Source organism: Vigna unguiculata, chromosome 10 (genome assembly GCF_004118075.2).
Source record: "Vigna unguiculata cultivar IT97K-499-35 chromosome 10, ASM411807v1, whole genome shotgun sequence".
Lineage (NCBI taxonomy): Eukaryota > Viridiplantae > Streptophyta > Magnoliopsida > Fabales > Fabaceae > Vigna > Vigna unguiculata.
The window spans coordinates 4977404-5049492 of record NC_040288.1 but is presented as its reverse complement, the minus strand read 5'-3'; the positions used below and the strand labels follow the sequence as shown (position 1 = coordinate 5049492).

Below are 72089 nucleotides of genomic sequence, written 5' to 3'. Positions count from 1 at the left end.
TAGCATCACTAGATAAGGGGAACCTCACCCTAAATCCAATTATAAGAATCTCCTTCAACTCTCACCACCTAAAACTCATCCTCCATATGAGTTTGTGAACTTAATAGAGTTAGGATAACTTCACAATGTGGATCCCCTTTACTCAATGCATAACACTACCTTAATTAATATATCATTCCTCCTTAGGAATACCATATTCATATCATATACACAACCCCTATAAGCAATCTCATTTTATTTACTTTATTTGGCTAACATCCTCTTAGAACCATCACCATTCCATAATATAATAATTCCTCAAAGATTATTTGTATTTCATCCCACACATCAATTTCCATAATTAACAGACTCGCTTAACGAGTCCATTTATTTGTTTGACAAGTTACCTCTTGGAAGGCACTCACTCAAGGACTAAACGACTCACTCAAGGAGTCAAACACTAGAACAAATTACAGAATAATATGCCTAATAAGAGCATACTTGCCCTACAATCAATTCTCCTTTGACTCTTTGCCAAACTTGAATTTTAGCTCTCACTTAGCAAGTGTTGGCTTGCCCAACAACCAAACTTGATTAAAATGACATAGTAGAAACCAAGGATAACCAAGGATACCACTCCATATATTTAACCTCCCTCCTCCCAATTTCACAACTCATAAATTAATTTGACCATTCAATCACAAATTACTTATTCAACCAATTTTTCACACATCAACCGAATCAACAAGTGCAACATACCAATTCAACAATCAAATCACAAAGTACCAAACAATCAAGTCAAACATTAGTTTTCATCACCTTGGTTAAACAACTCCTTAACTCACAGTTGGTCCTTAGAACTCTATTCTCATTGGACGATAAAACTAGAAAAATAAACCCTGATTAGAAATCTAAGATATCACCATGATCAAAGAGTAACATAGACTCACTTTAAACAAATTTGAGTCACATGCATTGCACTATAGTTCACATGCAACTGAGAGCAAAACAACCTAAAAATGAATAAAATTTAAACTTACTTTATTTTTCACTCAGATGGATGTGTTGAGCTTTTTACGAATCTTATGATCCTTAATCTTCAAAATAATAAAGATTGAGGTTAGAAATCTAAGAAGAATATAAAGAAGAAGTTTAGAAAAAGAACCTAGAAAAATGATTTTTATAAAATAAACTTTAATTAATAAAAGACCTAGTTATAACTTCATTCTTTTATTATTAAAATATTTTAATATTATTTTTTAAAAATTATTACTACTCTTAGATATTTTTCAAGTTCTCACACTCAACCTTGATTATATATCAACATTTGGATACAAGACTCACTTTTTCTTTATTTTCTTTAGTTTCTTTGGTTTACATTTTCTTGAAAAGATTATACCAAAATATGTTATGAATAATAGAAAATAATTCTATATTAATTATATTAGTCATTATAAATCTAAAATAGAATTTATATATATATATATATATATATATATATATGTGTGTGTATGTATATTATTTTAAAGTAAAGTTAACTTACATATTAAAAATATATTAATAACAAGGTACGCATACTAAAAATGTTCCTTAAACTAATAGTTATATTATAGATAATATTTCTTATCTTCAAATTAATTACAATAAATTTTTGTAATAAATTAATCTATTTAACTTGTTTTAGTAGCATTAATGATTAATAATACTAAACATGTCCACAACTGTATATATGACCTTCCGGTTCACTAAACGGCAACCCCTATCCCCTTAAACGACCCCACCCTTCCTTCCCGTTACCACCTTATCCAATTACTGTCTCAATCAATCCACCACGTGCCACGGTCATGCAAGCTCGCCTATACCTCACGCCCACATGGTGGAATCACGCTCTCACACGTCACGGATCCAAGACTTGACCCGAATATAACTGGATATGCCAGGCATCTCACAACAATCGCATTCCCTTCATTCGGATCCTACCCGCATATCCCATTTTAACTTCCCCAAACTTTAAATTGAGTCAAATCACAGACAAGATTGAATCAAAATCACAGCAATCATTTTAAATCTGAAACTGTTCCCACGAATATTCTCGAGAAAATTCCAGCTATTTTTTCGTCTTTATAAGTAACTTCTACAAACACAAACCACGCTCAAACCCAATCCATCACCAAATCTGGCAATTGATTATTAACTGATCCAGAATTTTCTAGAAAACACAAATCGATGGTGGTTTCAGCAAGAAAGAAACGAGTTACTGACCCGTTCGACGAAGAAGCCAAAGCGCGTCTCGTTGGCGGCGACCACCGGCAACTAAGCTACACCAGCAGCGGGAGCGAACATTCCGGTGACGAGGACTCCCCGTGCCTCTCCGAACTCGTGCATGATTTCCTCGAGAACAATGACGACTTGGATAATAACTCAGAGAAGAACGACTTTGACTCGGAGCGAGTCGACTCGGTCTCTGATTGTGTAGACTCGGTGGATGAACTTCTTATGCTTATGGAATCCAACGTTTCCGACTCTTACAAAAACTTGCTTCTCGCGCACACTTCGGAGGCGGCGGAGAAGTTCGCGTTTTTGAAGGAACGAAACATTTCGACGTATCTGCGAAACGCGATGTCATTTTTGCGCGAGAACGGACACAATGCCGCGATTTGCAAAACGCGGTGGGATTCTTCCGGTGGTGCCACGGCGGGTAACTATGAATTTATCGACGTGGTTCCATCAGGACCGTCCACGTGGCATAAGAGGTACTTCGTGGACCTTGATTTCGTGGGCCAGTTCGAGATCGCACGGCCCACCAAGGAGTACCTAGAGTTTCTGAGCTACGTGCCTCGAATATTCGTTGGAACTGCAGAGGAGTTGAAAAGCACCGTTCGGATCTTGTGCGGTGTTGCGAAGCGTTGTTTTAGGAAACGAGGGTTAACTGTGCCTCCCTGGAGAAAATACCGGTACATGCAGAACAAGTGGTTTGGTTCTTATCGGAGAACCACGAACCCGGTTCAGGGAAATCCGGTTCTCACTTCCGTCTCTGCGTTGGGTGGTGCCAAATGTAGGTTCGTGGGGTTCGACGACTCTGTTTCTGGCAGACGCGGCGGTGTGGTTGTCCGTACGAGATGATTGATTGTTGATTTTTTCTTTTAATTTATTTTAAGTGTGGCATGGAAGATTTTGTAAAAAAGAACTAATAGTTTAAATTGAATGGAAATTTTGAAATTATGGGTTGTTGAGAGATATTATTGTGCATAAATAATTGAACTTATATGCGGCAAATGAACAATGTTGTTTATTCTATGCGGCGAATAGGATGGTGTTGTTTTACAGAGTGTGACGAAACTTTTGTATAATTGAAAAAAAAATGTTTTGGATAATGCATTATAGGTTTGGATATGAATTCAAAAGGGACCATCACATGAGAAATATAAATTCAAAATTTAATAAATTAAATTAGAGATAACTACATCGTTCATGAAAATAAAAAATTAAACAATAGATTGAATTAAATTAGGAATGAGTATATTTGGTCCATGAAATTAATACATTGTTGACTCAAATCTTTCCTTATTAAAGCGCAGATAATGTGGTCCCGTGTTTAGACACCGAAAAGAGTGTGCATGTGATAGGTGTTAGCAAATGGTGTTTCTTGCTATAGCAAAGGGACAGTTGGCTTGAAGAAACAGGGTGTCCTGGAATCAAATATTTTTAATTGTTAGTTTCTTTATGGTGTAAAGAAAGTGGGAAATCAAGAAAAGTATCACATAAAAAAAATGATCAGAATAAATTGGATAGGACAGAAAAAATATTAAAAAAGCTTGAATGGAACAGGTTTGATTAAGAGAAAAGGAAAATAAGAATGATTATGAAATGATTATTATATTGTAATTTTAAAACCAAAGTAAATTTAATAATAATGACTTTTCAAAAATTGTGTTTATATGATAATTATGTTATGTTTATATTTCATTATGATTTATGTATAATCAACTATGTTTTAAACAAAATTAATTATGTAGATCTTAGATTAACGTGGTTGGATAACCATTCAGAATGGATTAAGTGGGTATCTTACGTGCTAAGATAAAGATTTTGTAATTATCTAATCATTTAGGCATACCATTCAAAATAAAAGGACTATATAATTATAGCATTTAAAAATAGAAGCGAAGCGACGGAATAAAGGTATGTAGTTTGTTTTGGATGACCATTTTTATGTGATGGAGTAGAAGAATACTTGAATAATCAAATAATAAATATTGTTAAAACAACCTCCATAACAATAGTGTTTAACGGATGGAAAATGATATTTTAATCACTTTTTTTGACCAATTTTTAACTCACCATTCTCGTCAGTCTTGGATAATCTATTTTAATTTTTGTAGTGATGTGATGTGATGTGATGATCTAAGAATGATGAGAGTAGTGGGTTAAAAGTGGATCGAAAAAAGTGAGTTAAAGTATCATTATCCTTAACGGATGCTAAAAATTTCATAAAAGGTTTAAGATAACATATACAACAATAAATAAAACATTTTATTTAAAAAAGTATAATATTTTCATATTTCTTTGATTTACTTCAATATATTTTGAACATATATATTTTTTATTTAGTATAATACATTTTAAAATCTTCAAATCAAATAATTGTGTTATCAAGAATTTCAGTTTAATACGTGTTCAATATATTCTGAGTGAATCAAATCAATTCGATGTAAATTCTTTGTCAAGTAGACTACCAAACAATTGTTTTCAATAGAACGTAAAGTGTGTTGTTTTAAGATTTCACAATTAAGATAAAATTGATGTGTAATTGTACTGTCCAGAGAATGGTCGACCTCAACATGCTCATTTGGATTCTGACTCGATAAATATTTATTATAAAACAACGAGTTTCAGTCACAAGCCGAGGTGATGAGCATTTGGGCCGAGATGGTCGAGATGACGAGCATTTGGGCCGAGGTGGCCGAGGTGATGAACATTTAGGCCGAGGTGGTTGAGGTGACGAGCATTTGGGCCGAGGTGGTTGAGGTGGTCGAGGTGACGAGCATTTGGACCGAGATGGCCGAGGTGACGAGCAAATATCCCTGGATTTTAGTAATAACCACCTCATGCGAGATTTCAGGAGAGAATAGTGGAGAAGTGGGTAGATTGGTTACCTAAAGATATGACAGTAAGATAGTAGTTTTAAGACTCAAAGACTCTATATATACATGAGGGATTAAGGAAAGAAAAGGAGATTTTTCTTGACGGCAATTAATTATCATAGTTTTGGTTTGGTCCTTAATTCTAGAACGTAAAGTGTGTTGTTTTAAGATTTCATAATTAAGATAAAATTGATGTGTAACTATTTATGATGTGTATTAATTTCACAAGTATATCCAACTCAATGAATTTTCTTTTATGGGAATATCAATCAATCAAGAGAGAGAGAGAGAGATGGAATGGTGTATGGAGATTAAATTGTAGCAAAGAAAATGAAAATGGATTGAAGTGATCAAAATGTTATCATCCTAACATTGAAGTCATGATAACTCGAATTCATGTCTCCAGCCTGAGTAATTGAAGTCTTTGCGAAGATTTGATTGGACTGACTTTGGCTACCTTACTAAAAAAACCCTTTTATCTTACACTTGTTTCCATAAAAACTTGTCTTTCTAGCCAATGTGCCTTCTAATGGTACTACTTTTGGAATGAAGGATAGTTTTCCCCTATGTTCGAACTGAATGATAGTCTATCAAATACATTTTTACTCCTATGCATTTGATTCCTAAGGTAAAATAGGTGCCTTTCAACCTACTCATTCAATGACACCTTCACATGTAGAAGAAAATTCTTTGTTGGCCTCACTACAAGAAAGATCAGTTTTAGTGATATAAAAATTTGTCACCAAAATCTATAAATTTGTCACTGAAGGACGACTATTTGTGTCATTTACCCTAACGTTTTCTTGTATATAACAATAAATTCATCACATTTTTTATCATCACATCATGAAAAAAAAAGGAGAAAAGGCCTCATAAGGCATAAACATACATTTCATTAACATATAACGTGAATGTCTTTTGATGCACAACCATGCATTACATTCCCATTATGTGTTCATTCATGATATTGTGTCCATAGTTTTAAACACATAGCATGCATTGGCATAATTTTTTGAAAAAAAGCCAAAAAATTTGAACTACAATAAATTCAAATTATTTCTTATTTTGCTTATCACCAAATTCTTGGAATCTTTCTTATGAAAAATGATAATTCGTTAGTCAAATCAGTGGATTGAATAAAGAAATAAAATACTATTTCATACCATTTCTTTTGAAACATCCATCTAATCTTACATACTAGAAATTGCTTAAATACATTTCCCTTTCCATCACCCTTCCACTGTAAACCTTACTTTCATTTTCCATGAAGGTTATCATAGAAAGGCTGTCTTAGGATGATTAATCAATTTTCTTAACACAAAAAGAAAAAAATGAAGAGAAATTTGTAGACTGAAAACCCGAAAAGGAAGTATAGGCAAAAATAAGACATAAAAATGAGAGAGAAAATAAAATAAAAATAAAAAAGAAAAGGGGCAACCTGGAACATCAATCAAACTCTTTTTCTGTGGATTAAAGCTTTTGAAAATAAAATAATCATGATTTGGAACGATGAACGTCCATTTTTCTTTTCCAACATAATAATAATAATAATAATAATAATAATAATAATAATAATAATAATAAATTATCATCTTTTACTAGTCATTTTGAGCCTAAAAAATAGAAGAAATTTTTTCTTTCAAATTATCCTGAACAAGAGTCACCCTCGTACTTAGAGTCAATATAATGTTTGCATTTGCTTCATTTGACTAGTAGTTTACTAGTGCAAAAAGATTGAAAAAAACTAAGAAGGCAAAAGTGACTTGGTTATATAGAGAAAATAACAAAAAGAGAAGTGGAAGTTTGGGGAAAAGGAATGAAAGGTCAAAATAGATAAAGAGAACTAAAAAGGGTGAACAAAGAGAAGTCAAATAATTTTGAGTGCAACATTATCCAAAGATCCATGTTCCAAATAACTTGACATAGTTTTTGGGTCTTTACTATCTTTCATACCCCTTAGTCTTGGCCACAATAGAAGCCTAATAAAGTCCACACAAATCAAAGATTGGTTTTATATTTAAAAGGTTTTAATTTAAAGGATAATTTTGACGTGCTAGCAAGTTTAACAAAAAAAGAAAAGAAAAGATTGAAAAAGTGTGTTAAAACATTTACTTTTAAACACTAGGGAAATTTATTTTTGGTTGACATGTTTCCAAAGTTCCAAAATTAGCATGGGGAATCAAGCAATCAAGTTAAATTAGGACTATCCAATTTCAATTCATTTGTCATGGAGCTTCATCTTTAATTCCTACCATATCCCTCGCTCTGAGCCTAAACCTTGACCAACCTTACCATAGTTCATCTTTATCAATCCCAAACCCAAACTAGGACAGTCATTTTGTTTGTAATTCATATATTCTTGTCATTCATCCTGAATTGAAGTAATTATTAACCTTGACAACTAGAACCACATTAGAGGCAACTTGTGAAGACCTTGTCATTTTTCAACCTCCTCACTTGGAAAAAGCCAAACACACTTTTGCACTCTAAGATCATCATAGACTCTCACACTAGGGACAACTTTCTGAAGTCCCCATCATTTTCTTCATACCATCAATAATTGAAGCAAGCACAAACACATTTTATGCCTTGAGACCAATTCAAATTGGGACAACTCCCTAGTTAATCTTCATCACCTCATCCAAGCATTTCCAACCCCTTGACACTTTCATGTATGTCATTGAAATAATGTTTCAAAAGAAATGATATAAAAAAGGGTCGTCAATAAATTGATTAGACCAAAGAAATGATTTCGAAAAGTAAAAAAAAATAAAAATCAAAGTAGAATGGTTCTATGAATTTGAAATAACAATGAAACGAGGACCAATTGAAATTTGTTTTCAAAAAAAATCAAAAGGAAAAAACCCACATAAGACATTTCATACATCATACCAAATCATGCATATTTGCGTCATCCATCTTTATTAAAAAAAAGAAAATCATTTTCACCTTTCCAATCATCATTGGATTTATCATTTTCTTGTTTGCAATTTTTTCAGAGTGTTTTAACTTTTACTACAATTTGTCATCCCTTTTTTACATTTGAATAACCTATTTATATTCTCCCCTGTTTTTTCTGATAGTTGAGTTAAAATAAAATAAAAGAAAATTAACCAAATTGTGATAATTGCTTCAAAATCACCCACTTTATGTCAATTATGCCTACTAAGCCCATGTTTTGCACTAGTTATCATATGCTAACTTCCCATTCGATCTTGCGTTGCTCACTTTGATTATGTCTAGCGAACTCCTTTCTTGATGCACATTTTGAATTCTAGATCACTTTTTATTTCTTCCACTCATATGTTGGCTTCCATTTTCGATTTCCCTTCTTTGACACCATGTGTCACCTCCTTCTCTTAATCTTGTTCTTAACATCCTTATCTTATTTATATCATTCTTTTTTATGCCTTCACCTCTATATCACTCTTTTTTTATGCCTTCACCTCTATATCACTCTTTGATGTCTTGATTTCAATACCCTTAATACATTGGTTAAAATTAGCAAACTTTTCTATAACTTTTGAATTTGTCGTATATAATAGTTGCTTGATTATTCAATCACTTATAATTTGTGAATCTCAACCTATATTTAACTAAGCATAAATTCTTTTGAATTTGGAATTGATGGGTATGAAATTATCATCTTTTTTCACAACTTTCACAATGTTCATATTTAACTGTTAAACATGTCATGTTGTTCAACTCCAATAACATTAGAAACCAATTTAAACACTAATTCTTTAGTAGTCAAAATCTTGGTAGCTAATATTAATTTAATAACTAATTCACAAATTAATTATAATTTTTTAGTCATAATAGAGACTATTTTAAATACCAATAATACTTGGTTTATAAATTTATATCTAAATTGGTGACTAATAATTCTTTGTCCCTAAAATTAGTTGTTATATAGAAATTTTTTGTAGTAAATGGATAAGAATTCTACTCCAAAAATGATATATTACATTAGTTAATGTAAGTTAAATTATTTTGATTTAACGTAAATGCAAGTGATATAAAAAAATGAATTTTTGACCCGATTTAATAGATGAAAAAAAGAAACATTTTTATGTTAGTTTAGGAAGAGATAGATGTAAACACTACTTTTTTCACATAGACAATTTCAAAAATGATAGATTAGAGGTGACAATAAAAGTCTGACTCGTCGGTCCAGTAGATCCAGCATGGGACGGCCTAAAACTTAAACCTGAAGATCTACCAAAACTCGGCCCACATAGCTTGCGGTCCATGCAGACTGGTCATGGCCCGGGCAGGTTGGCCCTCAGCCCACATAAGCTTACCCTAGCTTAGTAAGTCACGTTGCCTTGCCTGCATAAGCTTGAATTTAAGTGGACACTGCAGAGAAAGAGAGATCATCCTCCTCATTTTCACGGTCACGACGCTGCTCACACACACACACCACACTTACGTTGTTGTTTAAATTGGGTGCTGAATTTGTGTTACTGTTTAAATTTGCTGCTTAAACGGAAAAGTTTGAAAAGTCGTATATGCTTTAATTGTTAAAAGAAACAGGAATTGAAGGAGCAACTTCTGAACTTATTCTATTTGAGTAATCCACTAATTTATTCGTCATTCACTCATTTAATGCATCTGAAAATTGCATTGCTACATATCTCCATACTTCCAAGATGAAAGCTTCACAAGCTCATACACCAAATAATTTGGTTTTACAAGACGCATGGTTAAGTTAATTTATCAATTTCTACTTTAAAATCACTACATTGAACACCATATGTTTGCTGTGTGTATTGTTGCAACAGTCATGTGTTAAGAATTGCTTTTTAAATTAAGAATCTCCCAATTATCCGACTCAGTCCGCAGGCCCGGGTTAAGTGAAGTGCGGGATTGGCCAATGATTCCAGTCCGCATAATTTGTGTGAGGTGAGTTAACTCAGTTTACAGTATGCGAGCTTAATGTAGATCTATCTTAAATGGGTTAGATCAACTCCCATTGCCATCCTAATGTAAATGTTGTCTTTATTATTTGAAATTATTATTCTCTGAGTGTTTCCGGATAAAGAAAAATAACGGTTTAACCATTAGAAAGATTTTACACTGAGCTAAGAATCGATGACAACGCAATTGAGATGACAATGTTCTTCCTCCTGGCTCTCTCACAACAGTGAGGTCCTCATCAATCATTGTAAAAAATCTTTGTCTCCTTTCAACTTTCACCATTTCTTCAACCTTTTTTCTTAGAATAAAAATAAAACATAAGAAAAGTAAATAATTATTATTGATGTAATTTTACTAAAAGAAAAATTAAAATATCAGTATCTCTAAATTTAATATGAAAACACGTCTCTAAAATTAAGAGAAATAGCTATTAGAAGAACAAAGGAGGAATTGATTTTTTTTTCTTGTAATTTTTCTCTTCAAGTATTAGAACAGTAAAATAGAAAAAAAAATGATTTTCATATGTCTTACTAAAGAAAATACTAAAATAAATTAAAAAGAGTGTTTGTATTATAACAGGGAAAATAAATACTACAATAAAAATTTCAAGACTTCTCTTCACACATATTACTCGTGAGAGCTATGTGGGAGATTTGTCGTGTAAACAATTTGAGAGAAAGGATGAACTTAATTAGAGGTGTATAGAAAAAATCGTGTGTCGTGGAATGAATATTAGACAATTAACAATGATGTAATACCACACTCTTTTATTTATAAAGATAAACACATTTTGTCGAACATATGCTTTTTGAATTTGATTGAAAGGTTTAAATTCGTCAGATAAAAAAATTAATCAAAACAAAAATTCTCATAATATTTCTCAATGTTTTTAATAAATTTTATTTTAAAACAAGACAACCTGTTAAAAAGATTGGGTTGTTATTGTTTGTTTTGTACCAAGTAATTTTTATGTACAAAGTAACTTCCCTTCCATCATTTCATCAGAGTACTCAGCTCTCACATCGTAAGTCCATAAGAATGAAATCAGAGTGCTCCTCTCCTTCCCACTCGCATGTCCCTTCGCACTGTGGCAGCATTCATGAGTCCAACTTCTTCGATCAATCACACTTTGCTATGTAATTGTTTTTCTCCAAATCACTCAAATCTAATTCACTCTTTACCCTCCTCTTCTGACGATTTAAAAAAGAAAAAAAAATCATTTTTTTAAGAAAACCCAAAATTTCATCCCTACCCTTGTTCCTCGTCCTCAAAATTTTCAGCCTAGTATTAACAGTCTCACTCTGATGCTTCGTTTTCTCTCAACTGTGTCAAAATTTTCTCAGCCTTTAACACTGTCAGCAGGTATAAAAGCTCTGCGAGTGTTCAGTTCCACCACCTGTTCGACCATTTGCCTCACCGAAACCAAGGTTGAAGTTGAAGATGATAAAAGCAAATGGACTGATGCTACTGAACTTTTGAGCAAATGGGGTTGCAGTGATGATGATTTGGTGAGAATATTCTCGCGCTGTCCCTCTTTGCGCAATGCTGATCCCTCGATGGTTCAGTCTAAACTGTGCCTGCTTAGTGATTTGGGCTTGCGTGCTTCTCAACTTGTGAAGATTGTCAATTGTAGACCACGATTTTTCCAGAGTCGGAGTAACTCTAGTTTAGAAGAGCGGATTGAACATCTTACATCATTGTTTGAGTCGAGGGATGTGCTTCAGAAGGCCATTGTGAGGAACCCTTCATTGCTGCTATCGGAGGGTCGCTGTAATGTTAAGGCCACAGTTGAGCTCTATGAGAAGTTGGGTGTTAAGAAAGGGGACTTAATTCAGATGCTGCTTTTGCGGCCCACGGTTATTTCAAGGACTTCCTTTGATGCTGAGAAGCTGGAATATTTAAGCAAAACTGGGATTGCTAAGGATTCAAAGATGTATAAATATATGGTGACTTTAATTGGAATCTCTCGCGTAGAAACTATCCGGGAGAAGGTGGCGAATTTCACAAAGTTTGGGTTTTCTGAAGAGGAGATATTTGGTCTTATGGGGAGGTCTCCTAATGTTTTGACATTGTCGACAGACAAGGTTCAGAGGAACATGACTTTCATTTTGGGTACGATGAAGCTTGATGCTAAGATGGTTCTAAAGCAGCCGTATTTATTGTATGCCAACGTGGATACTGTTTTGAAGCCAAGAGTTCTACTAGCATTGAAGATTCAAGATATGGATTCAAAGTGGCAAATCATAGGACCAACGATAGTAAGTTTGCTTAGGATGCCAGAGAAGAGATTTTTGGACTTGTTTGTCAAATGCCATGGCGAGGATGTTGCCAATGAATTGATGGATTTCTATAAAAGGACAAAAGAGGTTAAGAGATTAGGAGATTCATCAAAGAAGTGCAGTAAGAGAGGATTCCCTTTCTGAAATGTGAATTACTTTCATGTGCTAAAAAGTTATTTTGGAGCTGAGATCCATATCCACTTTTGGGTTATGCCGTTATTGAAAATTATTTGTGTGACATTTACTATGCTTATTTCTGTCTATTAGATTTTTAATGAAGATTTTTCCTATCTAGTGCAATTTTGTGCGGCAAAATCAAGAAAAGATGTAGGCAATTGATTTGCGTATAATATGTTTTAAAGAGTAACCTTACAGATATAATATTGTTCCTCGTTGCCCTCATTTTTCATTCCATGGCAGCCTTGGCCCTTTAACAGCATTGCTGATTTTTAGTTTAGATTTGGTTAAATTACCATTTTGGTTCCTCTATTTGTCATGAAATTTCATCTTGGTCCTCACGTTTTTTCGTTGTCTCAATTTGGTCCTCATTTTCTTGAAAATGACTCAATTTGGTCATCACCGTTAACTTTGACCAGACGGTGTTAAAGTCAACGTCACGTGTCAATTTCTGGTTTTTTTGAATTTTTTTAATATTTTTTAATATTTTTTATTTTTTTTGAATTTTTTTTCTTTTTGACACGTGTCACTTCACAGTTTTGCCACGTGTCAAAGTGACTCAATTTGGTTCCTATATTTGTTTTTAGTTTCAATTTAGTCTCAAATTCTGTAAAAATGAAGCAATATTGTCCTTTCTCAAATTGACACTAAATTTACTTTTTTATAAATTTTATGGTGATATTCTTACTAAAATTAACGTTTTTATTAAATATTTCTATAAATATTTTAAATTAACTTTAAATTCTACACAAAACATTAGACTTTGATTTTGTTTTGAACTTGAAATTTAGTTCCTAAATTTATGTGTGACAAGTTATTTGATTTTTAATCTTTACCAAGTTTGTATAATATGATACACTTAATGCCTTTATATATGATGACAAAATTGTTAATTTTTGAAATTAAGTTTGGGGTTTAACTTTGTTTAATAATAAAACTAAAAAAAATTATTTAAAAATACTTCTATAAATATTTAATAAAAATGTCAATTTTATTAACAATATCATCATAAGTTGTATACAAAGATTAAGTTGAGTCTCAATCTAAGGATGGACAATATTGCTTCATTTTTACAAAAATTAGGACTAAATTGAAACTAAAAACAAATATAGGGACCAAATTGAGTCACTTTGACACGTGGCACGACGGTGAAATGACACGTGTCAAAACAAAAATAAAAAAATATTAAAAAGATTCAAAAAATCCAGAAATTGACACGTGTCATTGACTTTAACACCGTCTGGTCAAAGTTAACGGTGAGGACCAAATTTAATCATTTTTAAGAAAATGAGGACCAAATTCAGACAACGAAAAACGTGAGGACCAAAATGAAATTTCATGACAAATAGATGGACCAAAAGGATAATTTAACCTTTAGATTTTTTAGATTAATGTTCACATTAAATAGCTTTCCCGGTAGAATCTCTGATTTTTCAATGACTGTCTGTAAACATGTTTTACTTTAAATAAGTTGATCGTAACACTAAAATAGGTCAAATTAATTTAACCTAAGTCGAAGGTTTAGACAAACCATTATGAGTTCATGATTGAGACGAGTTATCATGAGTTCATGATCAAGATAAATCAATCCAAGTCGAAGGTCAAGATAACTTGTCTCGATTTCACGATCAAGACAACTCGAGATGAGTCGACCTGAACCGAAAGTCAATATAAGTTTATTCATACTAAAGATAGAATCTAATTGTCAAAATGCTTTTAAAGTAGAATTTTACGTTAAAAGAGAAATTATATTATTTCATCCAAACAAAAAAAATAAAAAATAAAAAATTTTAATTACTCCATTCAAACAAACTATTTAAAAAATAAAATAAATTAATTGTAAATAATTCGAATATCAAGTTTCTCCATTTTTTGAAATTGTTAAAATTTCTTATCTAAATACAAAGTAATGGATAAGTAAAAAATAATATAACATTAAGTTATAAAGTTTACGAATAAATTTCTATTTCTTCTAAACAATTAAAAAGTAAATAAGATTTTCTTAAAATTATTTATTACAAAGTTTAGGTACGAAATGTATCATTTATTTAGGGCGCATCCTATCAAATTTATCGCCGCATCCTATTAAAGCTATGGGAAAATTATTTCCGTAATTGGAGTGGATAATGGTCTTTTAGAAAAAAAATATCAGAATTTGTCTTAATTTGTGTTTGGACGAGGAATGTTAAAAATTTCAAGGGATTAAAATACGTAGAATTTGAATTATTTATAATTGACTTTCCTTTATTTTTTAAATAGTTTATTTGAATTATTTATAATTAACTTCTCTTTATTTTTAAATAGTTTATTTGGATAGAGTAATTAAGATAATTTAGATTTTAATTTTTCTTTTGGATAAAATAATTTAATTTTTATTTTAAGGCAAATTGAACTTTATCTTTGAATCTGAGTTGAGTTAGTCTGACTTTCGATTCGAGTGACTTGGTTTGACTTTGGTCCAATTCGACTGGGCTCAACTTTGACCATAGCCAACACGGCTCGACTTTGGCTTAGGCCGACACGATTCAACTTCAAACTAAACCTTCGGTGCGGGACGACTCAACTTGACTTTGGTTTAGGCTAGTTCGACTAGACTTCAACCCAGGCTGGCTAATATAGCTTGACTCCAGACTCGTCCTTCGACCCGAGCCAACTCTGCTCGATTTTTGGCCTACGACCGGCTTGACTCAACCTTCGATCCACGATGGCTCGACTTGACCTTTATCTGGCGCTGGCTTAGCTCCACCATTGGTTCCCGCCAGCTTGGCTCGACCTCTGGCTCGTGCCCGGTTCGGCTCTACCTTTAGTCTAGGTTGGCTCAGCTTGACCTTTGGTCCAAGCTGGCTTGACTTTCTGGACCTGTGAAATTTCAATTTCCTTTTTCCAATAAATTTCAAATTTTACTATTTTGATTATTTGAAATACCTTCTTCAACATTCTTCAATTTCAATTTCCTCATATAAATATTGCATTTCCCTTAAATAATTTCAAATTCTTCAAATAAACTCTCTTAAATTACCTCTTCCAACAAATGAAATCCAGAATGATTGAGTGGCAAGGGAAATTTGATATGGTGAAGAAGCAATAGCCTTACCTGTCCAGTCCAATTTCTTAATGATCCAAAGAAAAAAACAATTTATCATTTCGTATTACACTCGAATGAAGTGAAAGTAGAATGGGTTACTTTGGTAACAGGACATTTATTTCATAAATTAATTATTTAAATAGTTTAAGTTCCAGTATTAAGTAGTTTAATCTTTTTTAAATAAAAAGTGCGGGTCTTATTGTATATAAGAGTAGTGTACAAGGCAAAGGTGGATAACACTAAAAAATTATCATCTGTCAGTATATTCAAGATTATTGCTTTCTCTTCTAACAGTTGACCTCAATTTCTTTGATGGCATCTGCGTCTTCTTCTTCGTCTTTCTCAAAATTCAGAATCGAAGGCGACGTGTTCATCCATTGTATGGGAGACGACATCCGTAGGAATTTCGTTTCTCATCTCAGTTCTGCCCTTTTGCAGGCTGGAGTAAAACCTTACCTCCTTGCCGTGGATATGCAGCGGGAACAATTTGTAGCATCAATTGAAGGGTTTCAGATTGGAATAGTTGTTTTCACCAAAACATACTTTGAATCTTTTCGGAGTGTTGATGAACTTGTGAGAATCATTGAATGCCACGAAACTCACGGCCTAATGGTTATGCCCGTGTTTTACGAAATTGACCGATCCGATTTTGGAAATACGTTGAAAGCAACTGCAAGAGAGGTCATGAAAATTGAACACATAATTTGGTCAGGAGAATATCAGAAAACATGGTTCCAGAGGTGGAATAGCGCACTCATCAAAGCTGGAACTTTGCCTAATTGGGAGGAGAGCGAACACAGGTAAGCCAATCCACACTTCTGAAAATTTTAGGTTAAATTACTCTGGTCTTTGGATTTGTTAAGTAATGATAATTGTCTCAGTCTGATATTTTTTAAAAAATATTTAATTTGTTCTTTATCATCAGATATTTTTTTTTAAATTTTTAAATTTTTAATTTTTTTTTACACATGTCACTTATACCACATGGTTAAACATGTCAAAATGATTCAATTTGATTCTTTTATTTGTTGATTGTTTTTAGTTTAAATCTACTCTTTTATAAATCTTATGGTGATATTCTTACTAAAGTTAACTTTTTTATTAAATATTTTTAAATTAATTTTAAATTCTATACAAAACATTAAACTAATGTTTTGTTTTAATCTTGAAATTTAGTTTCTAAATTTATGCGTGATAAGTTAGTTATTTGATTTTTAATCTTCATTAAGTTTGTATAATAGGATACACTTGATGCCTTTATATATGACGACATAATAGTTAATTATTGAAATTATTAAGTATCAATAAAGAGAGACAATATTGCTTTATTTTTTATAAAAATTGAGACTAAATTGAAATTAAAAGCAAATATAGGGACCAAATTGAATCATTTTGACACGTAGCACAAATGTGAAGTAATACATGTAAAAAAAAACAAATTAAAAAAATTAATTTTTTTTAAAAATTTAAAAAAAATTTAAAAATTTGTAAAAAAATTAAAAAAAAGATTAAAAAAATTAAAAAAAAATCAGAAATTAACATGTGACATTGACTTTAGTACCGTTTGGTCAAAATTGACGACGAGAATTAAATTAATTCATATTTAAAAAAACAAAGACCAAATTAAGACAACAAAAACCTAGAGGACCAATCTGACACTACTTGACAAATACAACGACCAAACGAATAATTTAACCAAAATTTTATTAAAACATTTTCAGCATAGAAAATAAAACAAGTGGTTCCACACAATTATCTTTAATAAAAATATAATTTCTTTTCCATAAACTAAATCTAATTTATATATAAATTAATTTGTAAAACTTCTCTCGTAATTTCTTTAAAATTTCAAAGAAAATGTTTTTTTTTAACCTTGACAACTAGCTTTTAGAGATATTTTGATAAAAATAAGTGAGTAAAAATTTGTTGAGTGCCAAAATAATACTATACAAATTTTAATTTGTTATGGAAATACGCATCTCATTGTTTTTTTTTCTTTCTCTTAAAGCACAAAGGAGAAGACTTGTTCTGCAAAATCGGTTTCTGCAATTAAAAATTCAATTTTAAAGAATTAGATTTATTATTTAATTTTCCGCTTTTCTTGAGAGTGCATATTTATCTGAAATTCCTTCTATACTGTTTTGCGTTCTTTTATTTTGACATTTGCGTCTTTTGTATTTATTGAACTGGAAGGAGTGATGCTGAACTAGTGGAGGAAATTGTTAAGTCTGTTCTCGCCAAACTAGACTGCCCCTTGTGTACAACTAAATTTCCTGTTGGGTTAGAACCCCACGTGAAAAATGTGATTGGATTGTTTGAAAATCAACCCACCAAAGTTTGTATGATAGGGATATGGGGAATGGGAGGATCGGGTAAAACTACCGTAGCCAAAGCCATATACAATCAGATTCCTTATACATTTGGTGATAAAAATTTCATTCAAGGTATTAAAGAAGTTTGTGAAACAGATGGCAGAGACCTTGTTCATTTACAAGAAAAACTTCCCTCAGGTTCCCTGAAAACAAATGTGACGACAGAGAGTGGTGAGATGAAAAAAATTACGACCGAGAACAGACTTTTTGGAAAAAAGTTGTTCATTGTGCTTGACGATGTCAATGAGATAGACCAACTAAAAGAACTCCGTAGAAATGATAAACAGTTTGGTCAAGGAAGTGTAATAATCATTACAACTAGAAATTTAAACCTGCTTTATCAACTTAATGTTGATTATGTTTATGAGATGGATAAACTGGACGAAAATGACTCCCTTGAGCTTTTTAGCTGGCATGCTTTTGGAGAAGCAAAACCAAAAGAAGACTTCATTAAATTTGCAAGATCTGCAGTTGCTTATTGTGGTGGACTACCACTCGCTCTTGAAGTGCTTGGTTCTTATTTAAGGAAGAGGTCAGTGAATGAATGGAGAAGTGTATTGTCAAAACTAGAAATAATTCCCAATACTCAAGTTCAGAACATCCTAAGAATAAGTTTTGACGGCTTATGTCTAATGGAAAAGGATATATTTCTTGATGTATGTTGTTTTTTTATTGGTAAAGACAGAGACTATGTTACAGAGATACTAAATGGTTGTGGACTACATGCTGATATTGGAATGAAAGTTCTCATAGAACGTGGTCTTCTAAAAATTGAAAAGAACAATGAACTTGGAATGCATTGTTTGCTCCGGGATATGGGACGAGAGATTGTTCGTCAAACCTCAACAATGCAACCTGGGAGGCGCAGAAGATTGTGGCTTCACAAGGATGTGCTCGATGTACTGACAAAGAATAGTGTAAGTACAATCTTCATAAGGCATTTTGAAATTTGAAAGTGTTTTCCTTTATTTTTTATTTTCTAGTGAGCAATAATGGTGATTTCCTAATTTTTTTTTCTCTTATCATCACAGGGGACAGAAGCTATCGAGGGACTGTCTCTGAACTGTCAGTTTACCAGAAGTGAGTTCGTCAAAGCTTGTGCTTTTGAGAAGATGAAAAGGTTGAGATTCTTACAACTTGATAATGTACAAGTGACTGGAGATTATGGGTATCTTTCTAAGCAATTGAGATGGATCTACTGGCAAGGATTTCCTTTCAAATACATACCTAACAACTTTTATCTGAAAGAGGCAATTGTGATTGATTTCCAACAGAGTAATCTTAGACAAATGTGGAAAGAACCCCAGGTATACATTACTTCCCATTTTCTATTCACATTATTAGGGTAATTAAAATTGTAACAATTGCCATGTATCACGGTTTCTTTGTTTTTTTTTCCTGTAAAAATACTATATTTTTGTAGGTGTTGCCGTGGCTAAAAATCCTGAATCTTAGTCATTCCAAGTTCTTAATTGAAACTCCCGACTTTTCAAAACTACCAAGTCTTGAAAAGCTCATTGTCAAACATTGTCCAAGATTGTGCAAGGTACACCAATCCATTGGAGATCTCCACAATCTTCTGCTAATAAATTTGAAAGGCTGTAGCAGGCTATGGAATCTCCCAACTGAGACATATAAGTTAAAATCTTTGAAAACTCTCATCCTGTCTGGTTGTTTGAAGATTCACATATTAGAAGAAGATATATTGCGTATGGAATCATTGACAACTCTAATTTCTGAAAGTACTGTTGTGAAACAAGTTCCCTTTTCAATAGTAAGCTCAAAGAGCATTGGATATATACTTCTAGGAGGAAATAATGGATTATCATTTACTGTTTTTAATTCTATCATTTCGTCTTGGATATCACCTAAAATTAATCTCCTGTCTGGTATTCGTCCGTTTCGTGGCTTATCTTCATCTCTAGTTTCCATGAGTATGGAGAATAATGATTTGGGTGATCTAGCACCAATCCTTAGCAGCGATTTAAATATTCTCAATATTTTGGTGCAATGTGACGCAGAGTTTCAAAGATACCAACAAGTAATAGCACTTTTGGACGAGATACGAGATCTAAACTTGACTGAATTTGAAATAAGATCTACACCAGAAACTTCAAAGCATCCTTTAAGACGTTGTTTGATTAAATTCGGAAGTGACCAAGAAAAAGTCTTCGATATTCTCAGCGAGAGCATATTACAGGTTCTTCTACTTTCCTTTATCTACTAACTTTTACTATTCATTTTTGCTGTTAATTTTAAGAACATGAAATATCCCTTTTGAAAAATATTCACAGTTAATTTCGATCCTCACCATTTTTTTGCACCTTCCCTTCTAACCACCTGGCTTCATTTAAAATTACATTTTTCTAGTACTCAGCAAGCTGAGTGATGTGGACCCTCCAATTAATTTTGTTGAACCTTGATCAACTTCAATGTCCTCATCACTGAGTGACCATGCTCATACTAAGCGCTAGGAATTTGATTTCCACTTGCTTCCTGCAATGTTTATTTAATACAGGTTATCTTCCCATAGATCATAAAAAAAGTTATATATTTGTTGAAAGACCTCTAAATGTTAAGGAAAATGCATCCTAAGGATTGGCTGCTCATACACAGGAAAACTATTGAACCAAATTTATTTTGAACTAATTACCAGAACTGTGTTGTTATTTAATACGTTGCAATTTTCTTAAACTGACTGTTCTGTACTTTGGATGACAGAATGATTAAAGAAGTCTATATGAAATAGAACCGTTGCAAAAATGACTAAGCTATTTTTCCTATGCTGCAGGGATCAGAAAACAGTGCGTCTTGTGATGTTTTTCTCCCTGGTGACAAAGATCCTTATTGGTTAGCTCATATGGGCGAGGCACATTCAGTGACTTTCACTGTACCTGAGGATCGTCACATAAAGGGAATGACTTTGTGTACTGTAAATTTATATAATCCCAGACACTTTACAACAAGTGAATATCTTATTAGTATCTTAATGGTTAATTACACTAAGTGCACCATCCAGATATACAGGAGAAAGACAGTACAATCATTTAGTGATGTAGATTGGCAGGGCATAATATCAAATTTAGGACCTGGAGACAAGGTGGAGGTTTTTGTGATTTTTGGGGATAAATTCCTAGTCAAGAAGACAGCTCTCTATCTAATGTATCATGGATTAATTGACAAGGAAGTCGATCCTTCTCTTGATCCAAAGAATATTGATCTATGTAGCACAGATACTGACACCGTCACTCAAGATGACACGGACGCAGATACAGATACTGACACTGTCACTCAAGATGACACGGACGCAGATACGGATACAGGCACATGCACAAGCACCTCGACTTCGACAATTCGACACGTATAGTCTTTGTAGTCTTTGAAATGTAAGGCACAGGGACGCACATATGAATTAGATCATTATGAATTATTTAATTTAACAACTAATATTTGTATGTTTAAAATCATCTTTAAATAAGGTTAGTCAAATATAATAATCTAAACATATATTTACCTAATATAAAAATGAATCTAATTTATCTTGAAGTGAAAAGCAGTAATCATATCTTACTTCTATATTCAGAGACCGATGCAATACATTTATAAGTTTGTAGGTTTTTCAAAAAATTATTGTATATGCTTTATTAATATTGTGTTAAAATTTATTAATATTGTATTGAAGTCACGTAAAAATTGTTAGAGAAAAAAAAACAATATTTTTTGAATTGGACACTTATCAATACGTGGACTATCATATGCATGCCAGTGTTCCGTACGTATGAGACATGGGGACACATCATTTATGAAGTGTGTCCAAGCTTGTTACATGTGACTTAATAGCGAGAAATACAAGGCCCAAGAGATGGTAAATAGGCATGTTAGTTGGTTTGATTTCATTCACTTATATGCTTTTTAGGACTCAATTTCCTTCTAGAAGAAGTTTGTTAAGTTTTTCGGTGTTGTTATTTGGCCTGTGTGCCACATAGCATAGAGAATAGAGAATCTTTCGATAGCACTTGTCTTATATATTCTGTACTATGCATTGAATAGAGATAGATAAAAGTTTTCCCATTTCTTCTTTCATCTCTTCTTAGGAGGTAGCCTGATCTCAAATTCGATGCATCCCTTTTATTTGTTATCATTCATTGGAATTATGATAGGTGGCCTCTTATTGTTCGGGAATCGCTATATCCCCAAATATAAAGAAGTCATTAAAGTGTATGAACATAGATAGTTGCTGAGTATAATTAATTTGTTGTAGTATTTGCTATTTGAACTAATAAGAACCTTTGAGAGTCACACACAAAATATAGCTTATAAACCCCAACTAGACACTAAAAAAAACTGAAATTACTGACAAAATTTTACCGATGTTTCAGCCAAAAAACTTGAATTACAAACAAATTTTACTGATGGATATTCAAATTTTAATTACCAACAGAAAAATCCGTCAATAACACAGATTTCATTATCGACAGAAAAATTCGTCGGTAATTCAAATTTTTTTAACCAAGAAATTTATCGACGAATTTATCCGTTAGAAAAGGAGCATGAAATTTCCCGCTCAAATTTGTATTGTTGATGGATTATTCCGTTGGTAAAATCCATCGATAATTTAAAAAAAAATTTCGACTGATTTACCAGCGGATTTATCCATCGGTAAAAGATGCAGGAAATTTCTTGCCAAAATTTGCATTGTCGACGAATTTTTTTGTCAGTAAAATTCGTCGATACTTACGTAACTTAAAATTTGTTGGTAAAATCCTTCGATAATTAAAATTTTATTTTATCGACGAATTTACTGACGGAATATTCGTTGGTAAAAGGAGTGGGAATTTTCCCATCCAAAATCACCGTATAAGAAGGAGGAGGAAAAAGAAGATGACAGTGGCAACGACGACAGTGGCGGCGACGACAAGGGTGGCGACGACGACGACAAAGAAGAAAACGAGAAAAAAAATGAAAGAAGAAGGAGGAAGAAGATGAACAGTGCAAGTTATTTACCGATGGATATTTTGGGAATGACCGACGGATTTTTCAGTCGGTAGGATTTTTCCGTCGGTAATTATCGACAGATTTTTTTGTCGATAATTACCGACCGAGCATGATTTCCGTTGGTAAAATTTTACCCACAAGAGTTTTACATACAGATTTTTGACCGTCGATAATCCGTCATTAATTTTGATTTAGCAACGGATTTTGACCATTACCGACGAATTTTGACCGTCGGTAATATCAGTTTTTCTTGTAGTGAGAATCTCATATTTCTAGTGTGGAACGCAAATTCCATAGTTGCAATTTCCTTAACATATACTGCAGTTTGCGGTCCTGACGCCAATATGGGTTGGTTATAGACATAGTCTAAGACTCTCATATCAGTTGATAAAAATCTTGGGAGAATCATACATAAAAGTTAGCTTTTAAAAGATGGTTGCCAAGTGTTTGTATTATCAATTAGAGAAGACTGGAGTGTCCAATTTAAGAGACATGAACCATAGGATTAAAATGAGAGTAAGATTTATTTATCAAGACTCACCATTTAATTAAACTGGCCAACTGATTGCACTTTGTTCTTTTCTTTTTAAACATTTCAATTTTTTATGCAATTGAACTCTTAATACAAATTTAGTTCAGTTCAAATATTTTCAACTAATGCCAATAACTTTTCTCACTCTCGTATTAGGAAAAAAATTCTTAGACACCAATAAGTATCATTTGACAATCCATTATAAGAGTAAAATGGTCTTAATAAAAGTAAATTTTGTATTTGTAAAGAAAAAGAGAATGAATAGTAATGGAAGGTAGTATTTGTTAAACAACAAACCTTTTTTTGTGAAAAAACTTGATTCACCTATATTATTGTTGTATAATTCATACATTTAACAATATAATTTATAAACTCACATAATATTGACCGTTGTACTCAAAATAGACAAAAACAGCTATAAACGGCTAACTCATTAGCTACTCATAATACTCCAACGACTACCCAAAACAACTAATAAATTAACTATCCACAAAGGCTAATACATTTAAGTTTATTCCAAAATCCAACAAAACTCTCTCGTAAACTTAAATGCCTCTTTTATTCATCATCTTAGTTCTTCTAGTCTTCATCTTGGCTTCCTATATGCAGTAACTCCTCACATCGTGTTAGCTCCTTTCATGAATATTTATATTCTTCGCTTTCTTCATGGTCGACTTTACTTTCATTGTGGCCGAGTTGTTATTTTCATTCTCGGTGACCAATTTTTTCTTAAACTAGTTCTTTGCAATCTCAGTGGCCATTGCTTTGGCTAACTTCTTCTTAACCTTGGTCGACTTGTCTTTAACTGAGTTCTTGTCAATTGGTCGAACTCTTCTCAAACTTAGCAAATAACACTTAGGCCAAAATAATTCTCCCCTCTGGCCGTGGGACTAACATTCTTATTTATAGGTAAATCAGTTACAATTTTAAGTAGATATTATATCTTTCCTAAATAATCTAGCTAAAAGATAATGAATAACAAATAATGATAATATCCCCTAATTTGGTTTATATTTACCAAATATTGTAGACATGCTATTTTATTAATATCCTCCCATATTCATTGAGATATTAATCACATCATGTTATTCTCGGAATGTTCTGGGCCTTCTGGAGACATCTTTTCATAATTTGAACTATCACTATCAATGTTAACATAATTCAATGTCTCTCATTCAATTCCCAAGGTTCATCCACACACATAGGAATTCTTAAATTCATACTTCCATGAATTCCTATTGTACACATGAACAAATCAAGAGAACCCAATCCATCACAAAATTCAAAACACACCCAGAAACACAATCACGCTTGCGTCACCTAGCGGACTCACGCTTGCCGCCAGGCGGTTTCTGGGAATTTCTCCAGAAACGCGAAAATGAAGGATTGTGATTAAGCAGAAGCATTATATTCATACATTACGATACGAAAACTGTAACATTCCTAAGGAATATTACTTAATTAAATAAATAATATGGAAAATGAATTTAAAACGTCGCAATATTATTATTCCCAAAACGCGGGAAACTTTAAATTAATATCCAATGCGACAAAATTAAAATGAAATTAACCAAAAGTTATTACAAGTTCCAATGTTCCAAATGAAATGATGAAAACATAGTAAAAATATCCCTAGCTCTAATCCCAGCTGTAACACCCCAGATAGATATTACTAGATAAAGCTTATTTCATAAAATTTTCTTTTGGAAATTCAGACACTATATAAAGTTCCCAAGCGCGGGAAAATTTAAAACTTTTCTCACGATAATCCAATCATACTACTCCATCTTTATTACATGTCCGTAATAGATAAAAGCATCATAATGTCTATTACAAAATGCAGGAAAATATAATATAACAGAAAAATCTCCCATCGTCAGCCCTGCTCTGTCACTAAGCATCAGCATTACCACCTGAATTCACATCTGCTCCCACGTAACAAGTCACGTGATCATCGCCAAACACAAACACACAAACAAGAAAGGGTGAGCTGAAAAGAAAACAATATAATCATAAGATAATAAAAACTGTCCCTTACCCAATCTAACCTAGTTAATTTTAGTTTGGTAATCTTGTTATCACAATATTCTTCCAATCCCATAACCTATATGAGAAAGATGCAACCACAACCTTGGTCCTTAGGGATTATCATGCTCCCACGAACCTACCCGCTCGTGGTCCAACTCTACGGACCTCCCCGCCCGTAGTCCAACTCTACGAACCTGCCCACTCGTAGTCCAACATGCGTGAACACCTACTATGAACCTCGCCGCTCATAGCAGCCTCAAGTGTGAGCACGGAACATACGAACCTCCCCGCTCGTATCCCCACACAAGAGTACAATAGATACGGACCTCCCCGCCCGCATCAATCACGCATCTCAAATCTCCGTTACGAACCTCCCCGCTCGTAACTAATCCAGCATATCCCTGACCAAGCCATCAAACACATCCATGCAAATCCATCTGCAATGGACCCACGCCAAACGCCACGTGCTAGTGGCCCCCTATATTTGTGACGTATCACCTGGCGGAAGCATATCCGCTGCCAGGCGCCACACCAGTAAAATGAATTCTACTGGTTCAGACACTATAGAATTGATTCTAACACAATAATCATCACAGGCACACAACAAAACCAATATTTAGCATTCTACCTCATCCTGTACTCATACATAAATTCACAACAGCTTGACTTAAACAAGAGATTAATACACAAGACCACAATTATAACATCAATGTGTTAACGTTAAATAATTAACATAATATAATTATATGTTAGCAATAAAATAATATTATTTAATTAAATTACACATTATCCTAATGTAAAAGAAAATTAACGTGTATAACGTCTGAATTGTAAAATAAATACCCGTTATTCAAACTTCCAACAAGTTATATAATATGATATAATTTTTTATCACAATAATATAAAATCAAACCTTTTACCTTCTATATGCATATAATATCAAAACCACCCAAAATTTTGTTTTCTTATTAAAGAATTAATAATGTTTATATATTATACCACTCTCCTATGCAAAGGTCCATACATCTGCATCCTGTTAATATTTTTATACGACTAAAAGGCTTAACTTTGATACCTATATGTAAAGAAACTACCAAAAACATATCTCATACAAATTTACACACCATATACCTTCAACCATTAATAGCTTTATATTAAAGAAAAGACAACCTGCACTTTAACCACAAAGATACATGATATATAGATTTACTCCCTGTAAAACAAGCAGCTGCACAATCGTTCACTAAAACATTATATTCTCATAAAAATAACACATACATTTTTTTCCACCGTATTAACTTTAACTAAAAATAACAATACTATTTACCCAATATACTATTATTATTCTGAAAAGTTATAACATAAAAACAAAACCTCAATTGTCATCCGTAACACACACATACATATATATATTTGATACAAATATTCTCGCTCTAAATTATCAAAACCCAAAGTTGTCATGTACTTTAATAGTATTTGTATTATGCCACTTAATAGAAAGCACTGTATCGTTCATATGTTATTCAATGTATACCATATATTATATAATATAATATTTTACAAACTTCTCACTTCTACGCTATAGTATACATTATAATCTGCATGCTTTTGAAATGATATCCAACCATATATAATTATATAAGATAAACCAATAATCTAATATAACCAATCCCAAGATTTTCTACACACACCACTTCCGTATGGTATCTATCGCAGTGCCATTGCCGTGAAGCGATTAAACAAAGATACTTTATCTTTGCATTTGACAATCAACGAAAAATCTTACAATCGGAAATAACATATTACCTATATACAGTACACAAAATCATAAACCACTAATTTCTTAACCTTATCGAAGCATAAAAATAACAAAACACCAATCTCACAATTACAATCTGCTACTAATATACATTAATAATAAAAGAAATTCATATGAAAGAAACACAATAAGCTCCCCTTACCCGGTTTCTTAGCTTCAAACAGTTTCCAATGAATTCTTCCTTGTTCCCAAGCTCCCCTCCTTGCCTCCACTCCAATTTTCCTCCCTGGATTGCAATTCTCAGCCCTCACTTGACACACACACTATGACTCTTTGTTTTCCCCACTCACTCTTCTCTCTCTCCCCCCAACTTCAGCCCAAAATAAATAATACGCATAATAAAACGAAATTAATTTAAATTCAAAGTTTTATGACCATTACTGCACCCCAACTGCTACCTCTCTGGTTTCTCAGGGGATTTCTACAGTTTCTAGATTTTTCCATCACTTAGCAAAAATATAAAAATATAAATGGCCTACTTACCCTAGTCAAGATTTGAACCCATAACCTTCCAATCCATCAACACATGCAAACCAACAAGCCATCATGTTACTCATGTCAATTTACCCATTCATATACACCTAAGTCATGCTGCTACATTCACAATATAATTGCCAAATAAAACAGAATTAATTAAATTTACTAATGGCCTACTCGGGACTTGAACCCAAGTCCCTTCAACATAGTTAAGTGCTCCAAACCGCTTAGGTTCCCATTATTTCTTGTCTAGGTTTTATCAAAGAATTCTCCTAAGGTAGTCAACCCCTCATTTCTTTATTCCATTAATTATTATTTTTTTTTCCTAAATTTCCTGGATCTCACACCAGCTAGCTCTCACTCCGTCGCCTAAGCATCCTCAGCATCACCTGTATCATCATCGGCTCTCGTGTAATGAATCACACGATCATCGCCAAACACAAACAGAAAGGGTGAACAAAAAAATTAGAAATAACATATACAATAACAGAAGATAAGTCATACACTCATCTTATTCATTCTAATTAGTTCTTGGCCAAGACCTTTATCCTCAAGGCTTTTCAACCTTTTAAACACACAAATAGTTAGCCTCGGACTTAGGAATATGATGCTCGCACGAACCTGCCCGCTCGTGATCCTGCCTCTACGAACCTCCCCGCTCGTAGTCCTACTTTATGAACCTCCCCGCTCGTAGTCCTGTTCTACGGACCTAGCCGCCCGTAGTCCAACACATGTGATCCACCAGCTACGTACCTCCCCGCATGCAACATCTCTCAAGTGTGAGCACGGAACATACAAACCTACCTCGCTCGTATCCCCACACGAGAGTAACTGGATATGAACCTCCTCGCTCATATCATCACATGTTCACCACCATCCATGAACCTACCCGCTCATGGCACAACATCTCCCGATCCAAGTATCGCATCATTGCGTTAAAACAACACACAGAAACCATTAATGGCAGCATTATCGCCTGGCGCAGCCTAAGCGCCGCCAGGCGAAATCTGCCCAGACCGCCTGGCGGGTCACTCCTTATCGCCAGGCGCCAAGTCTATCCCAACCCCACTATTTCACAAACATCGCTTGGCGGAGCACATCCTGTCGCAAGGCGCCACACGCTGTAGTGCACATCTCTGATAGTTTATCACCTGACACATCTAATCGTGCTGCCAGGCGCTATACCAATAGCGTAATCCTACTGGTTTTTGCACCCAAACCAATTTATCTCACAATCTATTAACTCGTCCAAGGTATCACTACACTTTCATCCTTCAAGGTCTTATTCTTGGTTCCCTGGTACTCCACAAGTAATTCTACTACTTGCACTTCCCATTCCCAATCTCATAACAGTCCTAGGATTTACGAGGTTTTCCCCATCCTTATCCATTGACTCCACCTAACTCAATTTTTTGCCACACAACACAGTAATCATAACACATAACCTGCCTAAATTACACTACAACAATAATTCACATTCTACTCATGTAGTTTCCAATCCATATTACACAATTCATAACAAATACCTTAACTCACTAAGACATACCATATCGTGTCCCAATTGCACACCTCCAAGCAAATCTATACTTTCCAAACCTGAACCTTTTAATTAGAGTTATCATCCTCCCTTTCTTTTATTAACTTTCCTACCAATAAATTCTAAGTACCAATCACTCACCTAGATTTCTCTCTCCATTTTCCACCGCCTAAACTCGCAACCTAGTAACTGCACCTCGCCATCGCCTGGCGGCAAGCATAGCGCCGCTAGGCGGTACACTAGTACCCAGCCTAAACCTAGGCTTCTCCATACTTGCGAGTGATTTCAGACCTTTTCTGGAATCCATCCCTGTTACTAAACGCATCAAATTGCAACAATGCATATATAATAAACTGGACTTTATGTTCTCAATTCAATTCTTAAAATTTTATTGACTTTTACTCGCTGAAATCAATCCAATTTTCACTCCCTCCCACCATTGCGCATATGATCATGGTTTATCATGCACGAGTATTGTCTACACTTTGCCATACCCACAATTCTAATCAAAGTCATATCAACCAAGCACCCAATAGGGTATACATACATAAATTCCAGAAATCCCATTGATTTCCCCGCGAACAACATCAAAACAATCAAAAGAAACGCGAACAGTGTCGCGTCGCCTGGCAGACATTCATCGCCGCCAGGCGGATCATGGCAAAATGCAGCAAAACCAGGCACAGACTGATGAGTCGCCTGGCGGCTCAGACGCTACCGCCAGACGGTTTATGGGCAAAAACCCAGAAATCACGAAAACAACGTCTTTTATGAGGGAAAATCATGTAATAGGATTCATGCAATATATAGAACATCATATAAGATTTAAAGCACACAAAAGTAGCTCCCCTTACCTGGAATCCTTGCTCCCAATTCGAATCTTGGTACGTGTCTCTAACCCAAAAGCTCTCTTAGCCTCTTCTCCAACTCCAATATTAGTTTTCAGCCTCAATTCTTCTCTCCCAGGCAGCACAATTCTTCTGAAAAACCTCTACCCAATGCCAATACGAAATTATAGTGCTTTCCCCCTCTAGTTCTCTCTTCTCTCTAAGTTAATACCCCATTAATCACCCTTTACCATAATAAAACGAAAATCAATTAAAAATTGATTAATGGCTATTCAATAACCATTAGCAATTGATTTCTCAAGCCCCACTAAGCTGCCCTTCTTAGTATCTAGGGTTTCCCTCTACCTTTCCACATTCACGCCAAAAGATTATTAGGCAAAAAGAGAGTTTAAATTTTGTTCTTAGCTAGGTTTGAACCCATAACCACTTAATCAAAAAGCAAGTGCATAACCAATTCAACCAATCATATTTCATGATAATTCCTATAATTTTAGGATTACATTATCACTACTCACATTCAATTATATCATAACACACAATTGACATACATGACTCAAACCCAAGTCCTCTCACATAACAAAGTACTCTCAACCATTTAAGCTAGTACTTTTCCACGTCCACTTAATTCGCTCTTAGCAAGGTTTGATCACACAACCCTTCAATTATCAAGTCAATGCACAACCAATTTAACCAATTCGTGTTTTTGATATTCCTACAATTTTAGGATTATATTATCACTAAGCACTTTCAAACATAACATTAAACTAATACATATATTAAAATATCATACAATTGGCATATATAGGACTCGAACCCAAGTCCCCTCACACAAATAAATACTCTCAACCACTTGAGCTAGTACTTTTCCACGTCATAACAATCTACATTAAATGCCATAAAGGCTCCTAAGACTCGCATTTATTAAATAATTATTTATTTAATTATTTAAATTTCATGGGTCTTACATTCCCCCCACCTTAAAAGATTTTCGTCCTAAAAAATTGAACTGACCAGGAAACAAGTGTGGATAGGATTGCCTCATGCGATCCTCCATCTCCCAGGTCATCTCCTGTAGCCTCATCCCAAAGCACTTTCACTGTCCGTATCTCCTTTCCTCGCAGCTTCTTCACTTGGGAGTCTAGTATCCACACTGGTCCTGTGTTCACCGTTAGATCCTCCCTGATCTGAATGTCATCTGACTCCAGCACATGTGACGGGTTTGCTATGTATTTCCTCAACTAAGAAACATGAAATACATTGTGTAAATTTGCTAGGTGCGGTGGCAGGGTAATCTCATACACTACGGTGCCGTTCTGCCTCAGGATTTGATATGGCCCAACAAATCTCAGAGTTAACTTCCTTGATTTGGTCACCCTTCCAATGTCGGCCGTCGGTGTGACTTTGAGGAATACGTGATCCCTTGCCTCAAATTCCAAAGGTCCCCTCCTCTTATTTGCGTAGGACTTTTGTCTGCTCTAAGTTGCTCTCATTCGATTCTGGATGGCTTTGACTTTATCAGATGTCTGCTGTAAGAACTCTGGACCCAATACCAGTGACTCACCATCCTGCTTCCAACATAGCGGTGTCCTACATCGCCGCTCATACAAGGCCTCATATGGCGCCATATCAATGATGGAGTGATAGTTGTTGTTGTACGTGAATTCCACTAAAGGAAACATTTCACTCCAACTTCCCATATGATCCAATACACATGCTCGTAGTAGATCCTCCAATGATTGGATCGTTTTCTCAGACTGACCATCCATTTGAGGAAGATATGCGGAACTCATCCGCAATTGGGTCCCCAAAGTTGCCTGTAGGGACTACAAAAAATGAGAAGTGAATCTCGGATCCTTGTCAGATACGATGCTAGCTGGCACCCCATGCAGTCTGACTACTTCTCGAATGTACAATTTAGCCAACTTGTCCATTGACAGCTTCTAGTTAATCGCTAGAAAATTGGCACACTTAGTTAATCTGTCCATGATCACCCAGATTGAATCATGCCCTTTAGTAGATCTCGGCAAATGATTCACGAAGTCCATGGCGATGCTATCCTATTTCCACTGGGGAATGTCTAGTGGCTGTAGTGTACCACCTGGTCTCTGGTGTTCAATTTTAGCCTTTTGACACACCAAGCATGATGCCACAAAGTCAGCGACATCGGTCTTCATTCCATTCCACCAGAAGAACTACTTTAAATCCTTATACATCTTAGTCATACGATATCAGGATCATTGAAAGGCATCGTGGCATTTTCATTTCAGATCAACAAAAGGTAAATTTAATTTCAGTAAATTAATTTGTACCAGTGGGATTGGAGATCATATTTATACACAGTCGTACATTTGTTTGTAGGGACTTATGACTATCTTTGATGAGATTTTGAATGAGGGTGGAACATCGGTTCTATTTGAGGCAACTATATAGCAATTTCAAGAAGAAATTTGGTGGTGGTGTAGTCATTAGAGACCTTATGATGGGGGCTACAAAGACAACTTTCTGCACGGGATGGGAAAAAAATAGGTGAGTAGAAGAATATTAATCATAATGCTTTTAATTAGTTAGTTGCAATTCTTAGGAAGTCATGGTGTAAACATACATTCATTACTTATCCTATGCGTGATGTGTTAATGAATAATCTGTTTGAGTTATTTAATAATTCTATTTTACTGGTTAGGGAAAGACCAATCATTACTGTCAACACCCAATTTTGTCCGAGTGAATAAATTTATTTTTGGAAAAAAATATAAAATGTTTTTAGTTAATGGTAAATAAAAAGGTGAAATATTTTTTTCTTTAAAGATTTTCAAATTTTAATTTTAACAAAAGAAAAAGAAAAAAAAGATAAAAGAAAAAAGAAAAAAAAAGAAGAAGGAAGAGTTCAATTTGTTTTTAATTATCACATCCTTTCTCATTAGCCCAACAATCCAACATATTTCCACCCTTACTCTTTGCTCTTCTACCTAAGTTTCTGATGGAGAAAAGACTGATATGACTCTAATAATTAAAAGCAGTATCTCTTCTAATGATTAAAATTAATATTATTGTATGATGATTGATATTATGCTCTCTAATTTTTTGTGATTTGATTTTTGTATTGTGCTGCTATGATATGAATTCTAGCATGTATCCACACATCCATGAATGCATCATCATCTAGGTTCTAAAAGAAAATCATAACATGTCATCATCAATGTTCAACAAGAATTCATACCATGTACAAAGTGTTCAAAGAAAAACAAATCACTAAAAAACGAAAATTTGAACACAAAAGTTTGCAAGGATAAATATTTTGTGTAGGTCTCACTAATGTTAGGCATTCACATGGTGTTTGCCAACACTTCAAGATCAAATTTTAGGTTATCCTTTCGGATAATAAAATTCCTTGGGAATGGTCAAGCCCATGTCTTCCAGATTGAGACCTTCTACATGGTAATGATCACTGAATCCTTTACATATAGACCCTCTCCACAGGATTAGTCTAATCTATTTTTCAAAAAGTCAAAATTGCAACAAAAAAAATAATAATATTTTTGGATCGGGATCCTCTACATGGTAATTGTCAGTGAATCCTTTGGATATAGATCCTTTCCTTGGGATTAGTCTAATCTTTTTATTCTTCAAAAAGTCAAAATTGCAAAAAAAGATAAGGATTTTTGGATCGAGATCCTCTGCATAGTAATGGTCATTGAATACTTTGGATATAGACCCTCTCCTTAGGATTGGTCTAATTTGTTTTTTCAAAAAGTAAAAAAAAATGGTTTGTCGAATTGGTACCCTCTGCTTGGTAATGGTCACCATCTCCTTTTGTACATCAGCCCTCTATTAGGCAATGGTCGAATTCAGGTTTCCATAGGGATATCGCTCCTCTGCTAGGCAATGGTTGAATCCAAGTTCTCCTTTTGAATATTGGCCATCTGCTAAGCAATGGTCGAATCCAGGTTCTCCATTCAGATAATGACCTTGTCATAGACAAATCCAAGTTCTCTTTTGGATCGTGACCCTCTACATGGTAATGGTCATCGAGTTCCTTCTTATTTGGATAGAAACCCTCTCTTTGGGAATGGTAAAATTCATCTTTAAATCCTTTTGATTCATTTTTTTTGTACTTCTATATTTCTTTTAATACCCGAACGAAATTAGTATTTCTATATTTACTTATCCTTTACTACGATAATATGAAAATATTCAATTTTCATATTATTTAGTAAAATCTACGTAAATAGAGGACAACTGTTAACACCTAATTTCGTCCGGGTGAATAAATTTATTTTTGAAAAAAAATATATAAAAAAATATTTTTAGTTAATGGTAAATAAAAAGGTGAAATAATTTTTTCTTTAAAGATTTTCAAACTTTAATTTTACCAAAAAAAAAGAGAGAAATGAAAAAAAAAGGAAGAGCCCAATTTGTTTTTAATTATCACACACCTTTCTCATGACCCCAACAACGCAATATATTTTCAACCTTACTCTTTGCTCTTCTACCTTAAGTTCTTGATAGAGAAAATAGTGATACGATTATAATAATTAGAAACAATGTCTCTTCTAATGATTAGAATCAATATTATTGTATGATGATTGGTATTATGCTCTCTTATTTGTTTTGATTTGATTTTCATAGTGTGCTACTATGATGACAAATTCCTTTCTTATATTGTTTATTACAATTAAGGTTAGGATTACATTGGTATTGCAATGGGTGTATATAAATACACAGTCCATCATATGAAAGGCGATAAAAAAAATATTCTCTATACTTCTCTCTTTTTTTTTGCATTACCACCGACTCACCTCATTTTTACCTCTTTTGGGAGAAGAACAAAAATCTTAGAGAAGGAGACAAAATAAAAGAAGAAGAAGAAGAGAAAAGGTAACTGTAATGTAGGAAACGAAAGAAAGGGATTGGTAGAGAAGAAGAGAAATTAAAAAATTTAGAAGGTATGTCACTGCCAGTATTTTTCTTTTGATTTATGTATTTCCAATTTTCACTATATTTTATTTTAATATTGTACACATTTTTTTACACATAATTTTGGCCTTATCTTTATGGACATTAGTTCTTTTTCCACAAAATGTAAAAAATACAAATAACTAAAAATAAAAATTAGTTTTCTTTGTTTACTTTTAGTGTCTGTCCGGCTGCTTACGTGCGTTACACTCATTTCAAAATAATTAAAAATACCAAAAAATAACAGGGTTTTTAAAATTATAAAAAAATAAAAATCAAATCAACAATTTCTAAAAGGTTCATTAATAACTTTGTGATCCCTTACTTTCCATTATGAATGGAAATATGTAGGAGGGATGTCAATCCTTATTGGGTTGACTAAATAAAAATAAAATCATTTCTCAAATAGATTTTCATTTAAAACTACATGGTCTATGATTTTTAATTTTGAATGAAAATACGTAAGAATGAGGTACATTTTTGTTGGGCTCAAAAATTAAAAAAAAATGTTTCTCTTTTATCCTGTTTTCTTATTTGTGGGGAAAATTAAGTATGTTGAAACCACATAATTTTTGTACATTTAATTATAGGTATCGTTTTAGGACGGATGTTGTAGGGTGTTAACAACTTCCTTACATGTAACCGACTCTCGGACCCAAAATCTGGTTTTCGTAGACCTTGTTGTCTTATTTTTTTAGTTTTTTCGTAGTTTTCGAGAATAAACTATGGTGGTGACTCCAAACTCTATTTTTTTTTCAAGTTTTATCTTTGGTTTGTCTTCCCATCGCGATTTCGATTGTGACAATTACTATGATGGAATGAATTAAGTCATACATCATGAGTAGGTTTGCCACACTATGATAAAAATTAAATGCATTTCCAGGAGCTATTATGCCTAAACCACGAGAAAAGCTTGATAGGGAAGTGAGAAAAAAGGTTGAATTGGCTTCTTGTGTGGGTAAGGGATGCTAAGTTTGAAGTAACTCAAGAGTTCACAATGGAAAAGTTTGTGGTTGATCTAAGTAACCATAGTTGCAGTTGTTATTTTTGGGATTTGGTGGACATACCTTTTAGACATGTTGTGGCAACAATTAACTATAAGATAGAAAACCTTGAGAATTATGTTCAGGCATATTACAAAAGAGATGCTTATCAGGCTTGATATGGGCCTCAAATTACCTCATTCAATGGACAACAACTTTGGCCTAAAAGCAAGCAACCATAACTACTCCCACCCATTTATAAAACACCACATGGGAGGCCTAAAAAGCTACGAAGAAGGGAAACTGATGAACATGTTAGTCATTCCAAACTTTCAAAGAAAAATATCATCATTAAGTGTAGCATATATAAGCAATTTGGACATAATATCAGAAGTTGTAGAGAGGGGATGAGAACTAGAAAGGTACAACATCATCTTTTTCATGTTTTTCTAAAAACACAATACTGAATGTAATTTACATACACAATTCACAGGCAAACACATAAAGAACTGCAACTGTGAGTGAATGTAGCAACGCTACAGAACCATCAAACCAAAGCTCGAGTAGTAGAAAGGGATCCACACCAAGAACACATACTAGAAGCACGATTGCACAAGTATTAGGGTCTCAAACAAGTAGTACCATAGCCTCTGCACAACCCATGTGAAATTGAATGGAGCATTTGTCTTTTTTGTTGCCTTTATTTAAGAGTTTCGTAATATCTATGCACTTTTGTACCCCACTAAGGGAGTCTTTGTACCAGTGGGCATAGTTATGGTGGACCACCTTTTTGTTATGTTGCACTAGTTGTGGATTATTGTATTCAATTAAAGGCTATGTGCAAGATCCAGAAAAATTAAATAAATAAATATTTATTTAGTAAATGCGAGGGCGGGAACCCCTAAGTTAATTAATATGGAGAGAGAAGACAAGAAATAATACTAGTTCAAGTGGTTGAGAGTACTTGGTTACTATTAAAGGACTTGGGTTTGAGTCCTTTCTATGACATTAGGGTGTTAATGTAGTTGTTTTATTATTTTAATAATATGTTGGACCATGGGGCATGATAATATAATCCTAGATGCATAGAAATTATCATGAAACATGAATGGGATGGTTGGTTATGCCTTGGCTTGATAATTATGTGGTTGTGTGTTCGAATCTTGACTTATGTGAAATATGTTCCTTTTTGCTACTTCTCTTTTTTTTGGTCATGAATGAGAAGGGTTAGAAACCCTAGCCGCTTTGAGCAGCAGATGGAGGGGCGGGGAAATCATCATAGAATAGCAATTGAATGACCATTAATCTCATTTTAATGTAATTTCGTTTTATCCTTTAAGAAAATTAAAATTGGGGTTGGAAAGGGAGAATAAGAGTGGAATTAGGGGGAGGTAGAGTCCTTTTGGTATATACCAACAACTTACACTGGAAAACTGAGTTGAGAGTGAATTGGGAGGCCTTTTGAAGTGGAAAATAGTGGAGCCAAAGAGGTGGGGTGTGGAAGGACTTGGAATTTCAACGTGAGCAAGGAATCCAGGTTAGGGGGAGCTGTACCACATTCTTAAATTTTAATTACATAAATGTTGATTGTATGAGAAGCATGAATATTTGTTATGCTTTTTTTTCTGGATGGTATTGCATTTTTGGAAATTTTCCAGAAACACCTGACGGGCCTTCAAAGTCGCCAGGTGACTCATGAAGAAATTACCCAATTTCTGGGTTTCTGCTAAGAATCGCTTGGCAGAAATGAACTGCCGTTAGGCGACGAGCGCAAACATGGGCTGTTTTCTCTGTTCTGTGAGTTTTATGGGGAAATTAGGGTCTCGTTTGGGTCTTGTACCTTTGGGGAAAAGTGTTGGTAGACTAATTGTGTGATATGAATATGTGAGTACTACAAAGAAAATTTGCTAAATTCTGCATGTTGAGTGGCTTTAAATTGACCAAAGTAGGTACAATTACGTTGTTTCTCAGATTTTTTTGCACAGTAGGGACCTCCGGGCAGTGGTTTCCTACCTCTAGGCACCAGGTCTCTGGTCTTGTTTCATTGGGCGACTACGGTTTTCTAGTTTGCATAGTTTTTGTAACACTGCGTTTCTCAATTCGTTAACCGTCCGATTTAGCAAAAATTTTGACAGGTGATCCATAACATATTGTTCTTTACCTTGAACGATGGAAATTTGAATTGCAAGTCTGTAGCTAGAGATATATGTTACTCATGATTGTTGGTTTGAATTCCCTAAGAATATGATTAGTATTAGATTATTAAGTGTGCTTACGTGTTAGTATGACCTTGATTGGTGAATGCATATATATATATATATATATATATATATATATGTATATACAATATGTGTGTGTGTGTGATTGATGAGTATGTTTTTTTGTAGTACTTGTTGAGCCCTGCTGAATATATAAATCTATATATGTTAGCTGGAATTTATGATGTTATAAGTGCGTGAAAAAGGCCACTATTGATTATATCAAGATGATCGTGTGTTGCATGATCATGATGGATTTTGGGCAAGTATAGGAACATGATGTCAAGTTAAATTATTGTGATTTGGTACAAAATGCATGGATCAGTTACTGATTTTTATGTCTGTAAGCATGTTTTGGGTTGGATAAGTCTAAGTATGGGATAAGTGTTGTTTGATAGATATGGTTACCTAAATGTGAATGATGAATGTACATGCTTATAAGTGATGAGGATTGAATTATGGTATTAATTGTGTGATTGAAAATTGAACCCTTTTAAGTATAAGAGTATATGTATTAATATTTTGGAGTGAGTGGTTTGTGAAATTGGGTTCATTGGAAACTGAGTTAGAGGATAAAAACCAATAATTGGCATGTCACTGGTATGGTGCCTGGCAGTGCACATTGAACCGCCAAGCGATAGGCCGCAAAGGGAGCATAGGAGAAAAACTCGAGAGCTGGCGCCTGACGAAGTAAGAGGTCCCGCCAGGCGGTGTGTTGTAGAACTAGGCCTGGATAAAAATTCAGTGGGTGGGCGCTTAGAGGCGCCAAGTGTCCTGCCAGGCGTTCTGGAGAGTGATTTCGCCAAGTGACGTGGGTGTTGCGCCAGACAGTTTCATGTGTAGAGTTGGATTGTGAGGGAGGACTCTATACAAGTTTGGATGGAGGCCTTGAGAAGATGACTATTTGAGAGCCATTACGAGTTGTAGCTTGTAATGAGAGGTTAGCACATGGCCATTCGAGGTTGGAGCCTGATGGCATTGGAATTCCAGTGTGAGCGTGCTAGTTGTGGCTAGTACGAATGGTTCACTTGATTGCTCTTCACAATTGTAGCCGGTGAAACTGGTAGTCTCATGATGAATACAGGTTATGGTCCGTATTGTGGAGCTCCATTCGGTGTTACATATTGTAGTCTGTAATTGGATAATTTCCGCTTGTGGACTACAGGTGGGACCTATAGTCGGAGGGGCGAGTTGTCCCTCGTGGCAGCAAGTATCAACTTAAGGATATCATCAAAAGGGTGTAGTCAGAAGGCAGATAATGGAAGAAGTGAATGTTGGGGTATGAGGGTTGTAGTCCTCAAAAGGGGTTAAGTTACCTTCAAATGCTTTGGATGATGGTTTTAGGGTGGAGATTTATTGGAGCATTCATTGAGTTGTGGCTTGGAATGACATCCCTTGAGTTGTGGCTTGGAATGATATACCTTGAGTTGTGGCTCGGGATGGAGGGTAAACACATGGTGATCTCGGGTTGTGGCCTGGTGATATTGGTAACTGGTGTGAGTATGTGAGTTGTGGCTCGTACGGATGGTCTCCATTTGATTGGGCAGCCTTGGGTTATGGCCAGTGATGTTGATAATCTTGTGTCGAGAGTACAAATTATGGTTCGTATTGAGAACTCCACCTGGCGTTATGGATGTGGTACGTAACATGTTAGTCTCGCGTGTGTATCTATGAGTTGTGGCAGGAGAAGATATCTTAAGGTCATCATATGGAGACGTAGAATGTGTATGAACATGATGGTGGTCATGTTTTTTGGTATTGGAGGATAGTGGTTCTTCGATAGGTGTGTGTATGTACTATTTTTTTTTATTATGAGTTATTTATTCTATTAGTTCACCCTATATGCTTATGTTTATTGATGAACATGTAATTCGATACACAGGAGCAGATGATGTCGCAGGTGGAACTGGTGACGCTTAGAGCCGGAGAGGAGCTAGCAGGGGAACATCTTTATGGACTATTTTGTTTTACTCTTTGGTAAACAGTGATTTATTATCAGTTTTGGAATTATGTAAATTGGGAGTTGAATTTATGGATTTTGAATTTCAAGGCATTTAATAAAGTTTTAAACTTTCGCATATTTTGGGAAAAATGTTTTATTTAAATGCGAGATTCTTATGGTTCTTATTTCTTATTTTCTTAAATTAGTAATATTCGACCAAGATATTACGATACAGACCATTTGTTTGATGTACAATATTTTATTCATTTCAATGCTATAGACCACGTTTGTTTTATATAAAGTGTAATTGCTTATTAGGTTGGATATTCGTGGATGCTTTGATATTGGAGTTAATGATGCATTTAAGTATATTTCATTCATTGACTACGCTTTTCATAATTTGGTGTAATGACTTTTATCATGAAACCTCTCTTTTATAATGTGGATGGAGCAATTTTCTTCTGCCTTACAGTCATGTGCTATGTCGTAATTACTGGGAATTACTGATAAAACGTAACGTAATAACAGTTAATTAAAACGTGTATTTTAAAGAGATTTTTATTAGTTATAATTGCATTATTGAGTCCTTCACAAATAAACTAATTTAAAACTAAAGTAAATCATGAATTGCAATACAACTTCTTAGATGGATAATTCATATATCCAACAAACTAAAGTACCATAGGTTTAGTACACCACTGATACAATTTAAAGTACCATATTACTTTGCACTAACCAATATTACAACACTAATTACAATTAATCTTTAACAAAAACAATACAAAAAATAAAAGTGTTAATGCCCACAACACATCAAATAAAAGTAGCATAACTTATCAATTTTCTTCATCAGTACAACCTTATCCTTCTCAAATGAAACTTCATTTTCTTCGGTTTTTGTTTTTACATGACCTTCAATTTCCGATTCTCCTTCATCAACCTATTTAAAATAGTTACAATATGAATTTATCTGCAATATCAAGTAGAAACCATTATGATACCAAACTCAAACAGGGGCTTCGTGAAAACAACACTCCCTTTCATGAGCAACCTCTTTCGTCCTCAGTGTTGTTTAGTAATTGTTCTGCAGCATAACTCACGTGCAAAAAAAATTAATTTTGTTGTTTTATTTTCCATGTGCCAATCAAATCAAACATTAGACATGGCTTAAAACAGGATCCTGACACGTTACTCTGTTGTGAAAAAAATAAATTAACCTCGTTGTTAAAGGTGACTAAATCGCTCAATACTTTGAAGGATGGACGAAAACTAAAACCGCTCGATACTTGAAAGGCAAAAACGTAATTAACCAAAAAAAACTATGTTTTTATTTTAACCCAACACTTGTATAGTTTTCTTTGTACCGTGTTTATTTTGTATTTTTTTAATATGGATTTGGTTTGATTTCTTTTTCCTTTTTCAATAATATGTTTCAAATTTGCTAATATACAAAAAATTGTAATGATATTTAACATGAATCTAAACAAATAAATTGGTGAATTTATGTAAAAAAACATTTTAGAATTAATTATTTAAGTATTTAATAAAATAATTGTCAGCTTTAATATTTATTGAAAGGATGGGCTTGAGAAGGGAGTCATTTTATTTTCTAATTTATTGAAATTTAAATATTTGAGTAAACCAACTAATTTTATTGAAGTGATTAACCCTTTAAGTTTGAAAATCGTCACAAATATTTTTTCTAAACAATTTCGGATCACCATATTTAATTTAGAGACTCAATTAATTTAATTTCTTTTTTACTTCGGATAGCTATTTAGAAATTTCAAAATAATTTAAGCTTTACTAACTCATAAATCAAAAGTGTGGTGGGTCTGTAAGTCATAGATCATCATCTCTCTATTTCGAATCATTGCTTTCTCTCCGAGCCGTTGACCTCAATTCCACCGATGGCATTCGACTCTTCTTCACCATCATCCAAATCCGAACGGATATACGACGTGTTCATCAATTTCAGGGGGGTAGACACCCGCAAGAAGTTCGTTTCTCATCTCCATTCTTCGCTCTCAAAAGCTGGAGTCAAAACGTTCCTTGACGAGGAGAATCTGCTCAAGGGAATGGAGCTGAAAGAACTATTGCGAGCAATTGAAGTGTCTCAGATAGCAATAGTTGTTTTCTCCAAAAGATACGCTGATTCTAGCTGGTGTCTTGAGGAGCTTCAGAAAATCTTTGAGTGCCGCCAAACTTGTGGCCTAAGAGTTGTGCCCGTATTTTACTATGTTGAACCATCCGAAGTTCGTCAGCAGAAGGGTGATTTTGGAGATGCGTTGCGAGCAGCTGCAAGAAGTGGCTATGCAGGAGAACATCTGGAATTCGCGTTGTCGAGTTGGAGACGCACACTCACCGACGCTGCAAATTTGTCTGGGTGGAATCCGAAGGATTGGAGGTAAATCAATCACCACTTCAACTTCGCTATAATTATTTCTATTTTTAGGGTTATTTTAAATTATTTTTAAAAATTATATTTTACCTTTAATCTAAATTTATATTGTTTACTTAATTATAAAATAAGTTAAAATATGTTTTTCAGATGTGAAATGTTTTATATATAACATGAAGATACACAATAGATTATAATATAATTTTGGTTAAATTACTCTTTTGGTCCCTTTATTTGTCAAGAAATTTCAGTTTGGTTCAAGTTTTTCGTTGTTTCAATTTGATCCTCATTTTCTTAAAAATGATTCATTTTGGTCAGTTTGACCAGTTTAAAATCAAAGCCACATGTCAATTTTTGGTTTTTTTAATTTTTTTTAATTTTTTACACGTGTCATGTGTCAAAGTGATTCAATTTGGTCCCTATATTTATTTTCAGTTTCAATTTAGTCCTAATTTTTGTAAAAATAAAGTAATATTGTCCTTTCTTAAATTGACACTAAATTTACTTTTTTATAAATCTTATGGTGATATTTTTACTAAAAGTAACGTTTTTATTAAATATTTCTATAAATATTTTAAATTAACTTTAAATTCTATAAAAAACATTAGACTTTAGTTTTGTTTTGAACTTAAAATTTAGTTCCTAAACTTATGTGTGACAAGTTATTTGATTTTTAATCTTCACTAAGTTTGTATAATATGATACACTTAATGGTTTTATATATGATAACAAAATTGTTAATTTTTAAAATTAAGTTTGGGGTTTAACTTTGTTTAATAATAAAACTAAAAAAAACTTGTTTAAAACTATTTCTACAAATATTTAATAAAATCGTCAATTTTATTAAGAATATTATCATAAGTTGTATACAAAGATTAAATTAAGTGTCAATCTAAAGAGGGACAATATTGCTTCATTTTTTACAAAAGTTGGGACTAAATTAAACTAAAAACAAATATAGGAACCAAATTGAGTCATTTTGACACGTGACACGATTGTGAAGTGACACGTGTAAAAAAAAATAAAAAATAAAAAAAAACCAGAAATTGACACGTGGCGCTGACTTTAACACGGCAAGAACTAAATTGAATCATTTTTAAGAAAATGAGGACCAAATTGAGACAACGAAAAACTTGAGGACCAAATTGAACTTTTTTGACAAATAGAGTATCAAAAGAGTAATTTAACCTATAAGTTTTATGTAGAGTGTTTTACATGATTATAATATAATTTAAAAGAAACATAATTTAAAAAAATAATTTGATAACAAAAAATATATTTAATTCTTATTTTTAATTTAAAACATATATTAAATCTAATTTTTATATAAATTAAAAATCAGATTTAATAAAAGTTTAAGAAAACTAATTTCTATTAATTAATTTTTAAAGTAAATTTGGATGAATCGATGTTTTTTTTTGTGTTTAACTTATCCATTAAATTATATATTAGTTCTCCAATATCCTAGAACCCTTAATCCATTGAAAATTAAATTTAAGAGGTAGTTAAATTTTAGTTAAGGATTAATTTATATACCCAACAAACTACTTTTATGTTTTATGATTTTCTTAACTGAGACATATATTTGAACTTAATGATTTAATTTGGTACTAAGTGACCATTCTGTTTTATCTATAATTATTATTGCACTTGAAGGACTGAAGCTGAGCTAGTGCGTGACATTGTTAACTACGTTATTGCCAATCTTGATTACAATGCCTTGCCTATCACCAAATTTCCTGTTGGATTAGATCATCCGGTGCAAGAAGTGATTAGATTTATTGAAAGAACCAGAAATTCTTGTAAGATAGGGATATGGGGAATGGGAGGATCCGGTAAAACTACGATTGCCAAAACCATCTACAATAAACTTCATCGTTTATTCGAGAATAAAAGTTTCATTGAAAATATTAGAGAAGTTTGTCAAACAGATAGAAGAAGAGGGCTTGTTCGTTTGCAGGAAAAACTTCTTTCTGATATCCTGAAAGTAAAGGTGGAGATACAAAGCAATGGAATCGGACAAGGTATGATTGAGAACAGATTTATTGGAAAAAGGGCGGTCATTGTTCTTGATGATGTGAATAAGTTTGACCAACTACAAGCACTATGCGGAAATACTCAGTGGATGGGTGAAAGAAGCGTAATAATCATTACAACTAGAGATCTACGTTTACTCAAGAGTTTTGAAGTTGATTTTGTTTATGAAATGAAGGAAATGGAAGCAAATGAGTCCCTTGAGCTTTTTTGTAGGCATGCATTCAGAGAAGAAAAACCAAGAGAGGATTTCAAAGAACTTGCAAAAGATGCAGTTGCTTATTGTGGTGGACTACCTCTAGCTCTTGAAGTTCTAGGTTCTTATTTGAGTAAGAGGACAATGATTGAGTGGAGAAGTGTGTTGTCAAAACTAAAAATAAGTCCCAATACCCAAGTCCAAGAGAAACTGAGGATAAGCTTTGACAGTTTATGTGATCAAATGGAAAAGGAAATATTTCTTGATGTATGTTGTGTTTTTATTGGTAAGGACAGAGGGTGTGTCACGGAGGTACTAAATGGTTGTGGACTATTTGCTGATATTGGAATAACTGTCCTCTTAGAGCGTAGCCTCATAAAAGTCGAAAAGAACAACAAACTCAGAATGCATCATTTGCTACAAGACATGGGAAGAGAGATTATTCGCGAAGGTTCAAACAAAGAACCTGGGAAGCGCAGTAGATTATGGTTTCAAGAGGAGGTGCGTGATGTGTTGACAAATAGTACCGTAAGTTTCGAAACTCGAAAGACTTTTCCTTTTCATATGCATTACAGGTGTTGCCTAGCTAACTATTAAGTTTTGTCAATTAATTTTTCGTTGGTCTTTTCATCACAGGGGACAGATGCTATTGAGGGATTGACTCTGAAATTGAATTTAACGAACAGAGAATGCTTTAAAGCTGATGCTTTCGAGGAAATGAGTAGTTTGAGACTGTTGCAACTTCACCATGTAGAACTCACGGGAGATTATGGTTATCTTTCTAAGCAATTGAGATGGATCTATTGGCAAGGGTTTCCTTCAAAATACATACCTGACAACTTTTATCTGGAAGATGCAATTGCAATTAATTTCAAACACAGTAATCTTAGGCAATTGTGGAAAGAACCCAAGGTATGTAGTACATGCCATTTTTCTCTTAAACTAAGGATAACATTTACCATTATTTCCATTTTTTTTCCTTTTTTTTAAATGCTATCTTTTTGTAGGTTTTGTTTATGTTAAAGTTCCTCAATCTTAGTCATTCCAAGTACTTGACTGAAACCCCTAACTTTTCTGGACTACCATATCTTGAAAAGCTCATTCTCAAATATTGTCCAAGTTTGCGCTGTGTACACAAATCGATTGGAGATCTCTGTAAAATTGTGCTGATAAATTTGAAGGATTGTACAAGCCTTAGCAGTCTTCCGAGAGAGATATATAAGTTGAAATCTTTGAAAACTCTCATCCTATCTGGTTGTTCCAAGATTGACACATTGGAAGAAGATATAGTGGAGATGAAATCCTTGACAACTCTAATTGCTGAAAATGCTGTTGCGAAACAAGTGCCCTTTTCAATAGTAAGCTCAAAAAGCATTGGATATCTATTCCCATGTGGGTATGAAGGATTATCCCATGATGTTTTACCTTCTATTATTAGGTCCTGGATGTCACTAACAATGAATCCCCTGTCTTGTATTCATCCGTTATGTGGCATTTCAGCATCTCTAGTTTCCATGAATATGCAAAATATTGATTTGGGTGACCTAGCACCGATCCTTACCAACCTTTTAAATCTTCGAAGTGTTTGGGTGCAGTGTGACACGGAGTTTCAAATAACTAAACAAGTAAGAAAAATTCTGAATGACGTACAAGGGGTACATTTCACTGACTTAGAAATAGCATCCTGTACATCAGAAATTTCAGACAATTCCTTGAGATCTCATTGGATTAGAATTGGAAGCTACCAAGAAGAAGACTTCAATACTCTCAACAAGAGCATAACTAAGGTTCCTTCCTTTTCTATTTGTCTACTTCCCTTCGCTATTAGTTTTAGATATTAATTAAGACAACATGAAATAATCCTAGGTATCTAAAGGAAACTTCAATACTCGCCTTATTTTAGCACCTTTTCCTTTCTATAATAATCACACAGCTTCATTTAAAAATGACTTAAATATTAATTTAGTTCTTATTTTTATTGAGTTTGTTCAATTTGGTTTTATATTATGCACTAGGAAACTGATTTCCATTACTTCCTGCTACTCTTGCTTGGTGTTTCTTGTGATATGAGTTAAGAGATGTTGTTTCTTACTAAAAACGAGTATTGTCTTATGCTTCGTCTGAAAGTAGCATTCTTCTTCATTAGTCCGATTCAGATAGTCTATTTCTTGCTCTTGTATGTTCAAATTTCATGTTGTGAAAGTCATTGTCACTTTTCACGTATAAATACAGCAAAGTGTGGACCCCTCATAAGAAAAAATAATTGAATGTGAAAAAAAGTCCTCTTTTAAGTCCGAAAAGGAGCTCAGAAAGAATAGAGTCGACAGAGAGGAAAGATCAGAGAGAGCCAGAACAAGTGGTTTGGGGTTTTCCTGAGATATTATCTTAAAAGTGAAAAAGAAAGGTGTTCTTCGTTGTATCTTGGTTTGGATTCCAGTTTTCAAGGTGGAGTTGCTCTCTCCCTTGGATTTTGGAAACATTGGTTGAACCTCAAATTGTGTTTACCTCTTTTTTTCTTTGTTAATCTCTTGCATCATTTTTTCGGCATTACGTTCTTGAGTTTGGCTCCTGCATTTCTTTGGTAAGGCGGTTTTGGGTTCCTTTTCCTGCTGGTATAGGTGGATTTCTTGGAGTTTCTTTTCTTTCCCTTTTTTTGCAACAAAAGACGTACATAAATTGATCCTGATGATCTTCAGTTGATTTATATTTAACAAAACTAGGGCCAAATTTGTTTTAATTAAGTACTAATTAAGATATTCTGCTAATGCTGCAGGGATTGGCAGCCAGTGGATCTTGTAATGCTTTTCTTCTAGGAGGTAATTATCCTCTTTTATTGGCCCATACAGGCGAGGGACATTCAGTGGATTTCACTGTGCCTGAGGATTGGGACATGAAGGGAATGGCTTTGTGTTTTGTGTATTTATCAACACCTGAAACCGTAGCAACTAAGTGCCTTATTAGTGTCGTACTGGTTAATTACACAAAGTGCAGCATCCAGATATACAAGCGAGACACGGTCATTTCCTTTAATGATGCAGATTGGCAGGGCATAATATCTCATTTGGAAGCTGGAGACAAGGTGGAGATTTTTCTGTCTTTTAGGAATGAATTGGTGATAAAAAACACAGCTGTCTATCTTCTAAAAAAACCTGTTATGAAGGTTTATAGCAGGAAGAGGAATCTTAAGGATCAAGAAAGCAGCCGGAAGAGACAAGGGTAATAGAGTATTAGAAACATGAAGTTTTTTTTTATAATGACTTATAAATCATCGGAATATAATTGTTAGTAAGTACATAGATAACTAAGTCTTTGTTCATAGAAAATGTGATTTTCTCTTTTTGGATGACAATTATCCATTGATTTTTACCAAATAAATTGTTTTTGCTAGGCAGAGTTAAAAGTCACTCACTGATCTTCAAGTATTAAAAAATGGTTTTTAAGTCTAACTCTCGGTAAAAAAAATTAAATTAGTTTATAAAGTGAAGTTTATACAAACTTATATAATTTATTTTAATTCTATGTAGAATCAGGATTAGTTCAAGGATAAAGAGTAAAACACTCGTTTTAGACTTTAGGCCTCAAGAACAAGAATGCCTAAAAAAAAATCACCACTAATATTTCTTTATTAAATTAATTATAAAATTATGTTTAAGAAAAAAAGACCTCAAATTTTTTTAGTACTAATTAATATACCTTTATTAAACTAATTATAAAATTATATTTAAGATAAAAAAGGTCTCACAAAATAATTTATTACTAATATAGCTCTATTAAATTAATTATAAGTTTATGTTTGGAAAAAAAATTAATTAAATTATTATTAGTCTATGTTAATTTTTATTGATAGTAAAAATTGTAATTAATGAGTTAAAATGTTCTTTTAGTAAATTATAGTTTTGTTTATAAGAGAGAATGATTAGTTATCTTTATTTTCTTATAATCAATCTGGATTCTATTTTCTTCTTTTATCTTTCTAATTTTTTTTACCTCTCCTTATTTTATTTTCTTTTAATTGTCTTTTTTTAGTCCAAATTCTCTATTTGTTTTTTTTTGTGTTGTCCTTTGTTGAATATTAAACATACACTGTATTGGTATTTTAAATATCTTTTTAATATATTTTAAAATCTCAAAATTAGTAGTAATCAATATATTATGAAGGCACAATAGAGGAACAACACAAAAAAACCCATCAAAGAATCCAAAATTGTCTTTTTTCTAGGGTTTTGGAAAATTACATCCCTTAAATCTCTCGAATCTCATGTTGTTCGTGTGTATCAATTTTTTCATCCTCACTTCTGGTTAATATGTTTTTTATTTCTATTTGTGTTGTTGTTATTTTTATTCTATTTTGTATTTGTATTAGAATTAGACATGTGTTTCTTTTGCTTAGTTTTGTTTTTTCGATACATTTAGATTTATAGGTTTTGAGAGTGCATATATCTTGAGGAGAAACTGAATTTTTTTGCAGAACTATTAATTAGATTATGGTTTAATATTTTGGTGGATAATAGATTAATTAGAGCATAATTTAAAGTTAAGTTTTCTATAGAAAAATAATTCAAGTTTAGGAAAAAAAAAGACTTACTATCGAGTTTAGAAGAGCAATATAATTATTTTTATTAATGATTAATCTTAAAATCAACCAACTTTGCAAGTTTGTAAAAAAGTTGAGACTTCAAGATACTGCGAGTCTACCATCGAGTTTATTTTCTTGACAACCAGAACTATGTTTTATTGTTTTAATTCATTCATTTTATATATTTATCGTTAGTAGTGTTTTATATATTATCATTTTTTATTTCATATAAAAATATATAGATATGTCAATTAGAAATTTTGAATTAGGTTATTTAAAAATTAAAAAAAAAGAATTAAGACTTTAATTGCATAAAAAAAACTATAAACAAAAAAGAGCAAATGTCTTGTATATTATGGTTTGTAGATATTTCATTTTTGAAAGAAAAATGCTTAAACCTTGAATTTTTTTTTAAACATGATAATTCGTTGGATATTGATGGATTTGATTTAACTTTAGAATTAAATATCTTAAGGGAAATTATAGGTTTGAAAAATCATAAACCAATTGACATTCTTAATTATATAAAAAGAATAAATTATTTTCTAAATGTATATATAAAACTTATAGAATAATGTTAATAATTTTAGTGTAAGTAGTTTTTGTCGAGAAGAGTTTTTCAAAGTTAAAGATAAATAAAACTTATATAAGATCAACAATATCTCAAGAAAGATTAAATGAATTAGTCCTATTATCTATCGAGATAGAAATGTTAAATGAAATTAATTATGAAAATTTAATAAGTAATTTTACATAAAAAAAGCTTAAAAAATAAATTTTAAATAAAAGACTTCATTTGTTAAGTTTGTTTTAGGTCTTTCAAACCGTTTAACCGCACCTGTGTAGAATCTCTCCTACACTTTTCCACGTTAAAGACTTGACACATTGAATATTAGATAGGAAAATTAAATTAGATTAAACTCTCTTATCATCAAAACTTATCCTAAAGTTTGTAAGACCTTTCGTATCACCTTTGTCCGACTGATATTGGACCATTTACAAGTTGGATGCTTGATATATTCAACTTCGACATGAGAACATATGTTGTAAAGTTAAGTGTCAACTATAGATATAATTAAATTATATTAAATAGAAATTCATTTTGTAACAGCAAAGTGATTATTTAGAGAATATAACCGATTGCTTAATAAAAAAATGTAATACAATGTCTAGAGATAATAGGAAAAAGAAGCCCTTGTAGTTTTGCTAATACAGTGCTCATAACTGAACTTTACGAAATCTAAGATTGGATTTCATGAATCAAATTAATATAACATTACTCAATATATATCTCTAGCATAGGGATGGATAAAAATCTAGGTCCATCAAATTATTCTACCCTTGGTCTGAACTGATTCATTAAAAATTCATTTCTTTAAATTTACTTTTTATTTTGATCCATATCTACTCTATTTTTCAGATCAGTTTTCCATTTTGTTTATATGAATTTAAAAAATTGGAAAATCCACTTTTCCAATCTTCTTCGGCATAAGAAGTAGAGGGGTTGTGGCTTTTTCGTGGGTAGCAAAAAATCCAATCTAGTTATGTAGCAAAAATAGATTTGGATCCAAAATCTGATCCAATTATTTGGATCTTAAATAGATATGGATTGGATCTTTAGAAATTCAATCCATGACCACTCTTACTCTAACGTACTCACATTTATATTAAAAGCATACTTACTCTATTTTCTTAGATACAAGTTCTAAACCATATGTTAAACCTCTAATTGGTAACAACAATTAGCATGATATTCCTATCATATACATTAATAATCAAGATAAAACAATTGAATACAAAAGAGAATACATTGCATAGGAAAAGTTACATGAAGTATGAATTCATTACATCCATTCCTAATGAAAATGGAGATTAACTACTCCTAATCATCTATAGTATACGGATTTGAAGAATTCGCACGAGTAGATGGAAGAATTTATTGTAGTTTCGTCCCAAAGTGCCCTTGACGATAATTTTTGTAAGACCCATAGAATTTAATTAATTAAATAATTAATTAATAAATGCGGGTAGTGGAAGTCTTTATGACATTTAATTCTAATTTGTATGACGTTAAAAAGTATTAGCTCAAATGGTTGAGAATACTTGGTTGTGTGAAAGGACTTGGGTTTAAGTCCTATGTATGCTTATTGTGTGTTATTAATTTGTTATTATTTTTAAATATATGTTGATCATGTGATGGAATGATATAATCCTTGAATTATATTAATTAGCAAGAAACATGAATTGGCATGATGGTTTAACATTGATTTGCATAATTTAGTTTTGGCTTGAATATGAAAAGTTGAGGGAAACCCTAGTTGAATGGCAGCCTAGAGGTGGCTGAAAAACAGTCCATAATGTAACCATGAATGACAATAAACACCCACATTAAACACTTTTCGAAGGTTTTGCAAGGCTGCCATTAAGTTGAGAGAACAGAGCACGAAAATTAGAGAGTGGTGAGGATTGAGGGAAGCTTTGGGGGCTGAATTGAGAAGAACCAAGGAGGGTCGTTGGTGATCAAGGGAGAGCTTTCAAGTGTCAAAGTTTAGCAAAGAAAACCAGGTTAGGGGAGTTTTAATCGTTAGATTTATGTTTAAGGCATGATTGCATGAAATGTATGTTGAATTGTATGCATATGTTTTGTTTGTTCATAAAATTCTGGGTTTCTGGAAAATTTCTAGAAACCGCCTGGCGGCCGTGAGCGACCCACCATAATGTATTCTGGGTTTCCAAAGAAGAGTTGCCTGGTGGTAAATTCCCGACCGCCAGGCGACGCTTGGTGTTTTGTTCAATTTTTCTGGATTTCTGTTGAGCTGTCTGGCGGTGATGAACTACCACCAGGCGATGTGAGTCATTTTGGCTCAATTTTGATGTTTTGATGTGTTTGGGTTCATTCTGACTCAGGAAAACCGTGGTTCCATAGATTTTTCATCAACTGAGTTTGTTATATTGCTGAATTACATGAGATTGAGGATTTAAATTAGTGAAATTACTATGAATGCTAGTTTAGGATTGGAAATTGTCGGATTTGATCGTATCATGAAATTAATGGAAGTGGTTTGATTACGAATTAATATCATACGAAGCGGGATTGAGTGGGAGTGTGTGGTACATTTGGATTGGAGTAGTATGGAGTGAGAGGAGCAGTGCAGGTGCGGGAATTCTGGGAAATCGCCAGAACCGTATGCACCGCCTGGCGGCATGGGGCTTGCCACCAGGCGCCTTCTCGGTAAATTGGAAAATTTTATGTCTGCGAGAGTTGCAGGGGATGCTGGCTTTGGGAAAAGTAGATTCGTGCTACTTTTGGGAGTTGGAAGTAGTAATTGGATAAGAGCATTAGGTGATGATATGTAGAAACTAGAGGGTGAATTCCATGATTTGAATGGGAAGAGAGTGTTGTTACAAGACAATAGGAGCTAGAGTGTGAGTAGGGAATAAGTGTTGTATAAATCGATGTGGTATTAGTCATAATAAGGTTCTATAGCAAAGTGGAGACAATGAGGTTAAGTGCAGGCACTAGTATGGCACCTGTCGGCAGAGTTAAATCCGCTAGGCGATAGCTCTATTCCAGAGGGGTTCTGTATGACGCGAGGCGCCTAGTGGTGAATGACGTTCCGCCAGGCGATAGTTGCAGGATCAATGGTCTACTGGGGTGCGTGCGCTTGGTGGTGTGGGCTGTCCTGCCAGGCAGTGGCTATAGTAATTGATGGTTCAGAGGCGCTTGGCACCTGGCGGTACGCGTCCCCCGCCAAGCGGTCTGGAAGTGAGCAGCGCCTAGCGGTACGTGTCTCCCGCCAGGCAATTTTGCTGTTGCAACCTTGGGTTGTTGATTCTATAGGCGTGATCTACAAGGCTTTTGGTTATGCCTGGAAGGCGGAATAACATCTCTTGAGTTGTGGTTCGGGATGACGGATGAACACGAGAAACTCTTAAGTTGTGGCTGGGGTTGGCGAGTGTTGCGGATGAACACATGAAATAAAGACAAATAAAAAAGGTTAATAAGCTTAAGTACCAAGTATTTATCATTTATCAAGCTTATCAATACTGAAAGTTGATTTTGCATTCCATGGCCAAACTTTCACTCCATAAAACTTCCCTGGCATCCTTTTCTGTTTTCAAAAATGTATTCATTAGTACATCGAAGGACTTTGACATCAATTATTTTTCAACATTATACTTCAGTTTTACAATGAAGTATATCCATATGAAATAAAAAAAAGGAGGTTTAGACTTCAATTAATAACCAAAGCTTATACTTCAAAAAATATACTTTGATTGGTAAGACAACCGGAAGACTAAAACAATTCAAAAATATTTAAAATAAAAAATAAAAGAATATTCACTAGTTCTCGAAGGCAACCGAAGCCTATAATTACATTACATGCTTCGATTTTTTCGACAACCAAAGTCTATATTTAACCATTATCCATAATTATTTAAAACATGAAGAACAGGAGTAAGATTCGATTCTAAATACAATCGAATCCTATTCCAATGAATGTTTCACTTCTCAATATCATCGAAATATATTCCCCTATATGATTCTTTTGTTAATCAAAGCCTGTTTTTTATTATTTTAAAAATAATTCAAAATTGTTCAAAACTAGAAGTGGGTGAATAGACTTCTTAGATCCAAAGTCTATTCTTCACTACATACTTCAATTGTGCTATAACTGAAGCTTGTTATTGAATTTTTTTTAATATTTTTTTGATTAATGCCTACATAACCAACCTGAACAGAATCAAAATAACCACGTACAGTCACAAACTAGATACAACAAAAATAGACAACAATTTGGAATCAAGGTACTTTGAATATTGTACAAAGTATATGTCACGTATAATTATTACAAAATAGATCAAACCATTATCGAATGCAGATTTTACATTTTGGAATTCTTACCCTAATGAAAATTATACTCTTTGAGGTTTTTGAAATGCAGAAAACGGCCAGCCTTTCATATGCATATTTGAATTAAAGGTAAGGTTGTCAATTTTCGTATGTTTGTTTTATATATGATGATGTTCATTGTTATAGCCAAATTATTGTAGCTTTATTGTGAGAAGTATTAATTGTAGTTGTTATAGTATCTATGCAATGTTTTATATAAACCGATGAAACAAATTAGAAGAACTTAAGAAGTGGCGGTTGAAGAAACATATTAATTCAGAAAGCCAGAAGATGAAAGAAAAAGGTGTTAATCCTAAATTTGTATAGTCAAAAGCAATTCTCAAAACTACAAGCATTAGCAAATATTTTATAACCAGAAGACACTAATTTGGCATGGTAATTTGATAAATATTAAAGTCTACAAATTATGATTCATTAAATAACTCTTTATATATATTATTGAATCAATAAGTAGATAACAACTCCTTCAAATATTAAATAACAGTTATTTAATACCTTTTACTATATTAAAATAATAACAACTCTTTAATAAATTTCTTAAATATTTAAAGTTATAAAATACCTTTTATCATATTAACTTAATTGTAATATTTAAAGGTTTAATTATATTTTAAATTTCTAGTCTAAGAATTCAAATTGAGTTCCTAATCAATTTTATGATTTATTGAGTATTTAATCGATCTAAATTTTTGAATTTAGTTTTCATGGTTAATTTTTTTTGTTAATTTAGTGATGTAATGTGTTAATGTGTTATTATCTTGTTGTATCACTTTGTAAACTTGCATAGTTGTCGTCACATATAATTTTAAAATTTTATAAATTTATAACTTTATAATTTCATGTTTTTATAATTTATAATTTTATAAATTTATAATTTTATGATTTTATAATTTTTTTTATAATTTATATTATAAAATAATAAAATTTTAAAATCATAAATTATAAAATTATAATGGGTTAAATATGTTTTTGGTCCTTTAACTTTCAGTGAATTTTGAAATTAGTTCATTTTGAAACTTTGGACCAATTTAGTCCTTCATCTTTTAAAATACATGAATTTAGTCATTTTAATCAAATTTTGTTCGATTTATTTGATGTTTGACACATTTTTGTTTTAATGTTAAGTCAAATATTATGAAACGCATTTCAAATGTCAAATAAATCAAAATTCACTAAAAGTTAAGGAAAAAAAATATGGTTTAATTAATCGTAAGGTACCCAGTTTGATACTAGAGTGTCAAATTGGTACCCGCTTTTAAAAAAGTGTCAATTGCATCCCAACTTTTGAAAATTGCTTCAATTAGGTCCCTTTCAGACAGAGTTGACTAACGCCGTTAGTCAACGTGCCATGTGTCAATCTGTGTTTTTTTTGATTTTTTTTTAAAAAAATTTAATTCTTTTTTAATTTTTAAATTTTTTTTAAATTTTTTTAAAAAAAAATTAAAAATGCCACGTGTCAAGTCCCTGTGTGTGCCACGTGGCATTGTCAGTGCCACGTGGCATTGTAATGCCACGTGTCAGTGTCACTATCAGATGCCATTGTGATGATTTCTATTTAGTCCCCATTTATGTTTTTTCGTTTCAATTTAGTACCTACTTATGTGTATTTGATTCAATTTTGACCTAATAATTTTTAATAATTAAAATATTTTTTAATAAAATTAAAAGTAATTAAGTATAAAAGTTTAAAAAAAATTAAGTATTTGATATTTATATTAAAATTTAGTGGTAAAAGTCATTTTAGTACTTACAAATAGCATAACATTCATACAAATAATAAATTTGGTCTGAAATTGAGAGAAACATTATAAATATTAGTACTTAATTTTGTAAAAATATTTATACTTAATTATTTTTAATCTTATAAAAAATGGATTACAAAAATATTTTAATTATTAAAAAAAAATTAGGTCAAAATTGAATCAGATACACATACTTAGGTACTAAATTGAAACAAAAAAACATATGTGGGGACCAAATCGAAATCAACACAATGACATCTAATAGTGACACTGACACGTGGCATTACAATGCCATGTGGCACTGACAATGCCACGTGTCACACACAGGGACTTGACACGTGGCATTTTTAATTTTTTTTTAAAAAATTTTAAAAAAAATTAAAAATTAAAAAAAAATTAAAATTTTTTTTAAAAAAAATCAAAAAAACCACAGATTGACACGTGGCACGTTGACTAACGGCGTTAGTCAACTCTGTCTGAAAGGGACCTAATTGAAGCAATTTTCAAAAGTTGGGATGCAATTGACACTTTTTTAAAAACCGGTACCAATTTGACACTCTAGTACCAAACTGGGTACCTTACGATTAATTAAACCAAAAAATATTTAACCCAATTATAATTTACAAAATTTATAATTTTGTACAATAATAAAATTACTTTTGATGATAATAATAAGATAATAACATGAAAAACAACTTTGTAATAAAATTGATTTAACCGAAATCAATACACACGCTCTAACACATAACCATCGACATGCGAGAGAGCTTTAGACAAGAGAGGTCTTGGTCCTACAATTCTTTTTCCATCATAAATATATATTTTTTAATTTTTTTAATTTTATATATTTTACATTTCGTAAATAAAAAAGTGATTATCATTTTAAAATATTTCTTGATCACAGTCAGTGCTTACACCGGTTTCATCGTACTTCTAGTTTACTAAAAATATTTTTATCACTTATTTACATAATTTATATTTTAAATTTAAATTTTTTGATATTGATTGGCATAAGATTGTATTGTATAGGTTAAATTAGAATTACATGAGATCGTTGATAACTTATTACACGTCAAGTCATCATTACGTTGATAATACCATTTCAAAAAGAAAAAAACAAAAACCAGTACGATAAATCATTGGAGGTATCAACTTAATTTAATACAACTTGACTTGAGTTTGTTAGAGATTATAGATGTAATATCAAGTAAATTAAACCTCTTAGTTTAATAGAAAGGATGAGAGAGGATATGGAATATGATAAGTACAATAAGTTAAAATACAAAATGACGATTTTATCCTTATATTTTATATTATATAGCAGAGATAAAATACAATTTAAATTATTTATTTTCTATTAAATCACACAACTTTTTTTTATATATTTTTGTATTTCTACTCTGCCAAAAATAAAATATTTATATTTATTTCTGATGTATTGTATTTTCACGTCAGAGTTCTTTCTACTATTCTAAACAATATCATAAACGGAACGAGAAAATGTTTGGGTCTTCTCTCAGCATTTCTGAGTCTGCTCTCAGCATTTCTGATGAAAATATTCTATTTTAGTAATTCATTCAGAAGACTAAAAAGCAGAAAGTGGTGTTCTGGATCTTCCCTAGCATTTCTCCATTATTGCTTTCCCTTCTCCAACGGTTGACCAGAATTGGTTTGATGGACTTCACATCTTCACCGTCGTTCTCGAAATCGAAACACGAACGGATTCACGACGTGTTCATCAACTTCAGGGGAGAAGACACTCGCAAGAAGTTCGTTTCTCATCTCCACTATGCCCTCTCAAACGCTGGAATCAACACCTTCCTTGACAACGAGAGTCTTTTCAAAGGAATGCAGCCTCATCATGAACGCATGCGAGCAGTAGAAGGATCTCAGATAGCGATTGTAGTTTTCTCCCAAACCTACACTGAATCCGCTTGGTGTCTTCATGAGCTTGAACAAATCATCAAATGCAACGAAACTCAGGGCCAAAGTATTCTCCCTGTGTTTTACAAGATTGACCCTTCCGATGTACGTTATCAGAGTGGTCATTTTGGAAAATTGTTGGAAGAAACTGCACGACGGAGAACTTATTCAGGAGAACACCTGGAGCATACCTTGTCCAGGTGGAGGTGTGCACTCAACAAAGCTGCAAGTTTCTATGGTTGGGATGTCAGCAGTTTCAGGTAAACCAATTACTCCTTCGTAATTTCTTTGGTTTGAGACTGAATGAAGGATATGTTAGTGACTGTTTTATTAATTATTGTTGAACTTGAAGGAATGAAGCTGAACTAGTGAGGCAAATTGTTGACCACGTTCAGAAATTACTGAGCTACGAAGTCTTGTCTATTACAGAACATCCTGTTGGACTAGAATCCCGTACGCAAGAAGTGATTGGGCTCATTGAAACTCGTTCCTCCCAAGTCTGCATGATAGGGATTTGGGGTATGGGGGGATCGGGGAAAACTACCGTTGCCAAAGCTATCTACAATCATATTCACCGTGCATTCATGAATAAAAGTTTCATTGAGAATATAAGACAAACTTGTGAAAATCATGGTAGAGGGTATCTTCCTTTGCAAGAACAGCTTCTTTCAAATGTCCTGAGAAAGAAGATGGACATACATAGCGTTGGGATGGGGATAACTTTGATCGAGAACATACTTGCTGGAAAAAGGGCACTCATTGTACTTGATGATGTGAACGAGTACAACCAATTACAAGCTGTGTGTGGAAATCGTAAATGGATTGGTCAAGGAAGTGTAATAATCGTTACTACTAGAGATGTTAGCCTTCTTTATAGACTTGAAGTTGATTATGTTTATGAGATGGATAAAATGGATGAAGACGAGTCCCTTCAGCTTTTCAGTTTTCATTGTTTTCGAGATGCAAAACCAAAAGAAGACTTCAGTGAACTTTCAAGAAACGTCGTTGCTTATTGTGGAGGACTACCTCTGGCTCTTGAAGTGCTTGGTTCTTATTTATTTGACAAGACGTCAAAGAGAGAGTGGGAAGGTGTGTTGTCGATGCTAGAAAAAATTCCCAATGATGAGATTCAGCGGAAATTACGAATAAGCTTTGATAATTTAAGCAATGACATGGAGAAGGATATATTTCTTGATGTATGTTGTTTCTTTATTGGTAAAGACATTGGTTATGTCACGGACATACTAAATGGTTGTGACCTATGTGCTGATGTTGGAATACCGGTTCTCATAGAACGTGGCCTCATCAAAGTAAGAAAGAACAACAAACTTGAAATGGATTCTTTACTACAAGAAATGGGAAGAGAGATAATTCGTGAAGACTCAAGAAAGGAGCCTGGGAAGCAAAGTCGATTGTGGTTTCAAAAGGATGTAGTTGAAGTATTGACAAAGAATACTGTAAGTACATTTCATATGCATGGTTTTCATTTTCTTTAAGACTGTTCTCTTTTCCATGTGCAGTATAAGTATAGTTAGACTCAGCTGAGCGAACAAAAAAAACTTCTCAATTTATTTCCCTCTGCTCTTTTCATCACAGGGGACAGAAGCTATTGAGGGATTGGCTCTGAAAATGCATTTGACTAGCGGAGATTTCTTCAAAGCCGATTCTTTTCAGAAAATGGAGAGATTGAGACTCTTGCAACTCCATCATGTACAACTTGCTGGAAATTATGGGTACCTTTCTAAGCAACTGAGATGGATATCTTGGCAAGGCTTTCCTTCAAAATTTCTGCCAAACAACTTTTATATGGATCATGTAATTGCGATTGATTTAAAACACAGTCATCTTCGATTCCTCTGGAAACAATCCCCGGTATTTATAACATGCCTTTTTCTTGTAAAATTTACAGATTGATTAAAATAAAAAGATTAACTATTTCTATTTACTACTATTTCATTTTTTATTTTATTCTCTAATATTTGTCCATAAAAAAAACAACATTGTTGTAGGTTTTGAAGTGGCTAAAAGTCCTTAATCTCAGTCACTCCAGATTCTTGATAGAAACCCCTGATTTTTCGAGACTACCAAGTCTTGAGCAGCTCATTCTCAAAGATTGTCCAAGTTTATTAGCGATACACAAATCCATTGGTGATCTGCGTAATATTTTATTGATAAATTTGAGGGATTGTACAAGCCTAACCAATCTCCCCAAAGAGATATATGAGTTGAAATCTGTGAAAGTATTGATCCTTTCTGGTTGTTCAAAGATTGACAAATTGGGAGAAGATATGGCACAGATGGAATCCTTGGTAACTCTAATTGCTGATGATATTTATGTGAAACAGGTCCCCTTTTCAATAGTAAGCTCGAAAAGTATTAGATATATATCCTTAAGCGGATTTGAAGGACTGGCACGAAATGCTTTTCCTGTTATCATCCGGTCTTGGATGTCACCAACAATGAATCCCCTCTTATATACTCATCCGTTTTATGTCACATCATGTTATCTGGTTTCCATGATTACACAGAATAATACTTTTGGTGAACTTGCACCAATGCTTACAAGCCTTCCAAATCTTCGAAGTGTGTTGGTGCAATGTGAGACAGAGTCTCAATTATCTAAACATGTAAAAACAATTCTGGTTGAAGATGCTCTAAGTTTTAGAGAATCAGGAATTTCAAGGCATCACTTGAGGTCTTCTTTGATTGGAGTTGGAAGTTACAAAGCATTCTTCGATATTCTCAGCAATAGGATATCTGAGGTTAATTCCTTCTCTAGTGTTTTCCTTTCTCTACTATACCTTCAATGTTCATTTTAGCTACTATTTAAGAGAACTTGAAATAATCCTTATGATGCGTCTAAAAGAAAATTCAATAACCACGTTCTCATTTTAAATTCATTATAAATTCATATTGATGTGCCGTTTATATATATGTATATATACAGAACAAAACTATTAATCAAATTTGTTTGTTATATTATCATTGTTGTGTTTCAATTTATGCATTAATTGGTCGGGGATGAAATCTCCAGCGTGTATAGAAAAATATTTGTTAAAAGATGCTAGTGTCATAGATGAACATTACGAACACATCATTCTTAGGTTAAATTATGTGTCACTCTAAACCATCATAATAAGACCTTAATTTTACACTAATTCCCACTAAGTAACCAAGTCCCGCTAGTGTAGCCATTAATCCTAACTGTATACATCATTATTTTCCTTATGAAAATATGAATGATTCACCTTCTCATAGTTTTTAATCTTCGAATGTGACTATTTGGTTCTTAATTAAAAATATAATATAAAATACAAAGAGAAAATGAGAAATTATATTGACTCTCTTTAATTCATATCAGTTTGCCTACCCCAAAAGTTATACAATTCACTTTTATTTGATTAAAAATGCTCATTTTGTAATTTTGGAATGATAAGGTGAGGAGTCAATTGCATAAATGACTAAGTTTGTTTTCTCATGTTATAGGGATTGGCAAGCAATGAGGCATGTGAAGTTGTACTTCCAGGTGACAATTATCCTTATTGGTCGGCCCATACAGGTGATGGACATTCGGTGTATTTCACTGTGCCTGAAGACCGTGGCATGAAGGGAATGGCTTTGTGTATTGTTTATTTCTCAAACCCCGAAATGAAGCCGACCGAATGTTTCACTAGTGTCTTAATTGCTAATTACACAAAGCGCACCCTGCAGATACACAAGCAAGACACTGTGATTTCCTTTAATGATGAAGATTGGAAGGAGATAATATCACATTTGGGAGGTGGAGACAAGGTGGAGATTTTTGTGACTTTTGGTGATGACTTGGTGGTCAAGAAAACTGCTGTCTATCTGATTTATAGTGAATCAAATGATATAGAAATTGAGCCGACTCACGGTGAATCGAATGATATAGAAATTGAGCCCATGGATTGTGAAGCAAATGATATCAAAATTGAGTCTATGAATTCTGAATCAAATCTCTTGGAAATGTATGGTGAATCAAATGATATGGATATGACAGGTACAGTACACTGTCACAAGTTGTCATAGTTTTCAATTTTTGCATTAAATCGATATTAAGCCTTTTAAAATATATTAAAAACTCTTTTAATATACTGAAATTGATCTATTTTGAAGGTTCAACAGAATAAAAATAAAATAAAAAATCTGGAGACAATGTGTGGTCTTATGTTTATATAAGAGTAGTGTAAGGCAAAGGTGGGTAGCAGCACTAAAATATCATCATCTGTATGTGTATTGTGTAATTCTGCATTACTTCTTTCTCTTCTGACCGTTGACCTCAATTCCTTTGATGGCTTCCTCCTCTTCATCCTCTTCTTTGTCTTTCTCAGAAACCGGAATCCAAGGCGACGTGTTCATCCATTTTTCGGGAGACGAGATCCGTCGGAATTTTGTTTCTCATCTCAATTCTGCCCTTTTACAGGCTGGAGTAGAACCTTGCCTCCTTGCCATGCGAATGAAGTGGGAACATTTTGTGGCATCAATTAAAATGTTTCAGATTGGAATTGTTGTTTTAACAAAAGAATACAGTGAATCTCTTGGGTGTCTTGATGAGCTCGAACGAATCATTGAATGTCACAAAATTCACGGCTTAATGGTTATGCCTGTCTTTTACGAAATTGACCCATCCGATGCACACATTCAGAATGGTGGTTTTGGAGATGCGCTGAAAGCAACTGCACAAGGAATATTTACAAGAGAATATCTAGAAACTGGGTTGTCTACGTTGAGCAGCCCACTCACCGAAGCTGGCAAGTTGCATAAATGGGATGAGACCAAACACAGGTAAACCCATCCATTCTTTCGAAACTTTTTCTTGAACATTTTCAGAATAGAAAATAAAACAAATGTTTTAATCCAATTATTTTTAATAAAAATATAAAAAATATGTTTTTACTTAAACTAAATTAATATATATATATATATATATATATATATATATATATATATATATGTATGTATGTATATATATATATATACACATTATATTAATTTGCAAATTTTAGTTTGTTATGGAAATATTCATCTCATTTTTTTTTCTTTTTCTAAATGTACAAAGTAGAAAACTTTTTCAAATAGAAGCAAAATCGGTTTCTGTAATTAAAAATTAATTTTTGGAGAATCAGATTTATTATATTTTTGTTTTTCTTGGAAGTGCATGTTTATCTGAACAAACCTTCTATACTATTATGCTCTCATTTTATTTGACATTTGCGTCTTTTGTATCTATTGAAGTGGAAGGAATGATGCTGAGCTAGTGGAGGAAATTGTTAAGTCTGTTCTTGCTAAACTAGACCGCGTCTTGTCTATAACTAAATTTCCTGTTGGACTAGAATCCCACGTGAAAAATGTGATTAGATTGTTTGAAAATCAACCCACCGAATTTTGTATGATAGGGATATGGGGAATAGGAGGATCAGGTAAAACTACCTTAGCCAAAGCCATCTATAATCAAATTCCTTATACATTTGGTGGTAAAAGTTTCATTCAAGATATTAGAGAAGTTTGTGAAACAGATGGCAGAGGCCTTGTTCATTTACAAGAACAACTTCTCTCAGATGTCCTTAAAACAAAATGGAAGATAGAGAGGGGTGAGATGGAAGAAACTATGAATGAGATCAGACATTCTGGAAAAAGGTTGTTCATTGTGCTCGACGATGTGAACGAGATAGACCAATTAAAACAACTATGTGGAAATGGTAAATGGTTTAGTCGAGGGAGTGTAGTAATCATAACAACAAGAAATTTAGACCTGCTTTATCAATTTAATGTTGATTATGTTTATGAGATGGATGAGCTGGACGAAAGTGATTCTGTTGAACTTTTTAGTTGGCATGCTTTTGGAGAAGCAAAACCGAGAGAAGACTTCAATGAACTTGCAAAATCTGCAGTTACTTATTGTGGTGGACTACCACTCGCACTTGAAATCCTTGGTTCTTTTTTAAGAAAGAGGTCAGAGAATGAATGGAAAAGTGTATTGTCAAAACTAGAAATAATTCCCAATACTCAAGTTCAGAACATACTAAGAATAAGCTTTGACGGCTTATGTGTAATGGAAAAGGATATATTTCTCGATGTATGTTGTTTTTTTATTGGTAAAGACAGAGACTATGTTACAGAAATACTAAATGGTTGTGGACTGCATGCTGATATTGGAATAATAGTTCTCATAAAACGTGGTCTTATAAAAATTGAAAAGAACAATAAACTTGGAATGCATCGTTTGCTCCTGGATATGGGACGAGAGATTGTGCGTCAAAGTTCGACAATGCAACCTGGGAAGCGCAGTCGATTGTGGCTTCGCAAGGATGTACTTGATGTATTGAAAAAGAATACTGTAAGTAGATTCTTCATAGAACATTTTGAAACTTGAAGGTGTTTTCCTTTTTGTTTCATTTTCCAGTGGGCTAACAATATGATTTCCTAATTTATTTATTTTCTCTTATCATCACAGGGGACAGAAGCTATTGTGGGATTGTCTCTGAATTGTCAGCTACCGAACAGTGATTTCTTCGAAGCTTATGCTTTTGAGAAAATGAAGATGTTGAGATTCTTGCAACTGGATCATGTACAAATGACTGGAGATTATGGGTATCTTTCTAAGCAACTGAGATGGATCTACTGGCAAGGATTTCCTTTAGAATCCATACCTAACAACTTTTACTTGAAAGGTGCAATTGTGATGGATTTCCAACGCAGTAACCTTAGACTAGTGTGGAAAGAACCCGAGGTATATATTACATCCCCATTTTTTTCTTTTCACACTCATAGGGTAATTACAATTGTAACAATTGTTACTTATTTATTTTGTAAAAATACTTTATTTTTTTTTAGGTTTTGCCGTTGCTAAAAATCCTCAATCTTAGTCATTCCAAGTACTTGACAGAAACTCCAGACTTTTCAAAATTACCGAATCTTGAGAAGCTCATTCTCAAGCATTGTCCAAGTTTGCGCAAGGTACACCAATCCATTGGAGATCTACACAATCTTCTACTAGTAAATTTGAAAGGTTGTATAAACCTAAGCAATCTCCCAAGTGAGACATATAAGTTGAAATCTTTGAAAACTCTTATCCTATCTGGTTGTCTGAAGATTGGTATCTTTACACAAGATATACTGCACTTGGAATCCTTGATAACTCTAATTTCTGAAGATACTGGTGTGAAACAAGTTCCCATTTCAGTGGTAAGCTCAAAAAGCATTGGATACATACTTCTAGACGAGAAAAAAGGATTATTACTAGCTGATTTTCGTTCAATCATTTGGTCTTGGATGTCCCATACTTTTAATCCCCTGTATCATATTCGTCCATTTCGAGGCATTTCATTATCTCTAATTTCCATGAATACGGAGAATAATGATTTGGGAGATCTAGCACCAATCCTTAGCAGCATTTTAAATCTGCGTACTGTTTTAGTGCAATGTGTCACTGAGTATCAAATATCTCAAGTAAGAACAATTTTGGAGGAAATTCGTGGTGCTACTTGGACTACGTTGAAAATAAGACCTTCTACACCCGAAATTTCGAACCATCCCTTAAGATCATATTTGATTGAATTTGGAGGTTATCAAGAAGAAGTCTTCAATACTCTTCGCAAGAGCATTTATGAGGTTCCATCTCTTTTTCTCTCAGCTCACTTTTACTATTCATTTTAGCTGTTAATTTAAAGAACATGAAACATTCCCTTAAAAAAAATATTAAATTTAATCCTAACACTATTTTAGCACCTTCCCCTTCTATAACCACTAGGAAGTTGTTTTCCACCTTATGCTTGCAATGCTTGCTTCATAACACATGTATAACGAAAATTGTGTTGAAAGATCGATATCTTGATTGTTGAATATAGAGAAAATAGGATTTGGGATTAATTTTCTTTGTGTATAAACACACACATAGAGTAATCTATTTATAATAGAAAGAGGTACAACTAAAGAGAGTAACTAAAAATAAATAAAGTAAATAGAAGATATTGTTTGATATTGTAATTAACAATATCTAACAATATCTTAACAATATCAAACAATAACTGAACAATATCTAACACTCCCCCTTAAGCTGGAGCATACAAATCGAATGTGCCAAGCTTTTTACAAATATAATCAATTCTAGGCCCCTGTAAAGACTTAGTAAAAATATTTGCTAACTGATAACTTGAGTTAACAAACTCAGTCTTGATGTCTCCAGACATAATCTTTTCCCGAATGAAATGATTGTCAATCTCAATGTGTTTGGTCCTCTCATGAAACAGGGATTAAAGCTAGTATGAATAGCAACTTGATTGTTACACACAAGTGTCATTTGAGTGACATCTCCAAATTATAACTCTCTAAGTAATTGCTTGAGCCAAACAAGTTCACAAGTAGCTGAGGTCATAGCTCTATATTATGCTTCTGCACTAGATCTAGCCACAACACTCTATTTCTTACTTTTCCCCGAGATCAAGTTACCAGCAATGGAGACACAATACCTAGATGTAGATCTTCAATCAAAAGGAGATTATGTCCGATCAACATCTGAATAACAAACAACTCTTGTATGGTTATTAGAACCATATAACAATTCTTTTCCAGGAGATCCTTTAATATACTTTAAGATATGAATGACTGCATTCCAATAATCTTGCTATGGGGAATTAAGAAATTAGCTTACCACACTGACTGGAAAGGAAATGTCAGGTTGAATAATTGTAAGATAATTCAATTTCCCAATCACTCTTCTATACTGTTTAGGATCAGATATAGGCTCCCCTTGATTTGGCAGAAGTTTAATATTGGGTTCAATTGGTGTATCAACAGACTTTGAGCTCACCAACTCAGTTTCCTCCAAAATATCAATGACATACTTCCTTTGAGATATAACAATACCATTGTTGGACTATGCCACCTCACTACCCAAGAAAGATCTAAGTTTGCCAAGATCTTTGGTTTTAAAATGGTGACAGAGATATTGTTTCAGCTAAGAGATGTCATGGTTGTCACTACTTGTAAGAACGATGCCATCAACATATACTATCAAGTAAACACATCCAACATTCGAGTGTTGATAAAAGACAGAATGATCTACTTTACACCGAGTCGTACCAAATTGTTGAACAACATTATTAAACTTTTCAAACCAAGCCCTAGGAGACTGTTTTAGGTCATATAGGGATTTGCGAAGACGACATACCATCCCAGAAGACTCCTCCTGAGCAACAAACCCAAGAGGTTGCTCCATATAGATTTTTTCTTACAAATCACCATTGAGGAAAACATTTTTAATATCCAGTTGATAAAGAGGCCATTGTTGAAAGAGCAGCCATGGCGATAAAAGCTTCATGACCTGATGCCAATTAGGATGGGCTAAAGCTTCATAGACAATTTTTGGAATGGTCACAAAAGAAATAGAGAAAAGACATGTATAAAAAGGTAATAACAATCGATGATAACTCAAAGTAATATAGTGGGGAGAGAGATTACATGTAGAACACATACCTTTTCGGAGGGTAATAGGAAGGTCAAACTCAGGTGTTAGAGTCGGAGGAGACAAAGTAGTTGGCACTTGATTAGAGTCACATGGTGGTGGTTGTGATTGGTTTTAGCGATTATAAACCTGAAGGGGTAATGGAGAAGAAGTTGAATAGCGAGCAGGAACTGATGGTGAAGAAGACAAAATGAGAATGTCACAAACAACAAGAGCATTAAATGTACTAGGAGTGTTGACAAGATCGGATGGAGACAGAGGTGAAGGTTGACTCTTAAAATAAAGGGAGAACTCATCAAATGTGACATCTACATACACAAAATAACGGTTAAGAGAAGGAGAAAAACATTTGTATCCTTTTTGTGATCTTGTAAATCCGAAGAAAACAAACTTATGTTATTTAGGAGAAAGCTTGTCAAGACCAAGACTGAAATTATGAACAAAACATGTAGACCCGAAAACTCTTAGAGGTAAGGGATGAAGATGTTTATGAGGGAATAAAAGCGAATGAGGTATGTTATTATCTAAAACCGAAGAAGGCATGCGATTGATGAGACATGTAGTAAGAATAACATCACCTAAAAAATGTTGAGGAACCTCTCCATGAATTAAAAGAGTGCGAGTTGTTTCAATAAGATGTCTATTTGTTGAGGTGTATAAGCACAAGAAGTTTGATGCAGAATACCGTGAGAAACCATAAATTGTTTAAAAGAATGAGAAAGATATTTACGACCATTATCACTATGCAAAACTCTAATAGAGACACCGAATTGAGTTTTAATTTCATTAAAAAAAAGATTGAAAGATATGAAATAATTCAAAATATTGAAAATCTAAAATAGACTTAACGCATCTAGGTCCCCAAATGTCAGAGTGAACCATGACAAAAGGGGACGAAGCACCACGTGTGACACTTTGAGGAAAGGAAGTACACCTATGCGTGCCTAATTGACATGACTCATACACCAAATGAGACAACTTGGATAACGTTGGGATAAGCTACTATAACTTGGCAAGGCTTGGATGACCTAATTGAGCATGAAGAAGAGAGGGAGACTCCATAACTGCATCACCATGTGTAGAGGGACGAAGATGATAAAGACCATGTGACTCACATCTTGTGCCAATCACCTGTTTCAAACTCCGGTCCTGTAAACACACAAAATTGTTGGTAAAAGAGACAACACAATCCAGAGAATGAGTTATACGACTGATGCACAACATGATAAAAGGAGACTTAGGGATATAAAGGACATTATCAATGGTTAAAGAAGGAAAAAGTTTAGCAATGCCAACACCATGAAATGATACTTTAGAGCCATCAGTTAGTATCATAGAAGTTAAAGGATTAAGAGAGGATAAAGAAGAGAACAAAGATTTGTTACTAGTAATATGATCAGTGGCTCCTGAATCAAAAACCCAAGGACCAGGAGAAGAAGATTGGGTTAGACTAGCAAACGACATACATGTGTGTGCAACAAATGCAGTGGAACTATAAGACTGTTGATTCTTATGCCATTTGAGAAATTTGTTGAACATAGCAGGTGTATCAAATGAAACAAAAGAAGGAGGATCCCCAACAGACGAAGGTGGGGAAAGATCGATCTGAACAACTACAACAAATCGAGGAGGACGACCATGTAATGTATAACACTTGTCAATCTTGTGACCTAGCTTACCACAATGTTCATACTTAAGACGCCTTTTTCCCTGTTTGCGAGGATGAGTTCGGTCATCACAATGAGATGCCATAGTAAATCGAATACACAACAAAAATGTGAATCACACAACAGAAGTAACAAACAAAACAAATCCCAATATTAGATGATTGCAAATTCCTTAAAATGACATAAAGAACATGGGGCAGAACCTCTAGAAACGCCTCAAAGTAGAAAACAATTGCAAAATTGCAATCACGTGAAATCTGAAAAATTGCGAAAGAGGCTTAGGGCATAGGAAAGATGAACTATTGCAAGAATCCCTTAATCATAAAATTTACGAAAGAGACGTAAGGCTAAGGGCTAAAGGCTAAGGGTTTAGGAAGATGAATTGCTACAAGGATCCCTTCTCAATCATGGATCGTTTAGGGCTTTGATACCATGTTAAATATAGAGAAAATATGGTTTGAGATTAATCTCCCTTGTGTATAAACCATACATAGGGTAATTTATTTATAATAGAGAGAGGTACAACTAAAAAGAGTAACTAAAAATAAATAGAGTAAATATAATATTTTGTTTGATATTTTGATTAACAATATCTAACAGTATCTAACAATATCTTAACAATATCAAACAATATCTAAAAAATATCTCTAACAATATTTTAACAATATCAAACAATATCTAAAAAATATCTAACACTGATGATTGACTGATTTATACACACCAAAACTATTAAACAAAATTTGATTGAATTTGTTGGAAGTCTCAAATCAAGGAGAGTTATGACTAAATTATAGTATATAGCTAATTTAAAACTTATCTTACAAGTTGATTTTGTAGGATGAAGTTACTTGGACATATTGTAACATATGTTATCATACAACTATTGAACTATTCATAATATGCTTGATATATGCAATCATCAGTAAGAGTGAATGTGTTGGAGATCTCAAAATGATTAGTGATATGTCAAATTATAATATATAAGTGGTATAACATTTCACCGTACTAGAAAGTTTTGTAGTATTTATTATCGAGCCTAATTCCACATTCTAAGCAAATTACTTACAAGAATTATGTTGTAATTTATTTATTATGATGTTATTTTCTTAAATTTTATGTTTAATACTTTGAAATAAAAATGATTGAAGAAGTCCATATGAATAGAACCATTACAAAATTACTAAGCTATTTTTCTCATGCTATAGGGATTGGCAGCCAGACAGACGGGTAATGTTTCTCTCCCTAGTGATAATTATCCTCATTGGTTAACTTATATGGATGAGGGACACTCGGTCTATTTCACTATGCCAAAAAATTTTCACACGGATGGAATGATATTATGTGTTGAGCATTCATCAACCTTTGGAGACCCAACTGACTGTCTTGATAGTGTCTTAATTGTTAATTATACAAAGTGCACAATCCAATTATTCAAGCGAGACACAATCACTTCCTTTAATGATGTAGATTGGCAGGGCATGATATCACATCTGGCATATGGAGATAAGGTGGGGATTTTTGTTATTTTTAGGGATGGATTTGAAGTCCGGAAGACAAGTGTCTATCTAGTGTGTGATGGATCAATTGACAGAATGTCAATGTAACTAGTGTTAGGAATAAGATAATAAAAGGAGACAAAAATAAACGACACAAAAATTTAATGTGGTTCAACATACAATTTGTATGCCAACATCCACCGACTACACTAGGAAATATTTTATTTTTGTGTTTATATCTAACTTTACAGAGGGTTGCTTATATAGCAAAATAGAGAACATCTTACAATACTAAACAATATGGGACTAAATCAAGCTCCTTAATACTAACAATTCTCCCATTGGATTCACTGCACATGAAATCTTCAACAAAAACAAGTCTCTATCATTTATCAGGTTTTTGTTAAAATGATACTTCAATTCAATGTGCTTGCATCTAGAATGAAGAATTGGATTTTTAGCAAGACACATAAAACTCTGACAGTCACTAAACAACGGAGAGTCATTCTGCTATTTTCGTATTTCGTTTAGAAGGTTCTTCAACCATATCATCTCTTTCGTTGTGTCTAAGATAGCTACATACTCCACTTTAGGGGTTGAGAGGGAGACTCTTCCTTGAAGTTTAGACTTCCAATTGATAATTGTACTACCCAATATAAAAATGTAACATGTTGTGCTTTTTCTACAATCCAAATCTCCTCTTAAGTCTACGTAAGAAAATCCTTGTAAAGTAAGATTACTTCTAAAAAACAAATGCATCTTTAAAGTGCTCTTCAAATATCTCAATATTCACTCCACACCTTCTTTGTGCTATTTTCTGAGATTTGATAGAAACATACTCACAACTCCCATTGCAAGTGTTATGTCAAGTATGATTTAAACTATAACACACATCAAGCTCCCTACTGCAAATGCATATTACACTTTAGACATGTGACTTTCTTTTTCATTTGTATGAGAAAATTGTCTTTTTGAAAACTTTAAGAGAGTTCCCAAATATGTATTCCTGGTTTTAGCATTTCCAACATTATATCTATTAAGTGATTTTTCTATATATTTCTCCTGAAATAAGTTCATAATACCGTCAGATTTGTCCATGAAGATTCTCATACCAAGAATTTGTTTATTTGGACCAAGATCTTTTATTTCAAAGTTTTATGTCAACTGTTTCTTCAACCTGTTAATTTCTGCCATATTAGCTCCAACAATCAATATGTTGTCAACATATAAATCAAGAATGATATAACTGTCAACATATTTTTCATGCAACAACAATGATCTTCTTCACATTTGTGAATTTTTGAGTTTCTCTTAAACTCATTACACT

At 33.3% G+C, this 72089-nt stretch overlaps 5 protein-coding genes across 7 annotated transcripts; all 5 read left to right on the top strand.

Annotated features, from left to right (window-relative positions):
* Positions 1-1794: 1794 nt before the first annotated feature.
* LOC114166611 lies at positions 1795-3216 on the top strand. Its single transcript, XM_028051362.1, has one exon. It carries the CDS (start codon positions 2206-2208, stop codon positions 3100-3102), a length of 897 nt encoding a protein of 298 aa, XP_027907163.1. The 5' UTR covers positions 1795-2205; the 3' UTR covers positions 3103-3216.
* A 7815-nt stretch (positions 3217-11031) lies between these two features.
* On the top strand, positions 11032-12713 carry LOC114166302. Its single transcript, XM_028051016.1, has 2 exons — positions 11032-11179; positions 11406-12713. The coding sequence occupies exons 1-2, from the start codon at positions 11116-11118 to the stop codon at positions 12464-12466; spliced, it is 1125 nt and encodes a 374-aa protein (XP_027906817.1). The 5' UTR covers positions 11032-11115; the 3' UTR covers positions 12467-12713.
* Positions 12714-15796: 3083 nt separating this feature from the next.
* Positions 15797-21431, top strand: LOC114167169 (TMV resistance protein N-like). The gene is made up of 5 exons (XM_028052158.1): positions 15797-16384; positions 17778-18873; positions 18988-19263; positions 19380-20156; positions 20748-21431. Exons 1-5 carry the CDS (start codon positions 15897-15899, stop codon positions 21321-21323), a joined length of 3213 nt encoding a protein of 1070 aa, XP_027907959.1. The 5' UTR covers positions 15797-15896; the 3' UTR covers positions 21324-21431.
* A 20715-nt stretch (positions 21432-42146) lies between these two features.
* LOC114167038 (TMV resistance protein N-like) lies at positions 42147-48311 on the top strand. 3 transcript variants are annotated; one of them, XM_028051950.1, is made up of 5 exons: positions 42147-42735; positions 44386-45487; positions 45596-45871; positions 46555-46746; positions 47733-48311. In XM_028051950.1, exons 1-5 carry the CDS (start codon positions 42239-42241, stop codon positions 48177-48179), a joined length of 2514 nt encoding a protein of 837 aa, XP_027907751.1. In that variant the 5' UTR covers positions 42147-42238; the 3' UTR covers positions 48180-48311. The 3 variants fall into 3 exon arrangements, with proteins under 3 accessions (XP_027907751.1, XP_027907750.1, XP_027907752.1); XM_028051949.1 differs by having other exon boundaries at positions 45967-46746; XM_028051951.1 differs by lacking the exon at positions 46555-46746.
* A 9398-nt stretch (positions 48312-57709) lies between these two features.
* Positions 57710-70998, top strand: LOC114167037. Its single transcript, XM_028051948.1, has 10 exons — positions 57710-58375; positions 58468-59572; positions 59712-59987; positions 60125-60877; positions 61602-62136; positions 62468-62921; positions 63372-64473; positions 64591-64866; positions 64971-65747; positions 70472-70998. Exons 1-10 carry the CDS (start codon positions 57867-57869, stop codon positions 70868-70870), a joined length of 6186 nt encoding a protein of 2061 aa, XP_027907749.1. The 5' UTR covers positions 57710-57866; the 3' UTR covers positions 70871-70998.
* The last annotated feature ends 1091 nt before the right edge of the window (positions 70999-72089 follow it).

Bases quoted from the DNA above. Each gene is read 5' to 3' on its own strand.
- LOC114166611 (XM_028051362.1), top strand. From the start codon at position 2,206: ATGGTGGTTTCAGCAAGAAAGAAACGAGTTACTGACCCGTTCGACGAA.
- LOC114166302 (XM_028051016.1), top strand. From the start codon at position 11,116: ATGTCCCTTCGCACTGTGGCAGCATTCATGAGTCCAACTTCTTCGATC. The intron at 11,180-11,405 runs GTAATTGTTTTT...CACTGTCAGCAG, and splicing joins GATCAATCACACTTTGCTAT to GTATAAAAGCTCTGCGAGTG.
- LOC114167169 (XM_028052158.1), top strand. From the start codon at position 15,897: ATGGCATCTGCGTCTTCTTCTTCGTCTTTCTCAAAATTCAGAATCGAA. The intron at 16,385-17,777 runs GTAAGCCAATCC...TTGAACTGGAAG, and splicing joins TGGGAGGAGAGCGAACACAG to GAGTGATGCTGAACTAGTGG. The intron at 18,874-18,987 runs GTAAGTACAATC...TTATCATCACAG, and splicing joins ATGTACTGACAAAGAATAGT to GGGACAGAAGCTATCGAGGG.
- LOC114167038 (XM_028051949.1), top strand. From the start codon at position 42,239: ATGGCATTCGACTCTTCTTCACCATCATCCAAATCCGAACGGATATAC. The intron at 45,488-45,595 runs GTAAGTTTCGAA...TTTTCATCACAG, and splicing joins ATGTGTTGACAAATAGTACC to GGGACAGATGCTATTGAGGG. The intron at 45,872-45,966 runs GTATGTAGTACA...ATCTTTTTGTAG, and splicing joins AATTGTGGAAAGAACCCAAG to GTTTTGTTTATGTTAAAGTT.
- LOC114167037 (XM_028051948.1), top strand. From the start codon at position 57,867: ATGGACTTCACATCTTCACCGTCGTTCTCGAAATCGAAACACGAACGG. The intron at 58,376-58,467 runs GTAAACCAATTA...TTGAACTTGAAG, and splicing joins TGGGATGTCAGCAGTTTCAG to GAATGAAGCTGAACTAGTGA. The intron at 64,867-64,970 runs GTATATATTACA...ATTTTTTTTTAG, and splicing joins TAGTGTGGAAAGAACCCGAG to GTTTTGCCGTTGCTAAAAAT.